At 57.7% G+C, this 69,193-nt stretch overlaps 2 protein-coding genes across 2 annotated transcripts; one reads left to right on the forward strand and one right to left on the reverse strand.

Moving 5' to 3' along the window:
• Window positions 1–654: 654 nt before the first annotated feature.
• On the forward strand, window positions 655–11,559 carry ZBP1 (Z-DNA binding protein 1). The gene is made up of 7 exons (XM_081096438.1): window positions 655–805; window positions 3,295–3,516; window positions 4,770–4,949; window positions 6,133–6,285; window positions 7,293–7,484; window positions 8,686–8,904; window positions 9,939–11,559. Exons 1-7 carry the CDS (start codon window positions 772–774, stop codon window positions 10,082–10,084), a joined length of 1,146 nt encoding a protein of 381 aa, XP_080952564.1. The 5' UTR covers window positions 655–771; the 3' UTR covers window positions 10,085–11,559.
• A 27,873-nt stretch (window positions 11,560–39,432) lies between these two features.
• PCK1 (phosphoenolpyruvate carboxykinase 1) lies at window positions 39,433–45,244 on the reverse strand. Its single transcript, XM_081097503.1, has 10 exons — window positions 45,151–45,244; window positions 44,716–44,980; window positions 44,065–44,246; window positions 43,474–43,677; window positions 43,158–43,345; window positions 42,643–42,805; window positions 42,002–42,226; window positions 41,778–41,909; window positions 41,324–41,419; window positions 39,433–40,739 (listed from the first exon to the last, which is right to left on the reverse strand). Exons 2-10 carry the CDS (start codon window positions 44,937–44,939, stop codon window positions 40,285–40,287), a joined length of 1,869 nt encoding a protein of 622 aa, XP_080953629.1. The 5' UTR covers window positions 44,940–44,980; window positions 45,151–45,244; the 3' UTR covers window positions 39,433–40,284.
• Window positions 45,245–69,193: the final 23,949 nt, after the last annotated feature.

Here is a 69,193-nt window from a genome sequence, read left to right on the forward strand (position 1 = left end):
CGTTCTCGATCCTCGTGGCCGCCTCACTCAGCGCCCTGCATTTCTGGAGGCCTGTTTCCCCTCTGTTACCCGAAAGAGAACATGGCTCTGGACGGCTTGGGGATCACTCAGGAAAGTGATGGGTGTTTCGCCTGACACATGCGGGCACCCAGTGGTGCTCAGACTGTGACTGGAAGTACGTGGAGACAGAAAGCTTAAATAACGTGCCCACGGTCACAGAGCCAGTGCATGTGGGGCGGGGCTGGGTTAGGGCCCAAGCGTGTCTGTGGCTTTGAACAAGCGCCCGCGCTGAGCGAAGAGGCCAGTGCTAGCCCCGGCCCTGTAGGCGAGCAGAGGGCCCGTGAGATCTGACAGCACGCGGTAGGTGCTCATCAACGACAGCTGTCATTTCGAAGTGCACACGATCATGGGCACCCAGGGTCCTAGCCTCTGTGGGGCGGGGGCGGTGGGCATCAGTGGGCACCTGGAAGTTACTCAGCTCTACCCTCCAGCATCTAGTCCGCTGCCTCTTACGCATCAATTCTGCTTTCAATTTTGTTTCTTTCGAAAGCCACACACGGGAGTTTCGTTTTCTTTTTCTCCGCAACGCTGATCAGTCCCGGCTTTCTAGGCCTGTTTCCGGGGTGTAAACAGCTGGTGCCTGCGCGTGAAGCCAGCCTGCCGTCACAGCTGCCAGAAGCCCCAGCCTCGGCCACACAGGGACACCAGCCTCGACCAGCCCACCTTCTCAGGGCCCCCAAGTCTCCCGGGCTCCTAGCCGCTGCTGTCAGCATGGCTCAGGCATCTGCAGACATAGATGAGACAGGTACCCGTACTCCCTCCCAAGGGATGGTGGGGATGGTGGGGGCCTGGGGGGACTGGTTACAGCAACGGTAGCGACCATACCCAGGAGAGGAGAGAGTGTGGGCTGGGCTGGGGGCTGGCTCTGCCCTAGGTGCCTGGCCACACGCCCCAGGCATTTCGCAATCACCTCCGTGGTGAGCGCTGCCAGGCTCCCATTTCACACCTGAGACCACCAAGGCTCTGAGAGGCGAAAACCTCAGGGCATCCGGCTGATGCTGGGGGCTGAGCACCGTCTTCAGACTCATTTTGAGAAGCAGCACAGGCCGCTTTGATAAGAGACACACATTACCCCGCTGCCCTCTCCCTCTGAGAGCTTCACTCCTGAGGCCCCAGCAGAGGGGCCGGCACTGAGCAATCGCTGGGTTCTAGGGTGCCCATGGGGGCTGGGGCTGGGGGCTGTGGGCTGGGGGCTGGGGCTGTGGGCTGTGGGCTGGGGGCTGCGGGCTCCGGGCTGCGGGCTGCGGGCTGGGGGCTGGGGGCTGGGGGCTGCGGGCTGCGGGCTGGGGGCTGGGGGCTGGGGGCTGGGGGCTGTGGGCTGCAGGCTGGGGGCTGGGGGCTGGGGGCTGCGGGCTGCGGGCTGCGGGCTGGGGGCTGGGGGCTGGGGGCTGGGGGCTGGGGCTGGGGGCTAGGGGCTGGGGGCTGTGGGCTAGGGGGTGGGGGCTGGGGGCTGTGGGCTAGGGGGTGGGGGCTGGGGGCTGTGGGCTAGGGGGTGGGGGCTGGGGGTTGGGGGTGGGGGCTGGGGGCTGGGGGCTAGGGGGCTGGGGGCTAGGGGCTGGGGGCTGGGGGCTGGGGGCTGCGGGCTGGGGGCTGGGGGTGGGGCTAGGGGTGGGGTTTTGGTCTCTAGTTGCTGTTTCTGTTCTCATTGGCTCATTCCATCCCCACCGCAACCTTTGAAGGAGCTGCTGTTCCCCCACTTCACAGGTGGAGAAACTGAGGCCCAGGGTCACTCAGCCAGGAGGTGGCAGAGCCGGGCTCACACCTGGGAAACCAGCCTCGGAGAACAAAAAGGAGGCAAAGGGGGTGCAGGGAGGGGAGGGCAGGTGTGGCCTAGGCCCGTGGTCGGCAAACTGCGGCTCGCGAGCCACATGCGGCTCTTTGGCCCCTTGAGTGTGGCTCTTCCACAAAATACCACGTGCGGGCGCACGTACAGTGCGATTGAAACTTCCTGGCCCATGCGCAGAAATCGGTTTTCGGCCCGGGCGAGTCTGTTTTGAAGAAGTGGCGTTGATATTTGGCTCTGTTGACTAATGAGTTTGCCGACCACTGGCCTAGGTGGATTGGCTCCCAGGGTCCTGACATGCTCCCCAAGGGACAGGCAGGTACCGGTTGAGGGGACAGGCAGGTACCAGCCGAGGCCACTCGGTAACCACGGCTACGTCTTCTCCAGTGGCTTCCCCTCCTTATCACGCGCCCCTTGTACCTCATCCATTTCACAGCCTCCCAGCTGCTGGGGACTCGCTCCCTTCACTTGCAGTCAGGGTGGAGGGGGCGGGCGGAGGCTGAGCAGGGGCCGGCTTTTCAAGAATCAAAACTCTTTTTAGGACACGGCAGAGCCCGTGTGTGGTTGACTGGAGGAGGGTTTCTGGCGGCTGATGACTGCTTGGGTAGCAGTGGGTGAAGGAGTGGGCGCCCCCAAGCGCTCTAACTGCGCTTCACCTGCCGGCAGGTGACAAAGGCGAGCTGCGGCCGGGCTGTAGCGCCCACCGGAGCCGGAGGGTCCCCCCCACTAGTGCTGCCGCCGAGGAGCCGGATAAACCGGAGCAGAGGACCCACTAGGGCCGCCTCCCTGGAAGGGGACCTGGCTTCCCAAGAAGGCCCCGCGTCCATTTCCCTCGGGGTTCCTGGGGCCCAGGTTTCCTGCTGATGGGTGGCCTGCCGCCCACAGCGCCCCCTGCATCCTGAACGCATACCCCCTTGGTTGGGGGGGGTCCTGCCCGGAGGAGGTGGAAGCAGAGAAGAGGAGATGAGGGGACTCAAGGGAGCCGGGAGCAGTATTTCCAGGGCAGACCACACAGGCAGGGAGGGCGAGCCTGAGGAGGGCAGATTTTGAAGGGAGGAGGTGGCTGGGATCTGGGAACAGAGTGGCACGCCTCCCTCGGGCCACTGGCCCACTGCCCCTTCCCCCTTCCCCCTCCCCTGCCCCCCTGCCCTCACTCTCCGCATCCTGCCACCTCCACTCCCCTCTGCTCTGAGGACACCTGAGCGCTAAGCATCCACCTGCCTTCTAGCCACTCTCAGCAAGTGGAGGACCCGTGAAAGGCCCGGACGCCTCCTCTGGCCACCAGGCTGTCCAGCCAAGGTCATTTCTGAGCAGCCCATGAGCCTCTCACTGAACAGAAGTGTCGTTGGTGGATGTCTGCTCGGGCTCTGCCCAGGCCCCTCCCCCGAGCCTCTAGCCCAGGCTCCAACCTGGGCACTCAGCTCTCTCCCTGCCCCTCTCTCCTCTCCCAGACCTTGAGCAGAGGATCCTGCAGGTGTTGAAGGGCGCTGGCACCCCTGTGAAGGCTGCCCAGCTGGCAAAGGAATGCCAAGTGCCCAAGAAGGACATCAACCATGTTCTCTACCAGATGAAAGATAAGTTGCAAGTGGATTGCAATGACTCTGCGAAATGGCGCTTGAGAGAGGGTGGGCCTGGAGAAATGGTTCCCACAGAGCCGGCCCGGCCCAGCCATGGTAACCTGCCAACCTTGGGTGGGGGCGGTGTACCCAGCACCAGCAGTCCTGGCAACGGACAAGCCTGGGTTTGGGCCTGGGTTTGAATACAGGCTCTGCCCCTCGGGGGTGCACAATGTCCCCTCTTCGTGCCTTCACTTCTCTTCTGGCCAATGGAGACCAGAGCAGGGCTGCTTTGCAGGGTTTCGAGAGGATTAGATGCAAAGGGTTCAGCCTAGTGCCAGCACGTAGTAGGTGCTCAGCAAAGCACAATAATAACAGGAAGTAATGATGACAATGATGATGATGAGAGAACAAAGTTAACATCACACTAGAGCAGTGGTTCTCAACCTTCTGGCCCTTTAAATACAGATCCTCATGTTGTAATCCAACTGTAAAATTATTTTCGTTGCTACTTCCTAACTGTCATGTTGCTACTGTTATGAATCATAATGTAAATATCTGATATGCAGGATGGTCTTAGGTGACCCCTGTGAAAGGGTCGTTTGACCGCCAAAGGGGTCGCGACCCACAGGTTGAGAACCGCTGCCCTAGATCCTCTTAGCCAGTTCTGTAGCCCACAGACCAAAAGAGCTGACATTGGTCAAGCACTTACAATGGGCCAGGGCGCACCCAGGGTTCCCTGGATGCGAAGAGACGGCACCCAACCCCCTTTTCCCAGAGAAGTTAGGCAGCAGGGCAGCCGCACAGCTGGAAAGAGGCAGGGCAGGACCAGAGCTCGCCTGGTAGAGTCCCGCCCCCTCCCTGCTCCTGCACCCCTGGCCGTCTTCCTCTCTCCAGCAGACGGGACCCTGCAAGACACAGCTGCCGTTCCCAGAAACCTGGCTCTCAGCTGGGTGACCGCGGAAGCATTGGCTTCCTTTCAGCTGCTGGGACAAGGGCCCGTTTCCTTCGCCACAGCACAGGCTACGAGAGTTCAGGGCCGTGACCCTCCCACCCCACCGGGAGGTTCCCACTAAGCGCCCGGAGGCCGCGCTCAGTCTCTGCGGTGGAAGAAGCTAAGGGCCTGAGAATCGATCCCTCCGGTCGAGAGCTGACATCACTGTGCAGCCCCATGTGCCAGGCGCGCCCGGAGGCTCGGTGCCGTCCCCGGCCCCGGGACAGCCTCCGTGGGCACTGTGATCATGTGTCTGATGGACGAGGGAACGGGCTCAGAGGGGCTGCGGCTGTCCAGGGCCGTACAGCTAGTAAGCAGTGGAGCAGACTCAAAGTCCGGAGTCCTCCTTAACCACCCACCCTCCTGCCTCCCACAGAGCTGCAGGAACAGATCTTCAGGTTGCTGGAAGCCAGCGGGCCCCAGAGGGCCTTGAGCATCGCCAAGTCCCTGGGGATGAAGACGTCAAAGGATGTCAACCCATGCCTGTATGCCATGCAGGAAGAGCACCTTCTGGACTTCGATAAGAATTCAAAAACATGGAAAATTTATCAACCAGGTAGGACCTTACATGTTTCCCTGGGCAGGGCAGGGAAAGACACGCTCTGATGCCCAACGTGTGTTCCTTGCTGGGCACCCTGCTGAGCACTCGGCCTGCTCCACCTTCAGAACCTCCCAGAAGCTTGCACTTGTCTTACTGACCAGTCACTGGAAAGGGGTTCCAGGAGGGAGGAGCATGACAGGGGAGTAACCTGGGAGGGCCTCCTGGAGGCAGGGCCTGAGGCTGTAGTTGCAGAAGGCAAGGGGCTGGGCGGGGCGGCCCACTCCTGACTGTATTGGCCTGGGCGCAGGGCTCAGCTTGAGGCTGCTGACAGTTGTAGGCACTTTGCCCAGCTTGGAGTTGGCATTGCTGAAGGAGACCGGGCTGGGCTCAGACAGCGGGGGGCGGAGTCCCAGGGCGGCTTATCCACCAGGTGCAGCAGTCGCAGGGCCTCGAGCCCACGGTCCTTTTACAGCCCCACAGAAATGTCCTCATTCCTCTTAAAATCAGAAGAAAACAGTGAACGTTATAATCATAATAACAACTTTTGCCTAGATTATATGTCTTTATCCCAATGCAGTCATAACATATAATTTTAAAAAATATTTTTAATGGAGGAAGTGGGCCCACAAAGGCACAAGAGCCCAGGGCCCACGGAGGTGGGAATGTGGCCCGTGTGTGCAGCGGCGAAGCCCCGGGCAGGTGCCCAGCTGGCCCGCGTGGGCGGACACGCCTGCTCCAAGGGCCCTCAGCAGCCTAGGAGTGACGCCCTGCGACAGCAGCCGATTTCAGACACTGGTCACAAAGGCAAATTCTTAAACATGCCTCGGGAGGCAAGCAAAGCTTCTCTGTGGACAGCCGCCAGCCTTGGCTGGGGGGCGCTCACGTCCAGCGTGTGGCTGCTGAAGGGAGAGGGGCAGAGGGCAGGTGAGCAGGAAGCTCCCCGATCCTCTCAGGGCAGCAGAGGACACTCAGGCAGGGTGACCTGCCATGACGATGTCCAGGGGAGGGTCATCCGAGATGCCGGTGGCAGCATTTGTCAGACATGCCCGTTCCTGGCTAGGGGCTCCGGACTCAGCACCCTGGTGGGCACTGGGACTCTATGTCCAGGCTTGCCAGGCGACCTGGTGCTGCCAGCCGGCAGTTGGAGCCCCAGATCCGTCGGGGATGCGGAGGGGTTGAGTGGCATGTTATTCCACAGGGACTCCCAGGGCCCCCCCCATCATTTACCAGCAAAGCCCTGTCATGATCTGTCAGAACGGACCCCACAACCACATCTCCATCCAGAACTCCGAAGCCGTCCAGATTGGACACGGGAACACCATCGTGAAATTAACGGCCCCTGCGGAGAGCGGTGAGTCCCCTGGGAGACGCCGTGGGAGGACCTGGGGCAGCTGCTCTGTCCGGGTGGGTCAGGGAACAGGGAGCAGTCAACCCTCCGAGGAGAAAGGGCGGCCTTCAGATCACCACGGTCCTCCTCACGGCCTCCTGAGAGTGAGGGCGTCTTTCCCATGCCTGGATCGAACCTTCCTAATCCCTTTCATTCCACTACCGTTCGCCTCATTTCCCAGGGGACCGATCTCTTCCCATGAGAAGCAGTTCGGGTTGCTCCCCTCAGGAGGATGCCACAGGGGCCACTGCAGCATTCTGTTTATTCCGAGACACACTGTGTTCTCCACGTCGTCACATCTCTAGCACTGGAATGCATCTCGCCAGTGGCACCCTAGTCATGAGGAAATACGGCCCTGCAGGCACTGTGGTGACAGGGACAACAGTGAGAGCATCAGCCCCCAAGTGGGAACACTCCCTGCGACTTCTAGAGAACCCTTCCCCCTTCTGGGCCTCAGCTTCCCCGGCTGTGAGATGCAGAACTTTGTCTGAAAATCTAGGTCAACGTTTGCCCAACGTCAATCCTCTGAGCCTCCCCCCGCCCCCCGATTCCAGCCAGGCCCATGTCTGACTGCTGACTCCATGTGAAAGGGTTTCCCTTCCATTCTGCTCAAATGCATGTTAGAGTAAATTTGTGCAGCATCACCTCGTGTGGGAGCCAGGAAGGTCACCATAAACAGGAGCGCTGAGAGAAGTGCCGGAGGCTCTGAGCCGGTCAGAAGCGCCTATACCAGAGGGACCTCCCGCCGAGGGGCTGGCGCACTGAGGGCGACGCGGGGGGAGGGTGGGCTCGCTGTTTGCATTTCGAGTGCCCCAGTGACGCTCTGACTCCTGGGGACCCCGTGGTAACTGCTGGGCCCCCCTTTCCGATGGGGCCAGGAAGGGTCCGGAGGCCTGTCTCCTGTCCAGCCAGCACTTGGTGTGTGTGGCTGTTGGGAGGGTCAGAGGTCATGTTGCTGTGTTTCCTGCCAGGCTCCACGGCTCCCTGCTACCTCCCTCTACCACCAGCAGCGGGTCCCTCGGGTCAGGATCTCCCGGCTGGATCCTGGGGGCCGCAGGACATCCGCATAGACAGTTCTGTGTTCAAATGCGTGCAGCTGGGACAAGGCAACAAGATGAACATGAACAGCACCCCGGCCACGGGCCCTGGCCACAGCCCCCCAGGTAACGGGGGGTCATGCAGCCATCCGCCCACCCCAACCCACTTGGCTCCTCAATGGGTGGAACCTAAGCCAGTCTTTGCAGAGAGAGAGAGGCATGATGGGAAATTCCTTTCCACCCGCCGGAGTGGAGCAGGTGGGGCTTTTAGAGCTAGTACTCAGGCTCCCAGCCCTACTACGCCCCTCAGGAACCCTCAGGGTTTTCATCTGTACAATGGGCGTGCAGCAGCAGGGGTCGGGGCAGCTGAAGGGGGGACAGAAGAGATGGCCGACTGGGATGGCATCTAGGAGGGTGGAGGACAGGAGCCACCGAAGGACCTGGTGCCCTACTACGCACTGTCGATGGTGACCAGAAGGCCTAGGCTGTACCCTCCCGGTCACTGGTAATCAGAGGCAGGCTGGGGAGAAAGCCAGCAGAGAGGCCTGAGAGGGAGGGGAAGCCAGGGATGCAGGTTCCAGAACGGGGAGACCAATGAGGCCTGAGGGGCTCCATGGGGTCCAGCCACCAGGGTCAGCGGTGACCTGAGGGGACAGGAGTGTGGGGAGTGAGAGGAGGCGGCTGAGTGTGGACAGGCTTTTCCGAAGTTTGGGTGGGACCGGCAGGAGCAGGACAGCAGGGGCTGGGGGCCTCGAGAAGATGTTAACCAAAGCTGGAGATATCGTTCTAGAGCAGCGGTTCTCAACCTGTGGGTCACGACCCCTTTGGGGATCGAACGACCCTTTCACAGGGGTCGCCTAAGACCATCGGAAAACGCATATATAATTACATATTGTTTTTGTGATTAATCGCTATGCTTTAATTATGTTCAATCTGTAACAATGAAATTGGGGGTCACCACAACATGAGGAACTGTGTTAAAGGGTCACGGCAACAGGAAGGTTGAGAACCACTGCTCTAGAGCTTCTGGGCAGAGGGAGGAGGGGCAGGAGGCGGGGAGGAGGGGCAGGAGGCGGGGGAGAGGGTGGTTGAGTCCCAGGCACAGCATGGAGGACCAGGTCAGCTGGGCAGCAGGAGGAGGTGGGACCCACGCTGCCCCCTAGGGGCAGAGGACAGAGAGCCTGCAGCCCAGACAGGCTGCAGAGGCGCCAGGGGAGGTGGGGGCCAGGGCGCCAGCGCAGGGAGGGCTGGAGAGCCAGGCTGGGGGTCCGGCTCTGGCCCAGCTGCTCACTGCCCCCCATCCCGTCTCTCTCGGGCTGACGGACAGTCTCTGCCGCCACTACTGGCCCAGAAGAAATCCGAATGCCCGCACCAGGACCTCACCCCGAGGGGGAGGGGGACGCGGCCCAGAGAGTCCCCATCAAGCCCTGCTTCTTGGAGGAGGTCGCCATCGGCAACAGCAACAGCCTGAGTGTCTGCCGAGCAGGGGCAGGGCCAGGGCCAGAGGCCGGCCACGGGGACCCAGGGGAGCCGGCCGAGGACGCAGGTGAGCCTGGGATCTGGTGGGCCCCTGAAAGTTCTCTCTCTCTCTCTCTCTCTCTCTCTCTCTCTCTCTCTCTCTCATTCATTTCTTCACCAGTAGTGCCTCCCATTTCCCGGAGGCGGGGGGAGGGGGGCATAGAGGGTCAGAGTCAGGAGGCTGTTAGAGGTGCGGGTCAGACCTTTCTAGCCCGAGACATAGCCCATCCCTGGGCGCTGAGCCTGTTTCTCCACCTGGGAAGGGAGGACCTACTCAGCCCCATGCCTGTGATGCTGCCCTCCTTGGAGCCTTCCAGAACACGTCCCCTCCCCTGTCCTCACCTGCCTGGCCTTAGTCACTCAGCCCCCTGGTTCTTCTCAAGAAGCAGTGGTGTAGCCACCCTCATCCTTCTTCCCGAGAGGAGGAGGCAGCAGCCATTCATGCACTCACGGGTCCTAGCCCTGTCTTTCGAGGCACAGCAACGAGCAAAACAGATAAATGATTCTGCTCACGGGGATCAGGGGCCAGGAGGAACAGGGACAACTCACAAAGCAAGCAAGCAAGCGTTTCCAAGAGAGACGGGCGCTGTACAAAACAACCCCGACGCGGGGCACACGGGGGCGGCGGCAGCCTCGTGATGGGAGGGGCGGCCTGTGCCAGGCAGGACAGGCTCGGGAGGAGGGGCACCTGAGCCAGCCACGCAAAGATCTGAGGGCAGCATTGCAGGTGGAGGCAACAGCCAGTGCAAAGGCCCTGAGGTGCGAACAAGGGGGACCTGTCCAGGGAGCAAGAGGGAGAGTCCTGATGGGGGGGGGGCGGGGGGGGCGGGGGGGGCGTCCCTTCGCACCAGGAAGCCCCGAGGAAAGGTCAGGACGTAGCTGGAGTGAGCTGGTCCCTGGAGGGGCAGGCCATGAGCTGCGCCGTCAGAGTCTCCATGGATACAGGTCGGGACAGAGCCGGGGGTGGGGAAGCAGGGAGCTACTGTCATGGACCCCAGTGAACCAAACCGCCCGGTCACAGAGGCGAGGCGGCTCACGCGCTCTGGCGCCGTCTCTTCCCAGCACCCGGGTCCAGAGCTGCGGAGCCCAGAGGCAAGTTCCCGGATGGCGCTGGTCGTGCTGACCCCGACATGTCCACGTTCACCTCCCACCTGGAAGCCATGACCCTTCAAGACCGGGGTTCAGAGGCCCCAGAGGACAGCCCCTGAGTGCACTGGCCCCAGCACAGGGTCCGGGGGGAGGTGGGGTTCAGAACCAACAGCGAAGGCGGACAAGGCCGGGAGGGAGCCAGCGGCGCCACGACCCCCGCACTGTACAGCTGTGTCCCATAAACGTCACTGCTGACCTTCTAGCCTCCTGCCCGTGGCCAGCATGAGTCAAGGCTGGGTCTGCGGTGCGACCCCCAGGACCCTCGGGTGCAGAGAGCAGTGGGCTGATGGGAGGGGTGCTCCGGCAGCCAGCAGGGCCCAGGCCGCACTCCCCGCAGCCTGCTGGACCACTTCGCATCGGGTCCCACTTTCTCCTCACTAAGGCCTGACCTTCTCGGCGGGGGGGGGGGGGGGGGGGGGTTGGTGGGGAAGGACACGAGCGGGCCACATGCTCCTGGGACTTGGGCGGGACACTGCGCTCTGAGCGAACCCAGCCACCTGCGCACGGATTCCAGGCAGACGGGCAGGTCCTGGGTTCGCTAGGGCCGGGGCCTTTCCCACGGGCTGGCGTTGCCCGGCCTTCCGGGGACAAAGTTATCTTGGCCAGCATGGTGGCCTGGGCCCCAAATCACTCTCGCGTTGGCTATCCGGTTTGCAAACATGCCGCCAGGTCCAGGGGTGGACCTGGGCTTCGGCTCATGGCTCCTGGCTCTGGCTGCCCTCCGTGGTGAGCTGCACACCCACAGCTTGCCGCCACGTCTGCCCCAGGTCTGTGGTTAACCAGGTCCTTGTCAGCACGATCAGAAAGCATCTCAGAGCCCAGCCCCGGCCCCCACACCAGAGCTGCTCCGGCGAGACTTCTCTCCGTGTAATTAATTTGTCATAAACATGCTGACAAAGCGTGCAGCAGTTAATGGGGACTGGAGGTGAAGGGCAGCTCTGGTCTCGTCGGGAAGAAAATTAGCTAGCTACTGTCAGCAGCGGAGAGCGGCTAAGCCTGTCCATCCCCCACCCGCTGCCCCTGGCTCACCCACCCTCCCTCACCCTTCAGGTGCACAGAACTTGCAGTCTCCGAAGTTGGACAGCCAGGGGGGGAGGAGGGCGGGTTACCCCATGAGTTAGAAGTGCTTTTCCAAAAACACCACGGCCTGTTCCCAAAGGCAATTCTGTTTTCTCACCCCAGCTTCCCTCCTCATCGCAGGTGGGCCCAGGAGGGCTTAGGCCAGAAATAGAGTCTGGGCGGTGATTCAAGAGCATCTGGGCTGCAAGCGACAGAAACTTAGCTCGCCTGGGCTTTAAAAAGGGAGTCTGGCCCTGGCCGGGTTGGCTCAGTGGATGGAGTGTCCGCCTGCAGACTGAAGGGTCCCAGGTTCAATTCCAGTCAAGAGCACATGCCTGGGTTGTGGGCTCGATCCCAGTAGGGGTTGTGAAGGAGGCAGCCAATCAATGATTCTCTCTCGTCATTGATGTTTCTATCTCTCTCTCTCTCTCTCCCCCTCTCCCTTCCTCTCCGAAATCAATAAAAATATATTTTTAAAAATACGTTTTTTTTTAAAGGGAATCTATTCTCTCGTGCAATTGGGAAATCAAGGGATACCTCAGTTCAGGAATGGCTGGATCCGGGAGCTCAGGCATTATTGTTAGGCCCCTTTCTTTCCATCTCTCTGACTCTTTCTATGTGGCCACCAGTCACCCAAGGCTTATGACCTGACAACTTAGAAAGAGAATTCTTCAAGCCAAATACTGCTGGTAGAATGTCTCAGGGAAGATTCTGATTGGTTGAGCATGGGCCACATGCTGATTCTTGGACCAATCAGGGAGAATGGAGTACTCTGACTGATGTGATGGGGGAAGTGAGGTCATCCACGTGGACCTAGTCCTCAGGAAAGAGGAGGAAGGGTGCTGAGCTGGCAGAAATCAGGTGTCCACTTCAGGAAGGGGGTGTGGGAGCTTGGAAAGGCTTTCTTTATTGAAGGAAAAAGAAAGCACTTCACTTGCAGGGCGATCATGGGGTGGAGTCACTCCGTGGATTTGTGTGGATGCCCATCATTTAACCCTCTCTGTGTCTGTTCCTACTTTGCACAACATCAAGAATGCCTCTTCCACAGAATTTTGGGGGGACAAGATGCAATTGGTGGGCATATGTGGCTTTAAATTGGGGAGTGTGCATGGTGGGCAGGTATGGGGTCTTTAGTGGCCTGTAAATTACAGAAAAAAACCCTACTCAGATTTTATTTTAAAAGATATTTCACAAGACATTTGAGATAAGCTTCCAACGTGAAGGTCAGACAAAAAGCAAACAAACCTAAGAGAGGAATTATGAGAAACTAGAGAAAATGCGGCCCTGGCCAGGCACTCGGTGGTTAGAGCATCATCCTGAGACGCCATGGTTGCAGTCCCATCCCAGGTCAGGCACAGGCACATACAGGAAGCAGCCAATGAATGCATGAACAAGTGAAGCAACAAATCAGTGCCTCTCTCTCTCTCTCTCTCTCTCTCTCTCTCTCTCTCTCTTCCTCCCCCTCCGCCCCCTCTGTCCCCTTTCCTCTCTCTCTAAAATCAATTTAAAAAATGGAAAAAACAAAAACAAAAACGCAGTGAACAGAAGAAAACACCAAAGCTCCGTCATTAACATCCTCCAAAGAAGAAAGTATATCACAACCAGGAAACAAAAATGGTTTGCTAAAAAAAAAAAAAAAAAAAAAGGGAAGTTTAGGAAAATGAAGAGACACTCCTTGACATTATAAGTATGAAAGCTGAAATTTAAAAAGAAAAAGCAATAGAAGAATTAGAAGACAGCGAGAAAATTTGCCCCAGATAAGTAGATAAATACTTGTTTATAAAATGGACAATAACAAAGGTGAGACATTTACAGGATTAACTGAATAAGCCCTATTGCTCCTAAGTGGAGAATATGGGTAAAGTAGGAGGCATGAATGATCAAACACAACGAGTCCCCAAATGATAGACGGAGTTTTTAAGTGGAAAAACCCTCCTGATACTTGGCACAGTGACTCCAAGCCTCAACCGAGGGCCCTGCTCTAATGAAATTTTGGAAAACGAGGGATAAAGAGAAGATGCTAAAAGCCTTTGAGGATTAAACAAAACAGGATCACATGCCAAAAAGTATGTTGCATTTCAAATGACAGGCTGGCTCCGTAGCAACCTGGGCGGGGTGTGGGGGGGGGGGAGCCTTCAGGTTCTCGGGGAGAACGCCTTCGCCCGGCTGTGCTGTCCCCTGAGGGATTCTCTTTGGGAGAAAAGGTCTGTGAGTGAAATGGCTCGTAGACTTTCTCCCACTCCGACCTCTCCCCTAAAGCCAGGGCGCCGGGAAGTCCATGGGGCGGACCCCAGCAGCAGGGGTGGTGAGAAGTCTCGTGCTGGGCAGAAAATCGATAGAGCAGCCGGGCGTGCCTGGAGTGAGAGGCTGGGTGAACGTGGGGATGAAATTTCAAGTGGAAAAATGAAATTGAGATTTAAAAATATGTATTTATGAGTTTGTTAAGTGTTGATGGACATATTGCAGATCTGTCTGTTGGAAGATTTGCATTTAAGAAAACGGTGTGCGTTCATGCTCTGGTAAACAGACTTCGGGTAAGGCCTCGTCCAGCACCCCGACCAGTGCGGCCAGCTGTCCCCCCGTGTCTCAGTTTGGCCTCCCACAGACTCAGACACCACACGGCGATCTTCCAGCCCCAAGGAGTTCTGCTCTGGTGGCGACAAAGAGGCTGCTGTGGCTCCAGACTAACTGGGGACAAAAGTAGCTTCTAAACCAGCGGTCGCCAACCTTTCGGACCTCAGGGACCACCAGTGGCCGCAGACCACCGGTTGGCCACCGCTGTTCCAAACCGTCCCAGGATTCATCATCTCCGGCTGGTCACGGCGATAAGTCATTTTCTGTAGCACATCCAGGTCCGCCCCTGATGCGGGGGGAGCTTAGCCTCCTAGAGACCCACTGAGCGCCCAGAGTTTCCTGAGCGCTTCATTGTCCTCTTCAGCAGATGAGTGACAGCCGGGGAGCGTGAATGACGTGACCAAGACGGTAAGAGACGCCCAGGCCTGGGCTGAGCCTTCCAGATTCTGAACCAGATTTTCCCAACCCTGATCATAAACCCACCACCCAGAGGCACACGCCCACCTCCCATCTGACGGGGGAAACTAGAGAGCCACCAGCTCACCAGAGAAGAGGGCGGGCGGGCCCAGCATTTTGTATTCTGTGAAAACCCTCCTCCTGCAAGAAGGGGGTCCCGGGAACTAAGGGTTCCCTGGGCAAATAAATCAGCCCTGGGTGATCCTCAAGCAGCCCATTGCCCAGAGAGGTAAACTGAGGCTCAGGGAGGGTAGGCAATTGCCCGGGGGACAAAGACATGGTTTGAACCCCAGCTACTGGGCTTCTAGGCCAGGGGTCTTTTTTTTTCCTTTAAAATGTTTTTATTGGTTTCAGAGAGGAAGGGAGAGGGAGAGAGAGATAGAAACATCAATGATGAGACAGAATCATTGATCGGCTGCCTCCTACACGTCCCCCCTCCCCCCCTGCCAACACACACACACTGGGGATTGAGCCCACAGCCCAGGCATGTGCCCTTGACCGGAATTGAATCTGGGACCCTTCAGTCCACAGGCCGACACTCCATCCACTGAGCCAAACCAGCCAGGGCTAGGCCAGTGCTCTTAACCATGTTGCTGAAGAAGCTGTTAGGGACTCAAAGCCAGCCTGGCTCTTGACACCTGGCCCCACTTTTTGTGATTTGCTCATTCATGGCCTTCCCCACCCCCACCCAGGAACCTCTGGCCTTGGCCACCGTCAGCTGAGTCTCCACCAGATGCTGGAGACGCACCCAGCCACTGGTGGGAGGCGAGGGCCTGGAGTGGCAGCCTGAGGCTCTGGAGGTGACCCTGGTTCTGCCCTCCCTGTCTGTGTGCTCAGCCCCAGCGCTCACCCAGCGGCTCTGAGCCTCCCCCTGCCATGGCCAGGAGGCGACCAAGCACACAGGCAGCTTTCCACGAGGGTCAGACGAGCTGGCGGGGCAGCAGCCGGCCAGGCCACACGTGGGAAAAGCTCAGTAAAGAATGACTTCAGTTCAGTGGGGCCTCCCGGGCCCACATTCCCACACCCCGCTCACCCAGGGGACATGCGACGAGTCAGGAGGCGTGTCTGATTGTCACCGGTGGGTGAGGAAGGGGAAAGGGTGCTTTCCCGTTGCTGCCGCAGCCAATGGCCACGAGGGACAAGATCTAAAAGCCCAGCCTGGAGGCCAGAGGTCCCGCCGGGAAAGTGGGCGCTCGGAGGGTCTGCAGCACCTGTTCCTCCGGAGGCTGCGGCCTTGCCCGGTGCCCAGAGCTGCCCCTCCCTCAGCTGGCCCTCCCCCTCCACCTTCCCATCCCCCTCCCTCTTTCTCCCCCCCTGCTCACCTCTTATAAGGACCCTCACTGTTTGGGTCCCCCCCCCACAACAATCCACGGTGACACCCCACTTCGGGCGCTGAATCACATCTGCAAAGTCTATTCCTCCGTCTAAGGTGCAGTCCACACAGCTGCTGGGATTCGGGGGGTGGGGGGCATGCATTACCCAGCCCCCATCACAGACAGTCACCCCCACATCCAGCAGTGCCCAGGTTGAGAGGCCACAGGAGACGACGCTGTCCTATGAACACCAGGGGGGTAAAGGAAGGCCAGGGCCCCACCTCGCAGTGACCTGGGGAAGTCCATCACCTCTGAGCCTCGGCTCCTCCTCTGTAAAATGGGTACAAATAAGGACAGTGCTCGCCAGGCCAGGGGCTCAACGGGAGGGCCAAGAGGTCCCGCACCGTGATTCTCCGCCCTTGGGACATCATCCAGACCCACCCAGACCGACGGAGCACAGTCTCTGGGGTGGGGGGTGGGAGGGTGACTGGGCAGGGGCATTTGTAAGTGGACCATCGCATGGTCGTGACCCAGCAGCCCCCCACCCAGCACCACCATCTGGCTGATCTCTGTAGTAGAAAGGCTTTTGGGGAAGAGGAGCCTCACCAAGTCCCAGCCGGCAATTCCCGCCCAGCCACCAGCTGAACGAGCTCCCAGCCTCTCACAGCCTTGGGCCGAGCGCCCTCTGCTGGCCGTAGGCTGCGGCACCGGCAGAGCTTGTGAACTTCCAGGGTCCCCGCCAAAAAGAGCCAGATTCACCACATTTCTCCCGTGGTTTTGGGTGGAGCACAGCACCCAAAGCCTGTCCACAGACCTCAGGTTGAGTTCCTGCACTGTCCTCCCAGGGGGCCGCCTTTCCTGCTGATACCAGTACCCCAACATCAAAAATGCAATGCTGGGCAAGAGCGAATTTTCTTCCCTGGCGGAGAACACCAGTTTATGAAGAAAGGGGCTCTCACCCTATTTTACAGGCAGAAAATACGGAGGCACAGAGAGGTTAAGCTACTCGCCCAAGGTCACACAGCCAGGATTAAACCCAGAGGTCAAAGTGGGTGGGAAGGCAAAGTGGGGTGAAAGGAATCCTTCATGTGTGGCAGGCCCATCTTATGTTTGGAAAATGCCGCTGGGCTGGGAGGTGAGGAGGTAGGGTCACCTGGGCCCCCCTGGTGAGCGCTGCAGGACCTGAAGGGGGACAACCCCATCTGAGCACAGTCAGCCCGCATGCCCTGACATTGGCCCACCTTGGGCAGACACCTGTCTGTGCCTCAGTTTCCACGTGCGTAAAATGGGATCTTTGTTCCTCCCCTCAAGATGGCTTTCAGGATGAATGAGGTCCAGGCCTGCTCCCAGGAGTCTGGTGTCAGCTCTGTGGCTGACTGTGCGCCGGGCACACCTGTCCTGAGGTGCCCGCATCTCAGAGGCACCCCCGCCTCTGCACTGTGCCCTCTCAGGCCCCTGCTTCGGTCCCTGACTCTTGGGATAGTCCCAGCACTTAGTCTGAAAATTGGCTCGGTTAGGACAGAATCAGGAGTCACAGCACCCCCAGCTCGCCCTGGTCCAGGCCTGGTGGGCAGTGGGTGACACACAGTCACCCCTTGGGCTGTGACATGCCCTGAGGGACCCCCCACCTCAGACCTCAGCACCCCAACCTCCCAATGGACATACGCTCAGTGCCTGGGGCAGAGGTAAACAGACCTCCTGACAGGGTGACCCCTTCCCACCACCGCACACACATGGCACCGTGGCCGCTGCCAGGCCCTCCTCCAGCCCAGCCCCGAGGGCAGCCAGGCCTGGGCCCCATCAGGGCTCAGCCACTTACCAGATGCAAGCACTTTGCCATGCACCCAACCCCTGGGTGTCCATTATGGGCAGTCAGGAACCCCAACTCCAAGTCTGGGTGGGTCAGGGGCCACTTCCAGGCAGACCCTGGGGGACACAGCGCCACGGTGCTTGTCTCCTAATGCGGATTAGTTGGCACCCCTTCCCCTCATGGTGCTGAGGGCTTTAAAGTTTGTCTCCTCCAGGGAAGCAGAAACAGAAGCAGACACTGGAAAACGCACTTCGCTCCTATAAATCCAATCTGGGTGCTGAGCCCGCCCGAGTCAACCCTGCCCACACCTGGTGTGTGCACAGCCGCTCAGATTATGTTGTAAAAAAAAAAAAAAAATCCACCAACGCAGCAGGACGGCCACACCGAGAGGTGCTGGGGGAGCCTGGCAGGTCACAGAACTCTGTCCGATTCTCTTTTTGGGTTAAAAGATAGGGGGGCTGAGTGGGGATAGAAATCGAGAAGGAAGGCTTGCTCAGGAAAATTCCGGGGGGCCGGTTTCCTTCAGCTCTCTCTGGGCCTTTTCTCCGACCTGCAGGGCACATATATTACTTGGGTGGCTACAAACACCTACAGAAGCAGGGGTGACCTGCAGGGACAGGCCTCCTGTGCCCTGGACACTGTGGGCCCTGACCTGGGCCGCAGCCATAGCTTTGACCACCAGGTGGCGCCCCTGGTCTTCTTTTGCAGACAGCCCAAGCTTGGCGTTGCCTGGGCAGTGGGACAGGGGGTCAGTTCTCTGCCTCCACGTCAAGCTCAACTCCCTGGGGTTCTTTCCAAAACTGGACGTTTGGGCTCTAAGACCTCCCCTACTCCTTTCCTACTCCATTTCCGTGGACCCCAACTTGGCAGCCCCTGTGAGAGCAGGGGAGACCATCCTGCACATCCACCCCCTCCACCCAGAGGTGTGCTCTCCAAGGGACCTTTCATCCAGTCCCTGCAGGGGCTTGTTGGTCCATCTGTCCCGGCCCCTCGCAGCCGTCTCTGACACCCTCATTCCCGAGGGGCTCCTGCCCGCTACACCCCCACCCCTCTCCTGGTCAGCACCCGGAGCCCTGGCAGCTGGTCTCTGGCCCCTGTCTCTCTCTGCCTGTGTCTGTGTGACTTTCTCTCTCTGTCTCCATGTCTCTGTTTGTCTCTCCCTTTCACCACCCCCTCCTACAAGATCACATCTTATTGCCCAATGTGTCTGCTCAGGCAGATTCCCAGGCTCCACCCCTGCAGAGCATAGGGTCAGCAGGCATGGGTGGGGCCCAGGAACCTGAATTTTGTGTGAATTTCCTTAGACTCTTCCCTGCTGAAACCCTCCATGGTAGCTCACTGCTCAAAGTCACCCCTGACCTGTGTGGAGGGCTGGCCCAGCCCTGTTGGCCCCAGGCTTTCTGTCTCCTCACTAGCCCCAGCCTCGCCAGCCTTGCATGGAGTCAAGTCTTCCTGCCCCAGGACCTTTGCATGCACACTTCCTCTGGCTTCCTTTCTTCCTCTGACTCATCTTCAGGGTCTCACTTCCAATGTCCCCTCCTCACCCAGGCGCTCTGGGCCACACCAGGGACTCGGCCATCATTCTACTTCCTTGTTCTTGCAATTCCAGCCCCTTTCCGATGACACTCAGCACAGCCCACAGGGATCTGTCTGCGGTTTCTGCACTGCCCCTCAGTGCAAGCGCGAGGTAAGGAAGAAATGTACATTCCATGAATGAACGAATGGACAAGTGAACTCACTCCTGCAGGTGACTGACGCCCAGCTGGGGCTGGAAACCTGGACAGTTAGCCTGTCATTCGGGACCTTTTAAGATTTGGCCCCACCCACCTGTCTCCACTGCTTCCCTGGCTCCCCAGACCTATTACTCCCGTCCATCCTCCACCCGGCAGTGCCGCCTTCCAGCCTCAGCCTTGGCTGGGCAGTGCCCTCCCTCCACCTGGGTGCTCCCACTCCACCATGAAAGCTTCCTGGCCCTCCCCGGAGTCAGCATCTGTCTTCCTGTCCTATAAGCTCCACCCACACGTTGTCGGCCCCTCGGGGTCCAGCCCGAGGCACCTGCTGAGCTCCCAGGGTCAGCACCACCCTGGGAGTCGGCAGCACCCCATGTGAGCGCCATCGAATGCCAACTCCAGGGCCCCCAGCCAGGGTGCTGCCTTGCAGGGCAGGTGTGGCCCAGGAATCAGCATCCAGCAGCCGCCTCCCAGGCTGAGCTGCTCCTTCAGGGGCACTGAACCGGGAAGGAGCCGTGCCCAACCTGGGCCCTTCGCCGACCAGGGCTGCGCCGTTCATCGCGGCCTCGTCCACCTGGCCCAGCGCAGGGGCTCTTCCCCAGGGCTACCTCAGCAGCTCAAACCCTCTCCCATGCTGTGCAACTGTGGGCACGTTCACACCCTCTCTGTGCCTGGTTTCTGGGCAGAAGTGAGGAACTTAGCTCAGGGCCCTCTCCTCCCACTAGACTGAGGGCTCCTGAAGGCAGGGCAGTGCCCGCCCCCCACCCCCATGCCTTCCTTGGGGCCTAGTTCATCGTCCCTCCCTCCTGTCCCTGTGCACGTCCAAGGTGCTTCTGTCTCCTCTCTCCACTGTGGTCCCCCATGAAGCCATCATAACAGGGCTGCATCTCAGATGCCCTGGGGCCCCAAGAAGTTCGGGGTACGCTATGAACCCCTCCGTCTCCTCACCCACTTCCCTTTGGTCCCAGCTGCCAAGCGCCCCCACACGGAGTCAGGCGCATGGACTTGAACCCTCTGACGCCGCGGACTTTGGGCAGGGACCTCACTCAGACTGGGGCGCTGCCAAAGGCCCAGGTCTCTGTCCCGGTGCTGACGTGTGGCGGCCCTGTTCCCCGGGAGGCACCGGTTAAGCATTGATTTTCCTTGCTGATTCTGGCTTCGGGCAGGGGACATCTAAGGCACCTGCCAGGCACTGGGGGGTTCCTGCCGGGGTGGGGAAGGCGCCCTCTCACCTCCTGGCCCCTCGCCCTCTCCTGGGCTGACCAAACCTCCGCTCTGCCTTCCGCCGGGACTTCAACCCCAGCCCTGCTGCCTGTGCACCCCACTGTGACCCACCCTGGCCCCCTGGCCTCTCCAGCCTGTCTCCCCTGTGCTCTGAGGTGGCCCTGCCTCCTGCGGAGTCAGAACCAGGCCTTCTGGGTCCTGACCCTTCCCAGTGTCCCAGGAACAGGAAGGGCCCAGCTGGGGGGCTCGGGTATCCCCAACCCCTGCTCATCGGGTCCTCCCAGCACCCAGAAAGATCTCTCCTGACCATGCTCACCCATTAGTGCCCGCACACCCGCCCTGCCCCCCTTCCAAAGCCACCCCTCTGGCCACCACCATTCTTCTCCAGACATGGCAGCAGCCGCCCCTCCTGCCCACACTGTCCCTTCTCCAGTCAGCATCCAGGGGACTTGGAAATGCAATGCCAGTCCTGCCACACTCCCCTGCTGCAACCTTCCATGGCTCCCCATTGCCCCTGAACTTGGCTTTCGGGCCTGCCCGCCCCGGCTCTCCATCCCCCCATCTTTTCTCCCTGCCCCCATCTCAGCTCTGCACCAGACATGACCGCTGCATTTGGGACTGGGCACCCCTCAGCCCTGCCCTGGCCTCTGAGCCCCTGCATATGCTGTTCCCTCTCATGGACGCCCTTCCCGCTTCACGTGGCTGCAGGCCTCGGCTCGGGTGTCCCTCTTCCAGGCAGGAGGCTTGCACTGCTCTCCCCCCGAGGGCCCACCGCCCCAGGCACCGCCTCCGGGCTGTGTGTGACCCTGGAATTGGCCTTTAGCTGCCCAGTGGTTTCTGTTGGAGACAGCTGAGTTGGGCCAAGGTGAACCTGGGGTGACAGAGGCTGTGGGGGTCCCCGGGACAGACCAGATGGGGTGGTTCCAACTCTCCGCCAGGCCCTCGTGGGGACACACTCCACCTGCTGCTCGGGCCCCTCCCCTCCAGCTGGTGCTAGTGGGTCTCGGTCCTGCCCTGGGGGAAGCTCTCAGGGGGTGCATGTCCCCCAAGTCCCCACCCTGCACTGTGTCGTGGAGAATTGGCCTGGGGTTCTTAAGGACCGACCATCGCTGTCACCATCCCAGGCCTGTCCCACACTTCGCTCCGCGGTGGCCGAGGGGCTGAGTTTCAGGCCCTGGAGCCGGATGCCGGGTTCAAGCCAGCTCAGCCGTGTGCTGCCCCCACGGAGCCTCAGGGCCCGCACCCTGGGCGGAGAGGCTGACAGGCGTCCCCAGCCGCCGGGGCCCACGGGAGGCAGGCAGGTGGTGAGCGCTCAGGGCCTGGCGTGTAGTAAACGCTCAATAGACATGAGCACTTTGTAACCGTCTGCCCAGCTCACTTCCGTCCCCTCACTCCCGTGGACACCGTGGCTCGCACTGCCGGGTGCAGATGCTCCATGAACCAGCAGCCGCGCCCAGTGCATGAGGAGACCCCTCCTTCTAGGTGGTCGGGGATCCCTGGGGCCCCCTAGCTTCACCGCACTGGTCCCTGTTTCTTGTCTAATCTTGTCTCATCCCACCCCCCATCTTGGCTCAAGCATGAGGAAGTGGTGTGGCCCAGACCCTGAGCTCACACCCATCCCAGGGACCCTAACCTCCAGGTCACAAAGCACTGGCTGGACTGATCATGGCCGGCTTCATGCTGGATGGCGCCCTCCAGTGGCCGGGAGAAGCCATGCAGGTGGCGTTGGCCCACGGGCAGTGATGAATCCACCTGCTCAGGCCAGTGCTCCTGCTGGGGCCTTCCCAGAGCTCGGAGGCCCTGGTTTGGGGGCAGCCCCACCCGTCTGGCCGGCCCCCGCTGCTCAGGGTTTTGGTCAAGAGCAAGTCCTGCAGAGTCCGGTCTGAGCAGGGAGGGGCCGTGAAGGGGACCTGGACAGACCCCCTCACACCTGCCAGAACAGCAACCCCCGAAGCTGGGTGGCAGCCCGGGTGGAAGGGCTGTTTGGGGGTCAATCTTTCTCAAAGGCACTAGGATGCACGCTGCTCTGGCTGCTTCTTGGCGGGTTTGGAAGCAGAGGCATCTCTGGGGAGGGCGCTGCTGGCGCACAGGTGGGGGCCGAGGGGGCCAGGAGTCGGGAGGCAGCTCCCAGCTGCAGCTCTGGTCCCAGAGCCACGCCCCATCGGAACGCAGCCCTGAGTGCGGGCGGTGCAGGGTCAGGCACGGCCTACTGTGTGCCAGCTGCCCTGCCTCCTCCCAGCAGCCTCCGGGGCAGGGCTCGACGGCGGACAACATGCTTCAGAGCCACAGATGTGATCCTGGAGCACAGCTGTCGGCTTCCCCTGAGCACTGGCCACTTTGCGGTTAGCGTATCAGGACCAAGATCCTCCCACCGGGGCCTGCCCTCCCTGCTGGGCCGGGCCATGGCGTGGAAAGGGCTCCTCTGAGCAGAGCCACCAGCCGGAGCCCCTGCCCCCTCACAGGCCACGGCTGCGCTGGAGCGTGAGGGCCGTCAGCACCGCTGTGACTCCCGCCTCCCCGCGGCCTGAGGCGGCACCGGTTGGCTTTGTCCTCCCTCTGAGGCAGCAGGTCCCAGAGTCTTGCTTTTGAGAGGTGCAAGCCGGTCGCGAGGTGGCAGCCCCGTTAGATGTGTCCCCGCCACTCGTCGTCATGTGGACCCCAATTCTACCCCTGTTTCACCCCCAGTGTCCACTCGGGACTTGTACCCACCCGCTGATTTAAGCCAAAGTCCAGACCCAGGGGTCATCTTTGGTTCTTCTTGGCCTCACTGCCAGCATCCTATCCATCCGGGGCTGTCATTTGGCCTGAATCTGATACCTTCTTTCCACCCCCACAGTCCCCGTCCCTCCCCCGGAGCCGACGGAGACACACCCTGCAGCCCCCCATCTGCCCCTGCCGGCAGCCAGAGGGAACCGCTGGTCTCCATGGCTCTCACGGGGGGTGGGGGGATCCTGGGCCCCACCCTGGGTCTCAGATTCAGCAGGTCCAATGGGGTCTCAGACTCAGCTGTGTACCCAGGCCAGGAGCTGCTGTGAGGGACCACGTGGGGGAACTCTGGCCCACCCCAGCCCTGTGCTGCCGTCGAACCAGGCAGAGCCAGGGCAGGGCGTTAGCACAGACCGGAACCAGACTGCCACTTCCTGTGTGTCCTTCATCTGAAGACTTCACTTCTCTGGCCTTCAGTTCGGTTTTCTTCTCTGCTAACTGGGAGCAAGGATGGGTGCCCTTCCGGTGCTGAGAAGACGGAAGGAGCTAATGCTGTGTTGCAGGTTGGGTTCTCCCAGGGGCAGACCAGACAAGGGTGCTAGAGAGCCAGGCAGCTCATGCTCCCCCACCCCCACCCCCCACAGCCACCACCACCACCACGGCCCCCCACAGCCACCACCACCACCACGGCCTCGGTCCCGCTCCACATCTGCAGCCGCCACACTCAACCACTCTCGAGCCCTCTCACTCCCAGCCAAGCTCGCCTATTCCATAACCTTCCATTTCCCTGTTTACTGGTTCAAGGTCTGTCCTCCCAACAAGTCAGTTTCACCAGAGGATTCCAGAGGCTGTGGTGTTATCATCTGGCCCCCAGCCTCTAGGAGCTGGAGTGACACTCATTGAGTGAATGAATGAATGAACTTGACTGACTGTCGAGAAGCAGCAATGCCATCTAAGGAGCCGGCTCCCTGAGCCTGAAGCCCACCCAGGCCTGTGTTCTCCTTCCGACACGCAGCGCTCCCCCTCTCTCCTGGGGCCACTGACACCGCCGGGCCTGGAGCTGGAGGGTGGACCTTAGCAGTGTGGGGCGAGCTCCTTCTAGCTGAAGGACCCCTTGAAACCCGTTAATCTGGGCACCGCCTGCACAGAATGAATATCATCTGCTTATTCCTCCACCCTGGGGACTCCCCGAGGCCAGAGCAGTGGTCAGCAGTCAGTGTGGTGCCCAGAACAGAGAAACCAGGGTGAGACCAGAGGTCAACAAAGCCCAGGTCCCTTCTACCTCATCCTCAACACAGAGCTTCTACTTCATAGTCCAAAGTGGCTGCTGGTGCTCCAGCCATCACATCCCCATCCCAGGCTTGAGAAGGGAACTAGGGATAAGGAAGAGGTTGCTCTCTCCCTGTAATGCCACACAAAGGACTCCCACTGACATCTCACTGGCCAGCGCTTGGTCCCCATCCATGTGCCCAGCAGCTAAGAAGTGGGGGCCTCCTTGCTAGAGAATAAGAAAAGAACGGGCGGTGTGGTCAGCTGGAAGCTCTGTCTCTGCTTAGTTCCTCTACTGTGTGCCATGCGCTGGCGACACCTCAGGGACAAGATGGAGGAACCCCCCTGAGTCACCGTGGGTGACTGCTCGGTGAGGGGGAGACAGACAAGACAAGACAAGAATGGGACAGCACACATGAGCGTGGTGCCCACTGGGCGGGGCCTGGAGGGAGCACACAGTGAAGGGAGGAGCCATGGAGAGGGTTAAACCTCCCCGACCAGGGGACCGGGCCTTTCTGAGGAGGTGACATTTGGACCGAGGCCTGAGGAACCAGGGGAGCCACTGCAAGAACCAGGAAACGCCGTGCCCTCCCCAGCTCGGCCTCGGCTGGCACTGTGCCCTGTGCCAGTCCCTGTCCCCTCTGAGCCCACTTTCTCACCAATCAGATCCATTGCCACTCACTGTCTCGGTGGGTTGGACTGGGGGGGTGGGGTGTCTTGCTCACAGAACGGGGTCTCCACGAGGTAACGGAGGCTCAGAGAGGCTGAGAACCTTGTTCCACACCAGTGACTCTCAAGGGCAGGGAGATTTTTGCCCCCACCCCAGGGCACAGGTGTCAATGTCTGGAGACATTTCTGGTTGTCACAGCTGGGGAGGGGGCTGCTGCTGACGGCACCTGGTAGGTGGAAGCCAGGGATGCTGCCAGAACATCCGACAACACCCAGACAGCCCCCCACCAGAGCATCAGCCAGCCCCCCAACCAGAGCATCAGCCAGCCCCCCCATCAGAGCATCAGCCAGCCCCCCCACCAGAGCATCAGCCAGCCCCACTGCCACGGCCGAGAACCCTGCCCTGTGCCCCATGCAGCCCGAAGGCTCGGGGGCCTGGGCTCCCCGCGGTCACCTGCCCCAAAGCCCACCCTTCAGCTCCTCCAAGGGCTCCCCGAGTCCCCGGCCCAGGCCCCTCCCGTGGACCCTGAAGGTGCGGGGTAGATGCCTGCTCTCGTCGCAGATGCCCACAGTGACTCAGACATTCAGCGAAGTTTTAGGACAACAAAACTTCATGCTTCCGAAGTGCCGGGCATGTAGCTGCCGCCCCCCACACCAAATCCATTACAAGTTTAAAGTACAGCTATTATTTTTACAGCTTTGCTTAGGAATGGCTTGCAAGCTCTAATTTGCTAAATTGATGTGTATATTGACTAAATAAATATTCGGCATGAAGCCCAAGTCCCCCTCCACACTTATTAATCCTCAGGAAATGGAAACACAAGACACGAAATGAGCTCTTGCGCGGGGCTGCAGGCAGGAATACATTACGCTGTTTTCCAGGCGTTTGGGGACTCGGCGCTGCAGCACAGGCCGCCCAATCGCCAGCCTCCCGCTTTTCCATGACGCGCTCGCTCCCGCAGCCGTGCCTGGGTTGCTAAGGCTCTTCCTCGGGCTTTGGAATCTGGGACAAGGAACTTTTAACTCAACAGGGGGCACCGGGGGCAGCTGCCTTTTGGAGAGTTGATTTGAGGGGTTGATGGATGGCACCAATATCTGTAAAAGGAAATTAGGCCCCTGGCGGACCAGCTGACAGATACTGGGCACAGTTCCCCTCTCCCAGGACCAGGGCTGTGAGTCCTCTCAGAGCTGCGGACAGGGGCCAGGATTAGGGGACTGAGTCCTCTGTCCACACCCCCCAGGAGAGAATGGGGTGCAGTGGGTGCAGTTCCTGTGGACAGAGGTCGCTTTGGGCTTCCCCACCCTGGGGGCTCAGACTTCAGGGAGGTTGATGAATCTTGGGGCCCAGCCTTGTACCAGGATGGGGAGACCCAGGGGTGGGGGGTGTCTCATGCATTGACTTCTAAAGGCTCCCAACCCCATGGGACACGTGCCCGTGGTGCTGGCTGGCGCCCGTGAAGCCACAGAGGTGAGGAGAGAACTCACCTGTGAGAGGGGGAGTGGGGGAACAACCTTCCCAAAGGGAGGGCCCCACTGGGAGGCTGTGGACCCCAAAAGGGAGGAGTCCCTGGGCCTCCCTCTGCCTGTGGCCAGCACAGTGCTCCCTTACCAGGCGAGATGCCAGACCGCTCAGGGCTCCCCCAGGAAAGGCTGATCCCACAGGCAGAGACCGGGGGGCTATGGGTGGTCAGTGACCACCTGGCCTGTGAGAGGAGGTTCCCGGTGGGACCACCAGCGGTGACCGCACCCAGCACCTAACCCAAGCAAGCAAGCTCCCTGCTGCGAAGGCCGTGGTGACTCCTCCCGGGGACACATCTGCTGCCAGGGGGGCCTGGAGCGGGGAGGGCAGAGGGGCCTCCTGCAGCCTTTGCATCCTCAGGGTCTCCCTTGGGTGAGCCCGTGGGGCCCCAGGAGGGGACAGCTACTGAGGACAGGGGTGAGGGAAGAGGAAACAGCCATCTCCAGGGAGTGGGGGGCTCATCTTTACCCGCCTCCAGGCAGGAGCAGAAGCCAGTGCAAATGCCCTGGGGTGGGCCCTGACCCACAGTAGGTGGGAGCCTGGTTAGCAGGTGGGACCGTGACAGAGGTGTCTGGGGTGGGGTCCCACAGGCCTGAGGCCGCATGCGGGGGGACCTGCGCTGTCTCCTTGTGCAGTGGGCACCCACATATCCGAACCTGTTCCACCGGGTATTTACCCAGGAGACAGGCCAGAAGCCGGCCCAGGGTCACAACAGCCTCCTCCCCGTCGGGCAGGACTGGACCCAACCCGGCGGCCGTGGGCACCCCACTTTCTACCTGAGACCTGCATGCGTCACTGCATGTCACTCATGCCCCCACAAAGACTGTCTGTAAGATGGGGTCTGCAGGGCCTGGGTCCACATCCTCCTCTCCTCTCTCTTTGCAGCTGCCCAAGTTTTCCAGGCAAAAGCAGAAGTTCTGTGCAAGTGGAAAAAGCCAGCTTCCGGGGCTGGGGCTCCTGAGGCCACGGCGCCTGCTTCCTGCGTCCAATCCATCTTGTTATTGCCAGAGCCGGAGAATTGCTCCCGAGGCGGAATCTTGAATATTCATCTGATTTACGGCCGGCTGCCGACAGCTTTATGAATCCACCCACCAATACCTGCAGCCGGTCATCAATCTTCCCCGGAGATTGTGCTTCTGCCAGTAACTCATGAATTAAAGAGGCCTCGCCCCCGCGCCTGCCCTCCCCGCGCCTGTCCTCCCCGCGGCGCGTCGTGACGAGGCGGACCTGACCGGCAGTCAAAACACCGCCGCCGCCGGAGCCCAGGCGACCTTGGATGACTCACAGGCTGTCTGCAGAGAGGAAGGGGAGCTCAGCTCGGCCCCTGCCCCGCGCTCAGACTCAGTTTCCCTGTCGGTCGAGACCGCAGACCACCTGGTGTGCTAGCTGGGTGGGGGCTGAGGCCGGGTGGGCGGGAGCCCGAGTGAACGCGGGGGTCTGGCTCCTGAGACACCCGGAGACGCAGGGCGCTCACAGTCAGGACCCCCGCGTGCTCAGACACAGCCCGGAATGAAAGCAGCCGCGCCCTCGAGGGTGTGGGGGGACGCGAGGAGGGGTGCGCGGCACCTGGTGGGCCCGTGGGGAGCAGATGGGAGGATTTTGTCCAGGCAGGACAAATGTCACAGGCTTGGCTCTGGGCTCCGGAAGCAGCTCCACAGTGTTTGCAGCACCCACCCTGGCCAGGGGGCCCCCAGATGCAAATCTACTGCCCCAAGCCTGAGCCACGGCTGGCTTCCCGCAAGCCCCCCAGCGCCTGCCTCGGGGAGAGCGCTCAGCCGATGGGCCTGGGTGATCAGACCCTCGCCAGTCAGTAAGACAGCGGCAGTATCTGCAGCAGCGTCCGGAGAAACCTGTGCCCGGCTCCATAGGGGTCAGCAGGTGGCTGGGCTCCAACGCACTGGGGCTCGAACCCCACTCTGCCCCTGAGCCTCCAGGGACTGCGGCAAGTCACGCAGCTCCTGCACCCCATCAGCCGGACACGAGGGTCACAGCTGGCTCCGAGGTAGTTGGGGCTTCAGCCCCTCTGACACTGCAGCCCCGGCCCAGGCCCAGCGGCCACCGCAGGGCTCCCTCTCGGACAGTCTGCCCTGCCCTGCCCTGCCAGCTCGGGGTGCAAGGACACAGTTACCAGAGTGCTCCCTGGGTGCCACCCATGCTGTTACTATTCTCTGGTGCAGATGAGGCAGCTGAGGCCCAGAGAGCTAACGTGACTCACAAGGTCACACAGCTCAGAGGGGCTGTCTGACCCCGAAGCCCACGCTATCAGCCCCGCCCATGCCCACTGCAGCGGCTCTAGCTGCTCCTCACCCCATGAGTGTGCACCAGGTATCAGGGTTCAAAGGAGACCCTCCTCTGTGGAAATGAGGTGTCTGACCTGAGGAGCCACCTCACTGCTCTGAACCTCAGCCTCCTCCTCTGCCACAGGAGAACGGTGGGCCCCTCGCAGCTGGCACATTGGCTGGGCAGACGCAGTGCTCAACCAGCACCCGCCGACTTCAGTATGAACCTCAGACCCCCTGTATGTCAGCAACGGGGGGACTGAGAAGTCCAAACACCACCAGCCCAGTTCTGGGGGGAGAGGGTGCCTTGGAATGAGGTGAAGGGGGAGGCAGAGGCCAGCGCTGGAGCATCAGTTTGCCGACTGGGCATTCCCTGGAAAGGGGCGGAGGCCGCAGACCAAAGCTCACTAGGGGAAAAGTCTCGGCTTCTGGGAATGGAACTCCCCAGGGGCTTGGCCTCTCTGCTGAGGTTCTAACCCGTGGACTTTTCACCTTGGCACTGGCTCCATGACCGCGCTGGCAGCATTTACCCTGTGGGAAGGGGCTGCATGGAAGGGGAGTGTGTGAGTGTGAGTGTGAGTGTGTGTATGTGCGTGTGTGCATGTGAGTGTGTGCATATGAGTGTGTGTGCACTTGTGTGTGTGAGTGTGTGTGCGTGTGTGAGTGTGTGTGTGAGTGTGAGTGTGTGCATGTGAGTGTGTGTGAGAGTGTGAGTGTGTGCATGTGAGTGTGTGCGTGTGTGCACTTGTGTGTGTGTGAGAGTGTGTGTGCGTGTGAGTGTGTGTATGTGAGTGTGTGTGTATGTGAGTGTGTGCGTGTGTGTGAGTGTGTGTGAGTGTGAGTGTGTGCATGTGAGTGTGTGCGTGTGTGCACTTGTGTGTGTGAGAGAGTGTGTGTGCGTGTGAGTGTGTGTATGTGAGTGTGTGTGCGTGCGTGTGTGTGCGTGTGTGTGTGTGAGTTTGTGTGTGTGCGTGCATGTATGAGTGTGTGTGTGAGTGTGTGTGTGTGTGAGAGTGTTTGTGTGTGTGAGTGTGTGTGAGAGTGTGTGTGCGTGAGTGTGTGTGTATGTGAGTGTGTGTGTGAGTGTGTGTGTGTGAGAGTGTTTGTGTGTGTGAGTGTGTGTGTGTGTGTGTGTGCGTGAGTGTGTGTGTATGTGAGTGTGTGTGAGTGTGTGTGCGTGCGTGTGTGTGTGAGTTTGTGTGTGTGCATGCATGCGTGTGTGTCTGTCGGGCGGTGCAGGTCAGCACAGGCAGCTGGCCTCTGGAGTCTCAGATGTGGGTTTCCTCCTGGTACTTCCTCCTCTCTCTGTCCCCATCCTCCTTCGCCTTTTGCTCATGGGCTGAAACCCTGGCGATGGATGACCCCAGGCCCATGGCCCCCTCTGGGGATTTACACTCATGGTGGAGACAAGGGTTGAAGCCCAAGCTCCCACCTCGTTAGCTGTTAGAACTCCTCCACTGCCTGACCTACGGAGGGGGACAAGTTTCAGCGGTGAGAGAAGGAGCTAAGGAGATGGTGCCCGGAAAGGGCGTGGCACGCTGTAAGCACGCAGCCAGTGGGAGCTGCTGTTGTCATGTGCTGCTCGGTAAATGTTTACCCACTGACTGGGTGGATGGGTGATGAGAGGATGGGTGGTTGGATTAGTGAATGGGTACCTAGCTCAGTGCTCACCCACCATCCATTTGTTCATCATTATCCATCTATACGCCACCTACCCATTTATCCATCCACCCATCCATCCATCCATCCATCCATCCATCCATCCATCCATCCCCGTGTGTGTATGCACACACATGTGGCTAGGCAGATAGAGAGTGGGATGGACAGCTAGACAGATAGATGGATGGGTAGATGATTAAATTAATGGGTGCATAGATGATGGGTGGATGGATGTTCCTATGGACAATTAGATGAATGAACAGATGGAGAGAGATGAATGGACAGATGGATGGCTAGATGGCTGAGGCCACACACTAAATGTTAAATTGCTTCCCTCCCGAAGGTGGCAGATAACAATTGCTTCAGCGCTGCCTGGCACCACATACATTAGCACGGCCGCGGGGGGCCGGAACACTGCAGCCTTCGCAATCTGCTCATTAGCTGGCTCGCGGAGCTCTTCACCTATTCAAAGCCAACAGGGTAGCAGCGTGACATTTAAGATTGCCTTTCAGCAATCACTTGCTTGGCCTTTCACAGAACACGGCGTGCAGCTGCTCGCTGGCTGGCCTTCTCCTCTGGAGGCGCTTTCAAGACCCCCACGTGCAGTAATGGGCCCGCTCTCCCGGGGCTAAGGGGGCTGTGCCCTAAGAAGTTGGGGCGCCTTCCCCCTAACTGTCTTGCTGCATTCTCTCCCTGCAGCAGGGCCAGGTATTACCTTCATTACCCTTCACTTAGGGGATTTAATTTGTAATGTGGTGTCGAAGAAGTGTCGGAGAAAGCGTTTCCCTGGCAACCAAGTTTTTAAACACGAGATTCTCTGGGTTTTAAAAGCCACTTCTCATCTAATTTCTCCCCCGAAAATTAGCTCAGAACTTTTCAGATGCTGAAGTTTTTAGCATAACAGCAGGCTAGCACTTCTGTCTGAAACCATAGAGGCCTACATTTGTCCCCTGCGAGAGGCAAGGCCCTGGGAAGTTGGTTGGTTTCCTGCGCCACCTCATTCCCGGCCCATCAGCACTGGCCATTATGAAAGGACCACGGCGAGGCGAGCGGTGGCTTCCCAGCTGCGGTCAGTCAAGCTCCTGATGCCAGCCTGTTCTGTGGACTGGGGGGCCCCAGGTCCCCGCTGGCCGTGAGCATCGGTGGAGACCCCGAGACAGCCAGGTGGGCTGGGCCTCTTCTCACTGACAGCTCTGGGCCCATCTCCCCAGGCTAAGAAGGACGGTGCCAACCAGCACCCCAAAATGGAAGGCATACAATTTCAGGGTCTACTCCGGGTGGAAGTTGCGCTCACTGGGTACCTCCATCACCAACAAGCTTTCTACCTCCCTGTGCCAACAGAACCCGGCCCCACTGAGCGACCTGGCCTGGCTTCTCCTCACTGTGCCAGCGGGGCCCTCTCCCCTCTTTCCCTCATCCACACCCTTTACTCTGACCAAGCCACACCTCCATCTCTTCGACCATCTACACAGCATCTACCCGCCACCCCACCCCACCCCCACCCACCGCAAGCACGCTCTGCCCTCGACCCTCCCCGGTCCTGGTCCTGCACTTTGCCCTTTAGCTCTGGCTTCCAAAGGGGTCGCCATGTAATGAGCCCTGCACCCCATCCTGACCCCGCCGTCCTCTGAACCTTTGAGGCAGTCTGTCCGCACCTCTGGGAGCCCCCAGCTTTGCGGCTCTGTCAGCCCAGCCATTACTTTGTCCTGGAGACACAGGGGATAGTGGGGAAACCAGGCCCATCACCTTCAAACCCTGGCTCTCCCAGCTCGGCAGCGGCGTGGCCTTGGTGGGAAGGTGGAGGTGTGGACCGAGGATGGATGCCGAGTGGACGGCTGACTGGGCCTACAGAGATTAGACGGGCACCTGGGAGCAGGTCGGATGGTCCACTGGATAGATGAGTACATGGATGGAGGTGTGTGGAGGCATGGATGGTTGGAAGGTCTAAGAATCAGTAACTACATGGAAGGGTGAAGGGCTGGATCAATGGAAGGGAGGAAGGGAGGGAGGGAGGGAGGGAGGGAGGGAGGGAGGGAGGGAGGGAAGGAGGAAGGAAGGGAGAGAGGGAGGGAGGGAGGGAGGGAGGGAAGGAGGATGCAAAGCACCCAGCTCCCCAGGCAGAATTACAGTCTGGGGCGGCGGAGGGCGGGGGGGGGGGTGCAGACCAGGACCAGCACGGGAGCCTGTGGGTTCTCACCGCAGGAAATATTGCTCCTGATAACTCGAGGCTTGAAGGTTTCAGTGACCCCGGGAAAGGGACAGGGCCTCCTGTGGGACCCATTCATTAGAGGATCAGGTCCTCTAAGCACTTTGGCCAACTCCGCATGCCAGGCAGCCAGGGCGTCCAAACGCTATTCACTGGGAAGAGACGGATGGGTCTTGGGGAGCGGCCATCGGGGAAGCGTGGCCGGCCGGGGAGCGCAGCGTTTGCTTGCAGAGCGTGCCCTCTCCTGCAGCAGCCGCAAAGGTTGCTGGATCAAGTCAACTCAAGGCCACTCGAGTTATAACCCCTTCCTGCGAGTCAACTCACCATGAAGCAGGGAGACCTGTTGATAGAGGACCCTCCCCTGGACCTGTTGGGGGCTGAGTGAGAACAGGGCTCTCTGTACCACCAGGAGGCCATCGAGGCGCTGTCCCGTTCCAGGAAGGACAGACCTCAGTAGATGTGGGTCAGACACACTCGTGGCCACGATGGCAAACACTCCACTTGCCATTGGGTCTCCATCCCAGCCTGTGGGCCTGTTCCAACTTGGGGGGGGGGGCAGACTCCGCCAGGGTGGCTGGGGGGGGGGGGGGGCGGTGCACGGCACAACCCCAGGTGGCGCCGCTCACACAGACCATGGGGACGGGTTCAAAGCTTTATTGTGTGTGTGTATGTGTGTGGGGGTGGGAGGGGGGGTCTCTGATTCCTGAATGCTACATCTAAAAGACAAACCAAACTCCTAACGTAACTCAGAACCTTGAGCTGTTAACACCACTGTGTCTACTTCCTCCCTCAGCCTCCCTCCCCGAGAGGCCGGGGGATAAAGAAGGGGTGAGAGCTCACTTCTCCCGAGTGCTTAGCCAGGTGCGGGCACATCAGGGTGCTCAGTAAACACCCGCCATTAGCGGAGAGTAAGACGGAGGGACTCGGACAGATCAGAGTTGACTTCTGCCCAAGTTGAAGAGAGAGGGTGCGTCTCAATGTTCCAGCCCCCTGTGCCTCCCGCTGACTTGGCAGCAGTGCCCTCCGTCCCCTTTGCCTGCAGCCGGTGAAAAAAATAAAAAGAAAGCGCCAGCCTGGGATGCTTGGCTGAGCCCTGCCTCTGCAGCCCACAGATCCCTCCAACGGACGTTTAATCTTCCTGGGTCTGATGATCCGACTTAATTCAAAATGTAAATTTCATCTCCTCTGGGCTAACGGCTCTGAGCTCCACTTCACATAACGGGGAGGCAGCTGCTGCATGAGTCAGCAGGCCTCCGGCTCCCAGCCTCTGGTCTTCATGGTGACGAAGGCCTCCCCAGGCTTCAGACAGACAGGCGCAGCCTCCGTGCCCACCGAGGCCAGACCTGGGTTCACCTCTGAGGGCAGAGTGCTCTATTAGGGGGTCCATGGGGCGGGGGGTGAGTGCTCTGGGGCAGTCTCGGCAACCCAGGTGCCTATGCCCAGTCCCCTGATGGGGGAACCTTGGCCCTAACAGGGAATTTCACCCAGACCCAGAAAGCACCCTTGCACCTTCCAGGGTCTGGCCTGTGAGTGGCAGCCACTGTTTTCCAGGTGCTGGCTTCCCTGTGGGAGCTGCCCCTGGCCACAGAGAAGGTCCTCTCTGGCTCCCCAGGAGATCCAAGGGCTTCGCAAAGCCAGCTAATACCCCATTGTCTGAGCTCAGCCATGCCCTTAAAGACAAAACCAGCCTGGGGTGGGGGATATGGGGGGGAGGGGGGGCGGAGGGTCGGGGACCTGCAGTCCCTGTTCCAGACTCCCTTCCCGGGGTCCTCGGGTTGGAGGAGCTCAGCTGTACATGAGGGGCAGATGGTGTCATCGCTGGAACAAGCAGGGAGTGGGGCGTCAGGGGGTGGGCGGCCGGCATGCGATGCTCTCCAGGTGAACTATTTGGGAGTGGACGGTGCTCATGGCCCTGAAGGCAGCCCACCCCACGCTGTCTGTCTTGTCACTCCCCCCACACCTGGACCCGGGGTCACTTAGTCCCAATTCTAAGGGGCCCACTGAAGAGCCACATGGCTCCGACTTCAGGGCAGGTTAGAGGTGGAAGGACCTCTGGGGGGCAAGGCAAGCCTCTCCTGGGGAGCTGGGGAAACTGAGGCTCGGGCCGCACCAGGAGTCTAGTGGCTGCAGTGGGCACTCACTCCATAACCCAGCCTCCATTCCACTGGCTTCTGCTACCAGGGCGGGGAGAGAAGGAAAGTGGGCGCCTGCGGGGCTGGAGCCCCTGGTCCAGCCCCTCTGCTGCAGGGTGACATGAGCAAACCCTCCCTCCTCTTGTCAGAGCTGAGGGAGGTCCCTGTCCCCCAACTTAGGCCCTGACATGGACTCAGAGCTGATGAGCATCCGCCTGGAGTTTGAGGGCCTGGAGGTCTCAGCGCTGCCACCTGCTGGCCTCAGGATTGTTTGCAGCTTCTGTCCTGGCCTGTTTCTCCTCCGGAGGTGGGAGGTGGGGAGATGACTTTTAAGATGCTCAGTGACCATTTGGAGATGTTCTGGGCCTTGGCATTGAGCCCCACAATGAGAAAGTCAGTCCCCTTCCTCGGATCCTCCTGGCCTCTCTGCCCGCCCCGGTGCCGCCCTCTTCTGTGCTCCGCTGTGTTTGACAGGATGGGTGCAGGCCCCCAGCTCAGAGCCTTCGGTAACAGCTGGCTTCTAATGCAAGCTGAGAGGCGATTTTGTTTTCCATTTTATTCTTTTGTAAAACTACTTGATGGAGCTGTCATTGACATACCATACAATTCACCCAATTAAAACGTACAATTCGGAGGTTTTTAATATAGTCACAGGAATGAGCAGCCTTTGCCACAGTCTAGTTTTAGAACATGTCATCGCCCCAAAAAGAAACCCTGCTCCCATCGGCAGTCACTCCTGGTGCCACTTCCCCGGGGACCACCCGTCTTTTTGTGGGTTCGCCAGCATGTGGCCGGCCTCTGGGCCTGGCTACGCGCTGTGTCTGTGTGGTAACCACCTTATCAAGGAATCCTGGCTTTTCATTAGTGGCTGGAATGCAATGTTTTCTTCTAAGGCAAATTTCTTTTAACCTACGATTGCGTTCTACTTCAGCGAGGGGTTATCTGCTCAAGTTGCCCGTGACCCACGGGAGGCGGGGCGTGCACAGGGCATTCGGAAAACTCAGGGGCAGTTCTGCCCCAGGGCCTGGGGGTCCCTTTGCAGCTGCTTCTCTGATTTGGGGAACTTTTCCCCTCTCTCCTCTCTCTGAGCCCCTTCCTCCTTCCCCCCTGACCCCCCATTTCGGGGAGGGAAGACGGGCCAGAGCAAAGCCTTTGCGAACAGTCAGCCCCTCTCTTCCACAAACTCAGAGGGCCGGCTGTGGTCCCAGCTTCCCCCCAGTCATTTTGTCCGGAAGCAGCATGACAACAAGTTTAATTATGCAATTAAAGTCATTTTCCTGAGCTGAGCAAATATTTACAGCATATTTTGCTGCAAATTGCTTCGCCTAGAGAAAGGTTCTGGCGCTGGGGCTGGCGCGCCTGGCTGATTCATACGTTTACATCCCAGCGCCGGGCCGGCTGTGCAGGAGGTGGCAGACAAGCGAGTCCGGGAGCTCGCTCAGGGGGGGACGAGGCCGGTGTCAGCCTGGCCGTGGAGTTCTTGTTCCCGCCGGCCACTGAGGACCATTGACGTCCGCGGCTCCTCCGGGGCGCCCTGAAGCCCAGCTCCGCCGCATCAGAGAAACCCCTGGGCCAGCCCCTCGTGCGGGGGAGCAGCTCTGTGACGGTCAGACCCCGTCCGTCTGTCCTGCGCCCGCTGTCTTCCTGTCGTGTGGCAGCGTCCCGGGAGCTGGTCCTTAGCAAGAGCACAGGCGGGCCTCTGCCCGGGCCCCTCGGGGTTCCGCTTCCTGTGCGAGCCGGACAGGAAAAACTCGGGCAGAACTTGAGGACCCCAGAAAAGGCACAGCCTGCTCCCCTCTGAACGGCGTCTCCACCCCAAGCCCCACTTCACCCGCGGAGGGAACTGCATCCATTTCCTCGGGGTGAGGTCGTAGCCTCAGGCTTTCTCAGTCCAAGGGCATCCCGCCCCCCCCCCCACTCCACCCAGTACCCCCGATCGCAAGGAAGTTCCGTGTGGTATTGGGGGGTGGCTTGTGTGACATCAAGGCATTGGGGAGGGGTGGGCAGGAGTGACATTCAAAATATTTAACCGCTGATGGGGCAGTGACCACTCGGAAACGACCCAGAGCCAGCCTGGAGCCCCTCCGCTGTGCGGGAAGGTCTGGGGGGCCCGGGAAAGGACCTGGGATGGATGTTGGATAAGCTGGGGTGTCAGGGGGCTGGGGCAGCGGGTCCCCAGCAGGGCGGTGGGGTGATTGCAGCCTCTCCCCTCCAGTCTCCCCTCCCGCCCCCCCCCCCACACACACACACACACTGAATGTTGGACCCTGATGTTGCACCATCACAGCTACACTGAAGGCCCGGAGAAAAGTAGCAGCACTGCTGTCCTTGAGGCCCCACTGCGCCCTGTCCCGTACATGCGCCATCTCGCTGCATCTTTCCAGCACCCTCATGCCGGTTCCTGCACCCATCCTCCAGACAGGGAAGCTGAGGCGGGAGCCTGTGCGGTCACCTGCGCACCCACCACTGCCGGAGGGGGAGACCGGGGCCTGCGCTGGGCTGGGCTGTGCCCGCATCCCCGTGGGACCCGGCAGGGACGTTACTGCCGCCGGCCCCGTAGGAGTAGCTCCGGTGACCCTGCTGCCAGAGGCAGGGCTGGACTGTGCCCAGGGTCACCGGTGTTTACTACCCCCTGGGGAGGGAGGGGCGGGGGGGAGGGAGCAGGTGGCCAGCCCTTTCCCTCAGATGCCCTCACCTGGTGCCCTGCTGGTGCAACTGATGACAGCGGCGACACAGCAGCGGTCGCCGCTCTGGCTCGGGCCTCTGGCGGGGGCAGGCCGTGAGCCTCAGGTGCCCGTGCCCTGTATTCTTAAAGCTCCAGAAGGAACATGCGTGCGGCACCCAGACCGGGGTTCTGGGTTAGGATGGGCCTGAGAAGCGAGAGAGAGAGAGAGAGAGAGAGAGAGAGAGAGAGAGAGAGAGAGAGAGAAGGGAGAGGGCCCCATCACCCACCCACCCCCACCCACCAGGCTCCCCGATGCTCCAGTGAGCACAGGGCAGGTTTGTTGTCCTGGTCCAATATTTGCCTTGTACCTACTGTGCTCTGGCCTTTAACCCAGACTCCAGCACAGCTCCGGGCACCGTGGAGGTCAGGGGCAGCTCCTACGTGGCTTCCCAGGGAAGACGTCAGTCCCAATGTTGGTTTGAGGTCACGTGGGGAGGGCTGACCAGGAATCAGGACACTGGGTTTTCATTCTCCCAACCAAGGGCCACTCACCCTCCCAGGACCTAGCGTGGCCTCGGCAAACCGGCACTGCAGGCAACACTGTCGTGTCCTGAGAGCTCACACACAGAGACTAGGGCTTGGAGCTAGACGGGCAGACAAGGGAGCACAGTTTTGGGAAACTAAGTCAGGGGCCAATCAGTGGCAAGTGTTGGGTCCTTTGGGTCCTTTGAAAACTCATTTCTGTTTAAGGCACCTCCTCTAGGCTGTCCTCCAGGCTTTCATGGCCTGGCGGCAACATGGTCATACAACAGTCTGCTGGGTGAGGGGGTGATGCTGGGTGGGAGCCTAAGGAATCCCAAGATGGCCAGCTCTGCCTTGCAAAGGGACAAAACCTGCTGAGGGCCTAGATTAGGACACGGGCCCGGGGCGTGCATTTCAACAATGGTGCCCAAACTCAGTCCTGGAAGCCCCTCTTAGGAGTCCAAGGAACTATGGCCTGGTCCTCACTCTCCCCTGTCGGCCAGGTGGGCTGCCTTCGGGTTTGTTTCCTTGGACACTCGGTTTCTGAGCAAGAGCACATGTGAAACCAGGCTTGCGCAGAGAAAAGTAGAGTCCGTTGGAAAGCCACTGACTTAAAGTAATACCTTTGCATTCTATTCAGTGTGGTTCCTCCGCCACCCCCCCCCCCCGCCTCCCCGCCCCCCGGACCAGTGATCTTGGTATTAGAACTGACCCTGTCAGGAGAGCTGGGTCTGCTCTCTGCTCCTTCAGGGAAAGAAAACCCTGCTTGCTATTTTCCAGCCTCAGGGGTCACGCCTGGCCTCAGCTCCCATCTATAAATCGGGGAGATCTCGGCTGCACCGTCCACTGGAGCCACTGCAGGGTGCAAGGCGGTTTGGGGGGATGAGCAGGTGCGTGAAAGGAAAGCAAGGTGTGATTAACCTGGCAGGAACAAAGCCGCCCGAACTGTGGGGCCCAGGAAGGAAACTACTGGAGGACATCATGTTCCAGGCCACGTCCACGGCTGGTCTGGATTGCTCCCCAGCACCCAGCAAACGCTGGGAGCAGAGGGCCGGGGGCGTGAGGCTGACAGGGGGCAGCACTGCACACCCACTGCTGAGGCCATGCTCGGTGTGCCCAGGCTCAGGCAATGCTTGTGCCACAGAGACACCCTTGGCTGCTCCTGCAGAGGGACCCCTTCCTCTCTCCTCTCCCTCCCTGGGCATGACATTGAGAAAAGCCCTGCTCAGAAGAGAGTTTATTTCACAAGCCTGTGAAACTGGCTCCGGTATCGCTCTTGTGGGAGGCCACGCCCCCAGACCCACATTTTTGTCAAAAAGCACATTTTAAATGCTTCCATTCCAGGTACATGAGACCCACCTCTACAGGCTTACGGAAGTGCTACAGGGCACGGATTAGTGGCTCAGACACTGCCCAGTGGTTGATTCAGAAAAGCCCCAGCGTGGTGCCATGTCCCTTCTGGGTGACATTCTCTGCTCCCTCCAGCCCCCAAATCACCCCTCTTTATGGGGGATCCTGACGTCCCCATGTGCTTTGGAGGGGATTTGAGGTTTGAGTTCCCTCTCCTTGGTGGTTCAATTTTTTAAAAATATATTTTATTGATTTTTTTTTTTTACAGAGAAGAAGGGAGAGGGACAGAGAGTTAGAAACATCCATGAGAGAGAAATATTGATCAGCTGCCTCCTGATCCTCCTGGAAAAGGTGGGGTGATTCCAGCCCCCTGGAAAAGGTGATCACACACCCAACTGGGGATGTGCCCGCAACCAAGGTGCATGCCCTTGATGGGAATCGAACCTGGGACCCTTCACTCCGCAGGCCGACGCTCTATCCACTGAGCCAAACCGGTCAGGGCGGTGGTTCAGTTTTTTAAAAACCAAGCAGACAAATCCACCTTTCTATAAAAGTTTATTTTGTAATTTTCCAAGACGTGTTCAGAGAAAAGGTGAAATTCTGCAAAGGTAAGGAACAACTGTATATAAAAATAATTTAAACACACATATTAATAATAAAGCAACATTTCTTTCTAGCAACAACTAGTAGGTAATCTTGCCCAAGATTTTTTCCGAAGGTATTAAATACATTTTAGATAACAGTACACACACACACACATGCACGAGCACACACCTCACACACACACACATATATACAGCTCAAGTATTGTTCTCTGTGCATTCCTGCTAACTGATAGCTACAGTGACAATGACTAAATGCCTGAGTGTCCTGAAGATTGAGCAAATGTGCACGGAATCGTGAATTTGGGGGACGTGTTAAGATTTCCCTCCCCAATCTCGTTAGTTACTAGCCGGTACCCTGTGGTCGTATCTGAACAATTAAAGTGTGTCTGTCGGAAAGGCTCATGGGTGTGGTCACTGCGGGTGGCAGGCGGCAGCGGGTCGGGATCCTGGCTCTTGCTCCCGGCACACCTCGCGGACCGGGAGGGGGTGTGGAGGGTGCGGCCGCTCTCTCCTTACATCTGGCTGACTCTCTGCTTCAGCGCCTGGACCTCCCTCTCGATTTCAGGGGGGAGGTCGGCGTTCACTTGCTCCTCCAGGTAGGCCTGAATGTCCTCCGCCTCCTTCTCCCAGAACTCCCGGGAGATGTCGAAGAGCTCCTTTATGTTGACGTTCCCCAGGCCTCTCAGATTCAGGGCCTCCTCCGTGGGGATGTAGCCGATGGCCGTGAGCTTGGCGCCGCCTTTCCCGTTGATCCGGTTGAACATCCACTCCAGCACCCGGGAGTTCTCTCCAAACCCGGGCCAGAGGAACTTGCCGTCCTTGTCCTTCCGGAACCAGTTGACGTGGAAGATCTTGGGCAGCTTGGCCGCGGGGCGCTGGGCCATGCTGAGCCAGTGGGCCAGGTACTTGCCAAAGTTGTAGCCAAAGAAGGGCCGCATGGCAAAGGGGTCGTGCATGATGACTTTGCCTGTTAACACAGAGGGAGGGGCCCTGCCGGTCAGTGAGGCCCCCATAGGACAGTGCTGGTTGCTGACATCAGCATGCTCGGCTCCTCTGTCCACACGGAGAGAGAGGCAGAGACACAGACACAGAGGCGGACAGAGACAGAGACAGAGACAGAGAGAGACGCAGAGACAAAGAAACAGACAAAGACAGAAGAGACAGACAGACAGAAACAGGAGAGACACAGAGACATAGAAACAAACACAGGAGAGAGAGACATAGAGACAGAGGAACACAGAGATGGGAGAGAGAGACAGGAAGAGAGACACAGAGACAGGAGAGAGACAGGAAGAGAGACACAGAGACAGGAGAGAGACAGGAAGAGAGACACAGAGACAGGAGAGAGAGACAGGAAGAGAGACACAGAGACAGGAGAGAGACAGGAAGAGAGACACAGAGACAGGAGAGAGACAGGAAGAGAGACACAGAGACAGGAGAGAGACAGGAAGAGAGACACAGAGACAGGAGAGAGACAGGAAGAGAGACACAGAGACGGGAGAGAGTGCACAAACTCTGTCCCTGTGGCTGCAGATATTGACTTGGATTTACCTTTGTGCTCGGCGGCCGCCGTGGCCTCGGACCTCATGGCCGCCCCCACAAACACTCCATGCTGCCAGCTGAGAGCTTCATAGACGAGAGGGACACCTGTAGCAGGAAAGAAAAGATGTCCCTTCAACGCTTTGACACTCAGACCCTTCGGCCGGCACTGTCGTCTCACAAATGGAAAGAAGGCAGAGCAGCATCTTCCTTATTCCGCTCACGGTGTGTTCCCAGAGCTGCAGCGCCACCACCGAGGCCCACAACCAAAGGAGTCTGATAAAGCTCTGTTAGGTTGAGGGTCCTGAAAGCCTCTAGTGGCCAGAGGGGCTTCTACCTTTGGGCTTGCCAGTCATCCCAGATGCTGGGAAAGCAAGCTGGCCTCGCGGGCACCCTCTGACACGGCCATGGGAAAGGAGCGATTCCACAGACCCGCCCAGCCGGGTGCGGGTGCAGGGAGCCTCACCAGCAGGCCGGCGCCCTCCGAAGATGATGCCCTCGATGGGCACGCCCTCCGGAGCCTCCCAGGCAGGGTCGATGATGGGGCACTGGCTGGCGGGGGTGCAGAACCGCGAGTTGGGGTGGGCACAGGGTTCCCCTACAACAGGCAGAGAGGAGAGGCCCCTGAGTGTCCAGAACAAACACCGAGCACCCAGGGTTGGGGGGCGGCGGGGCCTCCAGCGGGCTCACCGTCCTCGGGAGTCCAGTCCTTGTTCTTCCACGAGGTGACCTTGACCCCAGCGGCCAGTGGCTGGTCGATGCCCTCCCAGTAGACGCCGCCGTCGCTGGTCTCGGCCACGTTGGTGAAGATGGTGTTCCTCTGGATGGTCTTGATGGCGTTGGGGTTGGTCTTCACAGAGGTTCCGGGAGCAACACCAAAAAATCCATTTTCTGGGTTGATGGCCCTTAAGTTACCTGGAGAGTTTTAAACCCGAAACATCAACGTGAGCGCCAAGCAACACATACCTGAGCTCTGAGACCTTGCCAGGCTCATTTTTGCACCAAACTCTCGAATCTTTTTTCCCCTCCTCCTTAGAACGTATTTTTCTTTTCTCACACAAGCAATTATATTTACAACGCTCTCCTCCCGCTCCGTTTTCCATCAATCCTATTTTAACATATGTATTCTATAAACAAACAGCCACACAGGGTCTCATTTCAACCCAGATTTGATAGTAAGTGAAAGACTGCTTATAGAGAATACATATTTCTAAGACTTTGCAAGATCGGAAATCACTAAATTAAAAATCTAGACCGTGTGAGCTCAGGGGCCCTTGGCATGTTTGAAAAGCAAAAGTCCACTGTGAGCAACAGGTGGGCCTGAGAGTCACCTTGCTGGTCGAACTTCATCCAGGCGATGTCGTCTCCCACACACTCGATCTTCCAGCCCGGGAGGCTGGGGTTCATCATGGCCAGGTTGGTCTTCCCGCAGGCGCTGGGGAACGCGGCCGCGAAGTACTTCTTCTGGCCCTGGGGGCTGGTTATGCCCAGGATCTGCAGAGACAACGTTCCTCCTGATGCTTTTCCTTCCTTTGCTTCCCAGCCCATGCTTCAGCCTCAGCCTCGGGGTGTGCCTAGAAGCCCCCGAAGGGCGGGACCCCAGCTTCTTTCTCTTCAAGTTTCCAAACAAATATTTTGAATAATGGCGCCTATGGGCCTGGCTGTGTTTGGCGTCCTTCAAAAGGAGCAGCCACGAGTCATTCATAACTATTGATGTCATTTCCGAATCTGTCTGGCCTGGTGTCCTGGGCCTGGCCTGGTGGGCACTGGAAGGCCACCTGTACTGGCCAGCACCCGCCCCTGCCCCTGCCCTGACCCTGCTCACTCAGAATTCCCTGCATCTTACCAGCATGTGCTCGGCCAGCCACCCCTCCTCCTTGGCCAGCCGGCTGGCCATCCTGAGGGCAAAGCACTTCTTCCCCAGCAGCGAGTTGCCGCCGTAGCCGCTCCCGAAGGAGATGATCTCCCTGCGGTCGGGCAGGTGGGCGATGAGCGTCTGCTCTGGGTTGCAGGCCCAGTTGTTCACCAGCGGCTCTGCGGAGGACACAGCGCGTCAGGTCAGCGTGGCCCCACCCGCCGAGGGCCCGGAGGACGCGCCGGGGGTTTAAGGCTAGGCTTACGTTTAGAAATTCTAGCTTTTGGTTTTGAAACAATGTGCTTACTTTTTAAAGGCAAGGGGCACCCCACGGAATGGAGGCACTTGACGAATTCCCCGTCACCCAGAGCCTCGAGGACGGGCGTCCCCATTCTCGTCATGATGCGCATGCTGGCCACCACGTAGGGCGAGTCCGTCAGCTCGATGCCCACCTTGGCCAGAGGCGAGCCCAGGGGCCCCATGCTGAAGGGGATGACGTACATGGTGCGACCTGCGGGCGGGGGGAGCCGTGAGAGAGGGCCTTGGACTCATAACAACCAACACTCGTTTCCTCCAATCACCTCACTCCCTGCCCGCCACCGGCTCCCCAGTCCACGAGAGTCCACTGGGAAGTGGCGAGAATCCCCAAAACAAAGGCGTTTTCATAAATGTGCAATTGGGTTCCACCATGCGTGGAAACCGTTTTCCTGTTCCTCGGAGACAATTTGTAAATCAAATCCTAAGATGCACGTTTTCAAGACGTTGCCAATCTCACATATGGAATTTAAAGATCTCCGAGGTCACGGGAGTTTCCATGATGGTTAAAGTGACCATTCGGACAGACATCATAATAAAAGGCTTGCGGATATTTTGCCCCTCAAATAAGTGCTTCGCCTACCTTTCATGCACCCCGGAAATCGGGCGTTGAATGCTTTCTCAAAGTCCCCCTCCGACATCCAGCGGCCCAGCTGGCTGATGCCGCTTTTGGGGATGGGCACTGTGTCTCTTTGCTCTCGGGTGATGATGACCGTCTTGCTTTCGATTCTGGCCACGTCCCTGGGGTCAGTGAGAGCCAACCAGCTGCAAAAACAATAACACACAGGTGAGGGGCGGAGGGGACGTGCAGCCATGTTGAATGCGTCTGTGTGCTGGGTCCTCTCAGCCAAGCATCCTGTAGGAACGGACCCGCTGACTCATCCTCGTGTCCTCCCTGCCCCTAGCAGGTGCCAAGCACTGGCGACGTTCTGCAGATGTGACAGCCACACCAGCTGGCAGGGTCAAGGAGCCATTTGCTAGACTGTGAGCCAGTCTGGGAGGAGAGGGACGGTCGACTTCTGTTTTTACCCGGTGTCTAATTTGCAAAGAGCATTTGCTTGCATATGCCAGCTCACTGAAGACTGGGGCACTGTGAGTGTCATTAAGTTAAAGTCTATATGGTTTTGGCCATTACATAATTTTTCAAAGGCCTGCAAACCCCTCACCCCTCGATCTTCATCCACCTCTTTCCACCTTGTGGGGGGGGGGGGTGCTGGGGCTGGGGTGCACTCACCAGTTGTCATACTTCTTCAGCCTCTTGATGGTGCCCTGCTCCTCCATCTCGCGCAGCAGCTGCTGGTTCTCCTCCTCGGAGCCATTGCAGATGTGGATGCATTCGGGCTGGCACAGGCTGGCGTTGGTCTCCACGAACTCACGCACTGCCTGGGGCAGGCTGTCCAGGGTGCCCTGGACGACCTTGGCAGAGTAGTTGAGGCCGTTGGGGAGCTGAGGAGGCATTTCTGCAGAGTCGCGCTGAGGGCCACAGACACGGAGGTTCCCTGCAACGGCAAGCATGGGCTTCCTGAGCGTGAGCGAGAACTGGCGCCCTCTGGCCTACGCCGGGGCTGTGTCTGGCGGCGCACCTGCCCGGCGTAGCTGTAAGGATAAGGAAGCGAGTTCGCGTTTACTCCGTGGTTTTTAGCAACGTAAGTTCAAACACCCAGCCTACCTTCCTGCTCTCTGGACGATCTTGACCAGAGATCCAAGGCCTGCTTCCGGGCTCTTCCCGCTGGTGAGCCTGCTTTCCCGGTGGGAAGGTGGTGTTTGGTGTTTGGTGGCAGAAGCGCCGGCTTTAAATGCCACAGAGAAGCAAGGTCCTGCCCCCTGGCCCCACCCGGGAGGCTCGTCTCTGACGTCAGGGGCAGGCCTTTGGATCGGGGCCACGGTCAGCTTCACTTTGGACCGGCTCCCCACGACCCATCCCAGGGAGATAATCATTGAACAGCCAGCCGCGGGGATGCCAGGAGGCCTCCGACCCCTCGCCAGCCGCCCTTACACAACGTCTGATTGACTAAACTTTGGCCCAGTTCACTGCTGATGCAAAACACATGGCCCTTCCGTTGACAGGCGGGAGGGGCGGGCCCAGGCTGGTGGGGCACCTCCTGGACGTCGAGTGTGTCCAGGGCACAAGCTGGCAGCACATTGTGTGTACCCATGGCTGCCGGTTGGCAGAACATTAGGGTAGTAGGTGTCAGCCACCCTCAAAGCCCCGGAAGGCTGTGCCTGATGCCGGCCAACAGGTGACTTGTTGGCAAAGGTCTGACCTAACTGGGGGCTAATAACCCTACTGAGTGTTCACTGTACCGCAATATAATGGCAGGGGTTTCTGCCTATTTTGCTCATTTTTGTGGGTACAGTTACTGACACACCGTAAGCACTGTCCTCAGGGCCTTGCATCACGACCAACCTCTGAGGCAGAGCCCATGCACAACCCTATGTCCAGACAAGGAAACTGAGGCACCGGGAGGCAGGGCCCTACTCCCAGCTCCCCGGCTGGTGGGCAGCAGAGAGAGAGCTAGAGGAAAGGCGAGCTGGGCTCCGGAGTACTACCCCAGACGATCCTGTGGGGTGCCATTGCCTCTTCTGGAACCTTCTGTGTACCCTCCAAAGAGCTCCGGGCTGGGTGCAGTCACTCCTGGAGTCAGCTATCCCTTTTCCTTGCGCTGGCAAGTCCGAGCACCTAGGGATGGGGAGGGGAGGGGAGGGGGGCGGGCTTGGCGGTTTTGCTAGATTACACTTGAGCAATGAGACCTTTATAACAGCTCTTTAGAAAAATGTGCTTTGCAAGCCGTCGGAGCTTCGGTCCAATTTAATGGACCGTGGAGCGGTTGCTGGTGTTTCGAGAGCATTGGGTGAGAAGTCAGGAGAGGGGGGCCAGGCCCTGACTCCCCACAGCCAACCCCTAGGCTCAGGGGAGCCCCCTCCCTCCAATGAGGTCGGGTAGGGATGCCTGCCTCCCCAGGGAGCGTGTGCTGAGAACCCCCTGGTGGAAGGCCCCGGAACGGCTGTCTCAGGCCGGGCTTGCTGAGTGGCCTGTTCACAGGGTTCCCTCCTCGCTGCAGTTTGTGCACACGCTCCCGCCTTCCACCAAACTGTCCCCCACTGCTGTTTCATTCACTTGGGTTTTTATTCAACCAATCGAACCTTTCAGTATAAACGCAATGTGAGCGGTTTTGTTTAGTTTTATATTATTTCCCTTTTTCGGTCACTAGAATTCATTATCAGTGTCATTGCCAGCCACGTACAAGTCTGTGTCCTGTCTAAATGCGACCAGGATGTGATAGTGCTCCTGGCTGAGGGACTCTCTCCACATGTGACATCCGTGGAATTCCCAGCCCAACGCAGGACCACAGAGACACAACACACGCATCCGCGGTTCATCTCGCCTAATGGGTCGGGATGCCGTGTGGCTGATAAAGCTGTCATAGGTCTGATTCCTCCAAGAGCACATAGATTGAAACAAAACTGTGAAACCAGCACTCATTTGCCGTTCTAAACACCACTCATAAATTCCAGGTGTTTATGTCCCGAGTCCTCGGCGAGAGAAACCAGCGAGTTCAATTACCATGTAGGAGCGGTGAGTCACACCGCCCGCCTCCAATCTTTTCATTGCAGCGCTGAACGGAGCAAAGGTGGCCTGGAGCCTCGGGCGGGGCTGCTGAGGTTTAAAAGGTGTGAGCAGGTGAGCCGGGGTTGGGGGGGGGGGGGGCGGGGGGAGCGCTGTGATCCAGGTGAGCAATGGAGAGCAAAGCCGTGAACTTGCAGGGGTCTCACCGAGGACTCTCGGGAAGTTTGATTGTGACGTACATGGACGTTTCTTAGGGACCCGGTGGCCAATAAAAAAGCAGAAATTCACAGATGGTGCACAGATGGTCCAAAGACCATCAGCACCAGCGCTTGGAGCCCCTTAAGGCCAGGATGGGTGGTTTCCATCCTGTGCTTGAGGGAATGGGGGGAGTCCCCAGGGGGAGTCCACGGAGCCCCCTCACAGAGGAGGGGAGAAGGCCAGGGAGATGAGCTCACAGACTTCCCCGCCTGTGGTATGTACTGGGCTTCCATGTTGGATCTTTGCTTGAAATAGGAATCTCACCGGGTGAAAACATGGGACAGCCACATCCTTTCATAGGGGAGGTGGGGCAGCCGAGGCCCGGAGAGCACAGCCGGACCTTTTCCCACGCTAAGGCTCTTCACGGTAAGGGCATCACCTTCCCTCTGTACTCCCCGCGCCGATGGGGGTGACGGGGTGGGCTCATTCCACAGAAATGCCCCTCCGCTCAGGAATCTGAATTCCCAGAAAAGCATGGCCCCTTTCTGGTAGAGACAGAAGGGGTGGTGGTTTTCTGGAGGCGACAAGGAACGAACAATGTAAATCCCACGTCTGTGCCGTCTCCGCTGCCGGGGGGCCGGCTCTGTGGGCACTCGGCTGGCCCCGCCGTGGAAACGGCCGACACTGGAGCTGAGTGACGAGCAGCCCAGGAGTCATCTGCCCCCCAGCAGCCCAGGTCGTCCACCCCACTGTGTTTGTTAGGGACAAATATTTAGATGTTCCACGTTTATGGGGTAATCTTTGCGTCTTTGCGGCCTGGAGGGCATTTTTAAGAGTTGAATGAGTCAATTTGCTCGTTTGGAGCCACAGAATTATATAATTGAAAGGGTCCTTAAAAGATTAGGCTAATCCAGTTTAACAGGTAGGGGGTCTCCTTGGGGGTTATAAAATGTTCTGGAACTAGATAGAGGTGGCGGCTGCATAATTGTGAATGTACTAAATGCCACTGAATTGTACACTGTAAAATGGTTCCTTTTATGTTACGTGAATTTCACCGCAATTAAAAGAGAAAAAAGATGATGTATTCCGATCTGCTCCTTTGAAGACGAGGGAACAATGGCCCAGGGTGGGGGCCGCTCTCTAGGAGGCAGGCTGGTCTCCAGCACCCGCCAAGCACCCACCAGCACCACCCCTCGACCTCATCCTTCCCACTGCTCCCAGTGGCCTCATAATGTCTTAGGGCATTCATCCGAGGAAGGCAGAGAGACAGTTAATATCATTAGGGAATCTCCCCCAGGGAGATTTACATATTCTTTCCACAGTGAAGAAATAAAATGAACCAAGAGGCAAACCACGCTGCTCGGTGTGAGCTGATAAAGCGTGGTTTCCGCGGCAGAGATGTGCTCAGAGCATATGTCCAGTGAGTGCGGACCGCCAGGTGTCAGACCTTTTCCGAGGCCGGTTCTGTCCGGTGACAATCGTTAGCGCCCCGGGGAAATAGGGAGTCCATACAATCATCTTTATTTCCTTCGGCTCTTTCTCCGTCAGGTTTATGCAGAAAGGACTCACGTGTGGGAGGGGAGCGCGGCACGTCACACCCACCCCGTGAATGGCTGCGCCCTTCGGAGGGTCGTGCCCCCGCGGGGGGTGCTGACTCGGTCAGTGGAGGGAGAGCCGCCCAGTCAGGACAGGCCGACTGCAGACCTGCTCCTGTCCCGTGCCCGCTTGCTCTTCTTCGGCCTTGAGAGACTGACGCTCCTTGTTGTCTAAGCCGTTTTGAGTTGGGCAGCCCGTTGTTTGCAGCCAAAAGCGTCTGAGGTTACATTCCATACCCCGTCCACCCAGAAGCCAGACTCAGGGGCCGTGGTGGCTCCAGGCCAGCTCCCCAGCAGCTTGCGTTCCCCTCCTCGCCTGTGCGGAGCGGAGGGGGGTGGATGAGGCACCCGCCCAGGCCCTGCCCTCCCTGGAGTCCTGTCGGGTTTGGTTTCTGTCGTTTCCCTCTTGCCCGCTCTGGAAGCCGGCGACAGTGTTTGCGGAGCCTCTCTTCTTGTTGGAGGCTGGGAGGCCTTGGTTAAAGGGGAGGTGACGTAGGTGCGCAACTCCCCTGGGGGGACAGGGACGGACAGCACGTCTGGGTAAGACAACACAAAATTACAAACTCCGATTTGCCCTAATTTTGTACAACCCTGCCTCGGTTTCTCTCCTTCGGGTTGATGTTGTAGACAGAGCATACCCAGACTGTAGCCCGAACCACCAGTGTCCCTCCGCCCCCATTATCCGCTGTGAGGTTTAGTGTTGAGGGCACTGGCTGTGCGGTCGGGCTCCAGTGGCTCTGGAATGCTGTGCCATCTGCATTCTCACACATTCTCCGGAATGACCGACGTCAGAGGGGGCAGGGGGACAGAGGGCCCAGCCCGGCCCTGAGTGCCCGGGTGCGTCACTTATGGCCCCCGTTTCCTCATCTCTAAACCGAGACGGCCCTTCTGACTCAGAGGGCCCCTGCGTTCAGGTGCTCAGGAGCGAGCAAGTCCATTTCCAGAGAGAGTGTGTGGCAAACAGCGTGAGAGTGAGAAGAAATGTGCCGCTGAATCCCATTCCAAACACACGCACAGAGGAAAGCCAGCGTGCCCAGGCCGGCACGGGGCAGAGAGGCCCAGGCGCGCCGGCCCCACAAAAACAGCGGGAAAATGGATCCACTCTGCGGCTCAGTGAATCCTCTTGGAAGCCACAGTCACTGCTCCAGAACTGAATGCACCCTCCCTCGCGCTCCCTGGTGACTCTGCAAATCCTCCCTCGCTCTCAGGTTAGGGCTCAGCACGAAAATGTCTGTCCTGATCCACACCGGGGATCATTCCCAAACTCTAAATCTAACTCACTCTCAGCTCCTCTCCCAACAGGGGAGGCTCACCCCCCGGGACCTGAGGACACATCCCCGGGGTCGGGGGTGCAGCCAGCGCACCTCCTCAGGGCTGGAGCTCCTAACGCAGCTATTGGACCCTGGAATATCTCCAAGTGGGAATGTGGTGGGAACTGAGCCCCTCGGGCGGATGTTCTAAAACTCGGGTCGAGAAGCCAAGCCCATCTCCACGCACCGGGAAGACCCTGCGTGTGAGCGGGGCCGAGTCTGTGGGAAGGCGGCCAGCTCGTGAGCCCTTCGCCAAACCAACCTGCACGGCTTCGAAGAGGCAACCGAGTAAGATAAACGGTCGAGGGGGAAAGAAACCTTCGTGTTGAGTGTTTGGGGTATTTAAGAAAAAGTAAAATTGTTGAGGGGTGAGCACTGGGCTGCAGGCCCGAGAGGCACAGCCAACCCGGTGGGAGAGGCGGCCATGCCACCCGCTGGCATTTCAGCAGGAAGACGGGAAGCAGGGGCTGGAGGACCCCTGCGCCCTCAGGTGCAATGGGCCCTGTGGCTCTTTGTTTTCAAGCAGACTGGGCCCTGTCCTGTGGCTATTCAGCCAGAAGCCGGCGGAGGTTATGTGAGTCTTCTTCCCCCGCTTGCAGTAAGGAAACCATGATGGAACAGGCCCCTGTCTCACCCTCCTGTGCTGGCCAGCGCTGACGCAGCCAGGACCGGCAGGGTCTGAGGCTCGGGCGTCTGGCTCAGGGCTGGCTCAGCTCCCAACCCCGCGGGCTCCCTCCCCAGGCAGCCGGGCCAACTGCTCCAGGGTTGAAAAGTGGTGGGAGGTGTGGGCTTTCAGACACCAACTTCTGTACAGAGGTGAGCCAACCTCACGCAGCATTTGATCCTGTTTGGCCACCAAGGTCATCAGAAACAGGCCTTGGCTCAACGTTTCCACCGTAGGTAGGGCCCTGGCATCCCAAGGAGTATGAGAGGATCGGGCTTGGTACCCAAATAAGCACCCGGAAACAGCGCCTGCACGATGGCGCGAGTGTTCCTAAATGCCCAAAGGAAAAGCACTGGTCTTCATGCGTGCAAACCCTTTAATTCGTGCAAACATTGGCTCCTGGGGAGTTCTAGCACCGGAGGGAGGGGACAAAAAAGCAAAGGCCACGTCCCCGACCTGCAGGAGCAGTTTCTTCGCTCCTCTCAGCACCCTCCTTACCTCAGCCCCTGCACATAGTAGGTGCTCAGCAAATGTCCACTAAACAAACCCAGCTGGAAAGACAAGTGCCGCACACGGGAGCGGGGCCGTACCGGCCGCCGTGCCTAGCAGCGAGCGCATGGTGCAGGCAATAAATCCACCCCAGAATGTCCCACCCACGGAGTCTGTGGGTTCTCTTTAACTTTCCCACATGCTTCCCTCTCCACGCCTCTCTCAGCTCCTTGATTCGGATTCATGCGACTAAGTGTGAGGCATAACCGGCTCATTGCTCTCTCCTGGCGTCGCTGCTCCCCTGGCTTCCCCGGCCCTGAGCACATACTGCCAGGTCAGATGGAAGGCACCCGAGCAGGCATTTTCCCAGCTGCGCCGTTTACTTGTCCAGAGTCCCACCATGTGTTCTCATTATTTTGTGCATCAAGAGCCACAAGACATCCACACAGTCAATCAAATAGGCGCACGGAGCAGCCTGAGCCATGAGAACACCCCGAGTTGCGTCACACGGGCTCCTGTTAACACGGGAGAGCCTTGTAGATGTCGTGAGCGCCTCAGAGGGGTGCACGGCGAGGGCCCTGGTGCGTGCGCGAAGCCTTTGTGAGCAGCCTTCACACTTTGTTTTTCTCCGGCAAATCCCAGGGGTCCTTTATGTAAAATGAAAACTCGCAACCTCCATTTGCCGAGATGGAGAGCGAAATTAAGGCATCGCATTCAGTAGGCGGCCACATAGAAAGGAGCTCCTGTGAACCACTGACAGTAAGTTCTTTGGGAAAGAAAACCTTGGACTTCCTTTGTTGCACTTGGAACAATGGAAGGCGATGCTCACCGATGTCTTCTTGTGAGCTGTCACGTTATTGAAATGAGCGCTTCCCTGACCTTATTTCCAGGGAGCATGCTCCGTGAGTTCCCAGGGGGTGTCCGAGCTGCCTTGATGGGCACCGTTCCTGCTTTTCAAAGCACAGATTTTGAGCAGGTTTAATTCTGGAGCCACTTGCCACAGTTCAACGCAGAGAGCACACGTGCTCTCGGGACCCTTGGAGGAGAACAGCGAGAAAGTTCTGTGCTTCGCTACAAACAGACGAACACTCCGCGAGTGACATTTGAAAGGCACCGAGGTTGAATAACAACCGCTCAGAATAGACTTAGAAACACTTCGCTCCTCATGGCTCTTTCCGCATCTAATTATCCCAGCTATTGTCATGTCAAAAAATGTTCCACGTGACATGCTGTTCCTTCAGTAAGAAAAACTCCAAGTCAGAGATGAAGTCTATAACTTTCCAAGGGAAATCGAGGCCTGAACAGGTTTGCATGAACATGGGGACTTTATTACCTCCGGCTTTTCTTTTCTTTTCTTTTTTATACAAAAAATGTCTTTATTTGTTGCTGGCTCTCCACTGCTGCTTCATTCCATTTTCTGCAGTGCCTGGGACACTTATTAACAGGTATCCGGGTGCAATCCACAGAGCGGACTCTGTGCCGGTGTTCTGCGGGGAGACTGGTGTGGGAAGGCACATGGGCAGCCAGGAGCATCCTGAACACGCTGGTCTGTCGTTTTGTAACTGTTCCACCTGCTGACTCCGCCCTCGGGACCAGGTTGCAGCCAGCCCTTGGAAGTTCCAAGGATCTCATCAGAACTTCATGCTCAGCTTCCCTGGTGTGAGTTAAACTCAGCCACACCCTTGAGCCGCCTTCATTTGTACCACAGGGCCTTTGCACCTGCTCCACTGCCAGCCTGCAGCGCTCCTCCTGGTCTGTGCATGGCTGGGCCATCTTGTCATTTCCTGGCACCCACCCACCCACGGCCACCACCGTGTTTTCTTCTTGGCATTTATTACTATTTGTCATTTGTGTTTTCATTTGTCTGTGTGTTAAATCCCAGAATTCCTGATTCAAATGTGAGCTCAGTGCTGCAAAACACCTTGTCAGTCCTGGTCATGACTGACCCCGTCTTGACCCTCGTGCTCAACACTGTGTGGCATAGTGGGTGGATTCGGTTTGTCTCAGCAACCCCTTTGCTTGAATTCTCTGGTCGTGAGCACCGGGAAATTATGATTTGGTTCCCAAAGGCTGAGTGATCCCGGCCCAGTCCTGGTTTCACCGCCGATCGGCACGCGGGCTTCCCAGCTCCAGACCTCAGCCTCAGGAGCTGGTGGGGAGGAGCCCTCCTCTGCCAGCCATCGACCGCCAGGTTGCTCACAGCATTGGAATTGAGGATGGAGGCTCGGAGTCATAACACTGGCCATGGAGGACTCAGCCAGGAGTAAGTGTTCCCCTTGGTGCATCTGAGGGAACCCCCTGGGCGCATGCCCCGGCCTCAGACTCCTGCTACTGTTGTATCTTGTTCAGGCTTCTAGCAGATCACTGAGAGTTCCAGGTTTTATGTGTATGGGATACACTACCCTTCTCCTTCCCTGAGAGCCCAGAGCCCATTCATAAAATCATTCTTCTTTTAGAAAACAAAAACAGGTGTCTTGCAAGAATAAAAAAGAGCAGTACTACATTCCATGGATTGTAGGTTAGCCAAGTGGCCAAAAGCCACAGGTGGGCTCTTAGCTACACAGGCCCACACAGCTGAGAGCTTGGCAGAACCACATCTTCTGGAACACATTTTCCACCAGGGGCAGGACCCTCACCCCCACTGCCACGGGGCAGCCTCTGGAAATGTGTGGAGCTTTGGAGGTGCTCACAAACATAGGGAAACACGACTGGCATGTAGTGGGTGGCAGCCAGGGAGGCTCCTCGACCTGCCCGGTGCTGGACAGGGCCACACGCCCTGACGCCTGTGATTTGGGGGGGAGGGCGCTCGGGTGAACCCTCCCCGCACGGAGAGGCACATGCATTCACGCAGCGCCCGGAGGACGCCAGGGCCTCCGTCGGGCAGGTCAGCCTGTTCCGAGCCCGTCTCCGAAAGCACAGCATCGCGCCATGAGTCACCTGAGACTTACAAGCATGAAGCAAAGGTGCGCTTTATATTAGTGATTCATTTATGGTTTTGAAATTAGGCAATAATTTCCCTCGTGCTTGTTTATGTAACTGCCAGTGAACACTCTTATGAGCCAGGAAGGAGAGAGTTGGGGGAACATGAAGTTCATCTTGTATCATAAGACAGTCAGCCACCATCCACTCAATGTTGGCTGAGCCCCTGAACGCGCTGCTTCCCCGGGACCTGCTCTGGTGGTTATTAATTCATTTGTTAGTTTATTCATTAAACTGTTCAGGGTAATTTGCCATCTGAAGAGAGAGGCGGTAACAGAAACACAGGTTTGCTGCAGAAAGCCTGTAACGTAAGCCTGAAGGAGCCACTGTAGAAAACATTGAAAAGTTTTTTAATAGTGAAAATAGAAGAATGAAGGGGATATGAGAGCAAAGTTTGGGGTGGTAAATTATGATATGCTAATTGATAAGGAATGCAATTACCCATTCATCACGTTCAGTAAAATGCTTATTATAATAGTATGGTATTAGAAAATTATCTGATAGAGTTATTATAAAATACTAGGGAATCCATCTTACCTTTTTTGCATTAAGGGCTAATAAAATTACACCCTGAAAACAAAGTATGCCTTCTATTATCCCCACGAAACATGAGCTGGGGCTGGGCAGTCCACGGGGCTTCTTCGTCTGCCGCGCCTTTCCTTTCGGGAGGATCTACCCGGAAACCCTACTCCACGGGCTTCCCTGACGTCCTGGGACGGGGGGCAAAGACACGGTGCTGGGCCCGGAGCTGGCCCTGCGCGAGGAAGGCTGTGTGTGCTGGCTGCGAAGCCGGCATCCATGTTGAAATCAGCCTTCCTCCCTCCACTTGGTCATGACACTTGAGAACTGGAGAGAACCCTCTAGAACAGTGGTTCTCAACCTTCTGGCCCTTTAAATACAGTTCCTCATGTTGTGACGCAAGCATAAAATTATTTTCGTTGCTACTTCATAACTGTAATGTTGCTACTGTTATGAATCGTAATGTAAATATCTGATATGCAGGATGGTCTTAGGGGACCCCTGTGAAAGGGTCGTTCGACCGCCAAAGGGGTCGCGACCCACAGGCTGAGAACCGCTGTTCTAGAAGGAGACTGAATCCCTCCTCAATGCGCAGAGGCCGTGGTGGCCGAGCAGGCTTGCAGGACTGGGTGTGGGCTGGGGAGCACGGTTGAGGGAGGAGCCCCCCTCTTGCTGGCCACCAGGGCTGAGCTGCTCCGTGAGCCTGGAGCTCACCTGAGCTGCAGGTGTTGGCCAGCCCCGCCTGGCTAGGCCCATGGCTGTCTGAATGGGAAGGTTCTTCACGCCTTTGTTCCCAAGGCACGCTGAGGCGCGCTCTTTCAGGCATTATGATGGAGAGCCTAGTGAAACCAGTGCCAACAGAGAGAAGGAGAAGCAACCGAATGCTGAAGAAGGGAAAGTGCTCAGAGTGGCCCCATCCACTTCCTTTCTGGTGGCAGGACAAAGGGCATGAGTGTCACCCAAGTCTAGGTGTCCCTGGAAACCCTTCCCGTGGCTGCACCCCCTCCGGCCGTCCCTGCGAGAGGCACGGTTCACCATTCGCACGGCGGCTGCAGGACTCCGGGGAGGACTCCCGGGGAGGTCAGGAGCACAGTCCTTGCTGTGAGTGCTCAGGCAGCTGCCTCAGTGTCCCCTCTGACTGCACAAGCCCAAGTGGCAGGCAGGGACCTCCCCTGTGGCGCCCATGGCTGGACACTCAGAGCCCTCCCCCACGGTCGCCATCCTCACTTTATCTTCTATTCCCTCTCTGAACAGGAAAGTCAAGGACATCCAGCAACACCCCAAACATCGCCCAGCCCTGCACTTCATCGACACCTGCACACGGCGACAAGTCCCGGCGGGCCCATGCTGAGTCAGAGCGGGCGCACAGGGCCCTCCGGCGCCACTCACCACCCCCGGGGGCCAGTCTCGGGCTGTCTGAGCGCGTCTCCAGATGAAAGTACACTTATAATTTGTCTGGCTTCTTAATTTCTCCTAAGACAAGGTGGCAGCCGCCTCTGCTCTCCCCGCCGTGCCGGCTTTTATTGTTTCTTTAGTTTTCCATCCAGCCCACGCCTTGCCTCGCTGCTGCTCAGCCCCCCGCCAATTCAATTGTCACTTCCCCGTCAGCCCACTGTCTGCCCGGCAGCCACTACCATGCATTTATTTTATTAGTTGGTGGCCGACCTTGAGCTTGCTACTCAGCTCAAACCTTCCCTTCCTCCACCTTTAACTTGCCGTCAGCTCCAGCCGGAGCGGCCGGCATCGCCCTGCAAAACCGTCTCATGGGCAGCCCCAGGCTGAGGGCCTTGTTTCCACTAATCAGTTCAATCAGGTGAGGTTTGTGCTAATGTCTTTAAGGGACTTGAAGGGCAGGAGAGATAAACAGGAGCCGAGGAGGAAAATAAAGTGATAAAAGTCCCACAGGCAGGTGTTGGACCCGAGGCAAAAGTCAAGACACTCCTAACTTGAACTTGATGATTATGTAACAGGTAGGTTACATAAAATAGGCCAACGGTCACAGTTCTGGGACCCGTGCGCGGGTGTGTGAGTATTCCTAGACTCGTATGGGGCAGCTTAAGGAGAACTGGGAACTTCTTGTTTTAAGGATGCCTGACCCAAAGGAAACCCAACGTATAAAACATCTGTAGTCATACCACACAAGTTCTCTTCGTGTGAGTGCTGGCAGGGGGAGATTTTGGGGGCGATGCTTGGGAAGAAAGCAGACAGGAATGGCAGATTGGAAACGGCAGGGCTTTTAGGGCTGGGACGGAACACATGGGTCATTTTGTCAAAGTCCCTAACATTTACATGAGGAAACTGGGGCCCTGGGCGGCTGAGGGACTTGCCCAAGCACTAGAGCCAGGTCTCTTGATCCTAAACCCCGATTCTTTCAGCAACTCAGTCTCTGGAAGCAGGGTTTTTATTATCAGAAATAATGATATTTTTAAAATCCTGTCTCAAGTGTTTACAGGCATAAATATCTCTCTCTCTCTTTCTCTCTCTCTCTCTCTCTCTCTCTCTCTCTCTCTCTCTCTCTCTCTCCCTTCCTCTCTCTCTCTCTCCATAATAAGCTTTGTTGAGATATAATTAACACACCCTAACATTCATTCTTTACAAGTATAGAACTCAGCCGTTTTCCATATATTTTCACAAATTTGTGGAACCATCACCCCAATCACTTTTTAGAACATTTTATCAGCCCCTAAAGAAACCCCTTACCCATTAGCACTCACTCCCCATTCCCACCTCCCCCTTGGCAACCACCAATCTACTTTCTCCATCTGCTCATCTTGCCTGCCCAGCCCTCCTGGCATAACCAGAGACCAAGTGTCGCTGGGCCGCCTGTGCCCTCCTTAGCAGGCGCTGCACCTCCTGCCTTCAACCTGGCATTATCTCTAAATGGCAGCGCGTCTTGTGAACTGTCCCTTGTGGCGTTGCTGCCTTTCTCCATGGCTGCCTTTCTGCACACTCTCTGAAAGACCCTTTTAGAGCCCTGATATGCCAACCCGTCCTTCTGCAGCTCTAAGAGACCCGGTTGGCAGGTGTTTGTATAAAGTATTTCTTTTAGTCATCAGACCCCCTCGCTTCCCAAACTCAATCTTCACAACTCTGATAGGTAGGAAAATGGAAGATTATTCAAAAATAAGGAAACTGAATGTTGAAGAAATTAACCTAGCTCATTAGAGACAGGCCCTGAGCCTGGCCAGGTCTGTTGCTGTCTGTCCAGGCCTGTGAGCTTGGCACAGACCGCACGGCAATGACTCGATGAGAAAGAGGTAGGGAGCTACTGCAGGCAAACGCACAGCAAATTTTTTATGGTTTTTGTTTTTCAATAAAAAAAACAGTAGTTAAAACAGGACACCGTTACACCTGGATGTCCCAGGTGAAAGTATGTGAAGCATCTGTGAAAAGTGGCATGATCTGAACGTGACATCGCTGAGAAATGTAGAGTGATTGCTCTCAAAGGTCAAACGGGGGTGGGGAGCTAAACACACCTCGTCGATTCTGTGCCTCTACTAGGAATTCTGACAGAGGCCGGGTTAAAGTTTGCTTTTGTGGATCTTTTAAGCGCACCTCTGCTAAGTAAACTGACAGTGTCAACAAGATTTCTGGTAACTGTTGCCACGGCGTGAGCACACACGTGCTTCAAACACGTTCAGCAGAGAGGGGCTGGGTGAGCACTTAGCTCTCGGTGGGAACCCTACATGGACTCCAATGAGGGATCAATATGGAGCTCCCAGAATGAAGCTCCCAGCCATGCTTGTCTGTGTACTTAATGGTTCCCCAAAGACTTTTATTAAAGTCATAGATAGTTGCCTAGCCCGGGTCTTGCTCACTTTGAAAGCAATGAAATATCTTTCTTTAATTGGAAAATAATTTGAACTTTTAATCATTCGGCCAGGCCTTCCCTGACATGAGTCCAAATTACAATGGGACCAACTGTTCTGGTCACGATGCGGAGGTTTACGATGCACTAGCTCCGCGGGCAAGGGGCATTCGGAATGGACAGTAATGCAGACGGACGCGGGCACTGGATAACAGGGCAGGAAACGGAAGCTTCGACACATCACGTGACGCTCTGTCCATAAAAACCACTTGGTGGTAAACATCAAGGGGCCTGGTCTATGATTTGGAATAAGGTTGACATTAGACAGGAGAGAGCCCAGGGAACAACCTGCAGAAGCTCAGTTAACCTGCCTCCACGCACCAGTTGGGGGATAGAGCACGGTCCCCATTTTGCACAGGAATCTGTGACGCGGGTGGTAAACTCATGTCCCGACCGTTATTATGCTAGTAAGTAGCATGGGCGTCCGCACAGGGAAAATGTTGAGCTCTCAGAAGAAGCCTTTCCACGCGGACAAGGCTTGTCACTGCAGGACCATTAGAAGCGTCCTGCTCCGGACGCAGTGGCCTTGACCCATGGGAGCAAGGAGAGAGCAGCAGAGGGGCTGAGGGGAGGGCTGTGGCCTGTTTCCTAGACAGAGGCTGAGCCTGTTCTCCAATAGACTATCCTCCAGGCACGGGGTTCATAATAGCCACTTGATACTTGTCATCGAAGGGACAAAAGAGAGCTTAGATTAAACCCAGAAAAGGGAGAGTCAAAGCAAAACACTTGGGCCAGTGGGAGTTTATAAAGGTGCGGGCGTGCTGTGGAGGCTCACGGGCTTCTCCGTGGTCTGGGTGCAGGGGTCCCCTGGACCAGCGCTTCTCCAGCAGGGTGCGATCAGAGACATCTTGGATTGTCACAACGGGGTGGTGCTACTGGCATCTAGTGAGTGGAGGCCAGAGATGCTGCTCAGTACCCTGCCATGAAAAGGACAGCCCACCCCCCACCCCCGCCGCCAAAAAAAAAAAAGAGGATCATTTAGCCCAAAGCATGAATAGCACAGCATGATTCCCTGGACAGTCCACCCCTTGGGTCAATTTTCTGCTCACTAAGCAACGTGCACCTCTTGGCTGTTTTGCTTTTGTTGCTGGTGGTGCCACAATAGCCATTACTACTTATTTCTAACCACCACAGCCATGAACATGCCTAATAATAAGGGCAGCTTCCATTCAGTCGAGCCCTTACTACATCCAGGAGCCATGATCACCATGCCATGGGCTTTCCAATATGGCCTATCATTCAATACAGCAACAAGTCCACGAGTTAGAGGGCATTCAGTCCTGATTTGCAGATGAGGACACTGAATCTCAGAAATAGGGGGCCACTTATTCGTGTGGCAGAAGCTGGGATTGGAATCCACATGCTGACTCCAAAGTCTATATTCTTCACCTTTGCACTTGGCTGTCCTATCAAATCATTCAATGTTTCTTCTTGGGCCCAGCAGTTCACATATGTGTTCCTCACTACCTCCATGGATGACTGTCTGACAAATGAGGAAACGGGGGCTCAGGAAGGTCAGGCTTGCCTGAGGTCATTAGTGGAGCTGGGATTCTGTACTAGATCTGTCTTTCCACCCGATCATGGCAGCTACAAGGAATGGGGCTCCCTGGATGGAAGAGTTGAGGTCTGTCTCCCCGGAAAGGTAGTATTTTTGTTGTAAATTAAGAAATTGGCACCTTGGTTGATACAACAGGGCCTTCTGAATTTGGTGAGTTCCACAGTAGAGTCCTAACAGAATTAAATGTCTGGACCTTCAAGGCTGCAAATCAGGCCCTGAGCCCATGCAACACAAACTCCAAGGTGACCCCCAGGCCTTCCTGTCAGACCCATGACAAAGTGCAACCATTAACAAAGCAAAATGTCACACAAACGATGGCAGAAAAACACCACGATTATCGCCTTATAAATATGAGTGTGGGTAAGTGCGACATCTTTGCAGATAGCAAATGCATAGGTAAACTTCCACCCACAGATCAAGGCTCCCGTGAAAAATGCCCCGTGACACCTTCAGGCGGCAGCACCTAGAACAGGCGTCGACAGCTATCACCCCTTCATGCCTGCACTGACAGGTCAGACTCAGAAGTGTTCCATCAAATGAAGATGAAGGTCTGGATATTGCTGAGACACGGACGCCCTTGGAGCGGGCCTTTCATCAGTTCTGCCAGCTCAACTTCCCGCTGGCCCTGTTCGAACTCCATCCCCGAGCAGCCAGCACCGGCCCCACGTTAGCAAAAGAAGCGGAAAGCTAATTGGTTTTTAAGCTGCTGATTCCCCGCATTCATCACTAAGACACCACGGCCAGCTCCTGCAGGCACGAGGACCGTTCGTGCCAAGAGAAAGATCCAGCCGTCTTTTGTCTCCGTTTATTTGACGACGGCTGGTAATTGGAAAATTACCTCTAAATTCATCTTTCAAAAACAACTGAAGCCCAGTCTAATTGCCAAAGAGTGCTTAGTCTATAACTTCCTGACAGATTGCTGGAAAGAGGCCAGAGGAAATTCTGAGGAAGAAGGCAGGCAAGCGGTGCTGAAAGGCGCGCGGGCACACGTGAACTCCAGGGCCTCCACCTCGACTCCGGAAAACGCCATGCGCTGGGCAGTCGGTGTGCAAGGGCCAGGTGCTTGCGCAGCGATAAAGGCTGAGGAGACGGAGCGTGGTGAGTTAGGTCTGCTGTGTGGGCTGTTGTCAAGGTCAAGAGCAGCTGTGGTGCCCTCGCTCCAGTTCACGGCAGAAAACACGACGTGAAAGCACACTGACATTTGGACTCTCCGAGTTCATTTAGCACATAAGTGCCAGGCAACGTGCACGGCTCTGCGGACGAGGACAAGAAGACAGCCCTGCTCCCCAGGAGCTCCACCCTGAGAGGAGCTAACAACAGGCAGGCAAACACGTAAACCCAGGTTCAGAGAAGGGACAGGGAAGCCGGGGCTGACAGGAGCCACGTGCTGGAGAGGGGAGTATTTGAGATGGCAACTAATTGGAGAAAACACGCTTACATTGGAGGGAGGAGACCCCCAACATGGACGTGTTTGGCATTTATGAGGAAGGACGATGCCCAGGGCAGCTAGTGGGGGCGGGGGGGAGGGAGCTGGGGGAGGTGGTGTCAGGTCAGAAAAGCTGCTGGCAAGAGCTGGCTCGGATTAGCATGGCAGACCTGGGTGAAAAGGACGAACCAGCCGAAACCGGTTTGGCTCAGTGGATAGAGCGTTGGCCTGCGGACTGAAAGGTCCCAGGTTTGATTCCGGTCAAGGGCATGTACCTTGGTTGCGGGCACATCCCCAGTAGGAGGTGTTGCAGGAGGCAGCTGATCGATGTTTCTCTCTCATCGATGTTTCTAACTGTCTATCTCTCTCCCTTCCTCTCTGTAAAAAATCAATAAAATATATTTAATTAAAAAAAAGGATGAGCCAGCATGTTGGCCTCCTGCTAGACCACATTTTCAAGGTCAACACACGGAAGACCAATGTCCTCGTGCGTCGGCCGGGCCGTTTAAAACAATAACGACGTTAGAGCTTCCAAATAAACACTCCCTGAGCAGCCACCTGATAAGAAAAGTGTTTCGGCTGCAGTAATGTCCGTGTCATTCAAGGGCGCGAGAGGAGGCTCAGCTGGGTCATGTGCGACCTTTAGAGCCATAAGAAAGCGGTCCTTCCTCGGAGCTCCTGCCGCAGGCCGCCGGCTCCTGCAGCCGAGGTGCGTTTGGGGGTGGTGAGAAAAATTTGCTCTGGGAGCACAGGGGGCACGTTCTGAGCACATTTGAAATGGTTTATAATCTAAGTTCTATCTATGGACCCTCAAGGAGCTGAAGTAACCCCTCCAAAGTCAGCATGTTAGGCCCAGCATCACCAGCTTTCCATCCCAAGTTGGAAAAGACCACACTTTCTTTGGCTAGCCCGGTTAAAGAAACTGTCGTGCCATTGGGGGCTCTGGCAGGAGCCCCTGGGTGCCCCCATGCCCACCCTGATGTCAGACTGTCTCCCACCCTCCTGTCTCCCTCCCATAATGTCCCTGAAAGATCACAGACGTTAGGCACTGAGGCTGCGCATGAAGCCACCCATGTGGGGTGACCGCTGACCTCGACAGGAACAGGAAAGGGGCAGCTTCGGCAGAAAGCAGGACATCCCGGACTGCCCTCAGCACTGGACAGTGGCAAGCGTCACCCCCTTAGGTTTTAGGAGTAAAATCATCAACTTCTAAATAGCACCGAATTCGGTATTCTCTAGCCAGCCATCAAATTCAGCCCCTTTTCCTAACGCTAACCCTACTTGAGAAATATAAAGCTGTAAAATAAGACCTGATCTATTCTCTGCCAGGATATTTAGGGATGTCTTTTTTTTTTTTTTTTTGGAGGATTTAATTTTAGAACTAGCAAAAAAATTCTGAAAAGTGAATTTCATAAGACCTCCAAAATCCCAATGACATTAAATAACTTTATTATAACTAGTAACAACTGTTGCATAACTGAGAGTAATCATAAAATAGCTAGCATTTATTTTCCAGCCACTATATCCCAAGCACTGTGTGATTTTTAAGCAATTGCAGTGGATTATTTCATTTCTTATTCACAATAATAAAATTAGGAAGTACTATGATTAGACCCACATTACAGATGGAAAAATGGAGACTCAGAGAGGGTGAGTAACCCATCGAAAGCCCCACAGCTGGGAAGCTGGGCACCACTCTTACACCATGGCATGCTGCCTCCTTGGGCTGCATAGCAGCTAGGAGCTTGGAATACAGAGACAGATGGAGCACAGTCCATAGACCTGCAGAATTTATTTCAGATTTTTGATCCTCCAAGATTTTTTTTCCCAACAACAAAAATGTAGATCAGCTTTTCTATTGCACACACTACGTGTACTGTTGAAAGGAATAAAGCAGAGTCCTTTGCATTGTCCCCTGCAGCACCCCAGCCCCCAAATTAACTACCAGTAACAGGTTGGAGTACACAATTTCAGGTTTTTTTACCCCAAGATGCTTGTTTTCAGACTCCATTTAATCAAGCTAAATGCAACAAACTTTTATTACATATTTATCTATTTATTTGCCCAATGCTTCTTCATAGATAAACAGGACAAGGTAGAGGTTATAATGATAAAGTTCCAGAGAGTTCTGGGACACTTGGTACACTTTACCTGAGAGTCCAATGCCCATGCTGGCACCCTGCCTCTTCTTATGACCATTCCTACTGATGTGAAGAACTCTCCTGTGCATGTGTCCCCAGCCTCCCGCCCCTGTGGCCAAGTCCATGAGCAAGGCTGAACCACCTGTTAGGTAAGGTACATGCTCTCTGTGTTCATACCAAAGTCCAAAGTGGAACGATCCAACAGCCTTTGCCAGAGGCTAACTGGCACGTGGAAAACAGACACTCCTTTCCAACCTATTGGTTGAAATCAGAGTGATAACAAGATCATTTTAGGCAAAAGAACCAGCCTGTTGATGTACTTTTCGGGGACGAATTATCTCTGTGGCACTTAGAGGAGCCAAACTTATCACATAAGGCTGGATTAGGTAACGGCGGACGTACCAGCTGCTAGACAGGCTTCGGAGTAATATCAATAAACGCAGAGCCAACCAACCACGCAGGAGAAGCGCTTGGCGTCTACTCTCCAACTGTAATAGTCAACAAAGTAGGAAATCTCTTTCGGTTCTTTTTCCTTAGAATTGAGCTGATGGTAGTGACACACAGGGCAGAACTCACACATCTTGGGTAGTCCAGGGCGACCTCCTCGCCTGCTGTGGGTTAACTTCTTACTTTAAAGCAGGCCCGAGTCCATCTTGGGAGATCACACACCCATGTCAAGGCTGGAAACTCTGGGTGCCGGATTACCATTCAGGAAGGCCGTCTGAGCACCCCAATGAAGAGACCTGCGTTCATTATAAACACCCACTGTGTGCATGAACAACTGCTGGATAAAGTGAAAAGGGCCAGAGAGGTCTCTTAACACGAAGAGGTCAGAGGTGTCATTCAGTGGTTCAGGTAAACATCATTGCGGAGCAACAAAAGAAAACCGTGACGTTGGTTTCTGGAAGATTCTGGGATGTGAAAACCAAGCTCTCCCTCCCCATGTGCAGGGAGGCAGGAAAGAAAGGGGGTCAGGGCAAGACCCCCCCCCACACACACACACACACACACACACCCAGCCGCTCCTCAGAGCAGGGCCGGCCCTCCCTCCCAGGCCTTTGAACATTCTTGTCATAGTCTATTCCTCCAGGCGTCAATAAACAAACAGAAACCATAACAAGTAGCAAACTACACAGTGTTTAAGATAGGGATGCTCTGAATCACGGTCCCATCATTTGGGCGTTTCCTCTCTCTTCCTTTCACTGTGAAGAGATTATATACTGCCCCCTCCTGGTGCTGCTCCCCACCTCCACCTTCAGAAAGAGGGTCCCAGCAGCTCCGAGGGGAGGCGCCCTTCAGCGGTGGGCTTCCCAGGGGGTCCGAGGTGGCCGCCCCTCAGAGACTCCCAGGATGCCTAATAAGAGCAAAGAAAACAAATTCAATTTTCGGTGCAACTTGAGGATAGGAGCAAAGTTTATCTTCGCAGCTTCGCAGGGAAGAAAAACTTCTGGTTTGTCTTCCCTGCCATTCCTAGTATCTCATCCCTGGCACCCCCTCTCCCCTTCAAGACCCTCTCCTCCCGCCTGCTCCTCCTCTCTCCCCTCTCCCCTCTCCCCTCTCCTCTCTAAGACCCTACGTTTTCCCCTCCAGGGCTACCCCACTCTTCCCTCCATGCCCCTCCTTCCACTGGCCTTATACCTGCTTTAAAAAATGCGCTTTTAATTGGTAGCTGAAATTTCTAAACACACATTTATTATATAAGTAGTGGTCAAACTTTCCAGCTGCCTGCGCATTAGAGCGAGAAGGCACTAAATAAGTGGTGATTGTTCGGGCAGAGAAACTCATTTAAATGATTTAAAAGAAGTTATCACAGTGCACTATTTTCCCTGACCCTCTACTATTCACCTCCGTATAGTATGCATAGGCTGTAACGGAAACCCAGACCGGGTCGAAGCCAGCCAGCCGAGCCGCCAGCTAACAAAGGCAGGACTGCTGGCACGCGCGCTCCTTTTGAAAGGGAGTGTGGTTCCATCCTTCGTGCCATCGAAAATGAAAAAATATAGACTTGAGTGCATCCTATGCACAAGAACGTGACACAACATTGAAGAGCCACTGGACGGGGCCGTGGAGGCCGCCCTGTCACAGACAGGACAGCTCTGGCCTCGGTGGGGCTGCGGTGCTCCCCGGGCTCACGCCTGCACCTGCAGCTCCGGGGCCGCCGGGAGCACTGCTCCTCGCAGAGCAGGCGCGGAGGGGACACTCCCCGCGAGCTCTCACCACGTGTGGCCCCTCCAGCTGTGTGGCCCCGACTCTAGTCTCTCTCGCATCTCCTTCAGGCCACTTCCCCTCGCCTCCCACTGGAGGAGGCGTTCTGGGGAGAACCTGATGACGTCTGAAGACCCGGGAACTCCCAGCAGCATGGGCCCCTTGCCCTCCCGCACTGGCCCTCTCCACTCCCGCCGCCCCACCCTCTTCTGCCGGACATCCCCACCCACTTTCCTCCTTCCCCGTACCCCTCCACAGCTCACCCTGCCCACCCCAACGCCTCTTATTCCGCTGACTTACAGCCCCATGTCTTGGACCCCCTCTTACCTCACCTCCTCCCCCCTCCCCGCCCCCGCACCGATCTCCTGCTCAGGTCTCTGGAGCCTCCTCCAGGTTCCCTCCTCCTGCTCCCGGTCTATCCACCCGCCGCCTATTTCCAACTTCTATTGGTGCTCCCTCCCGTCACTCCCCCCATTTTGTCACTGGGAGCGCCCCCTATAATTCCCCCTCCACTTCCGTCCTTCCCCCTCCCCCCCAGCTCTCTCAGCGCCCCCTATAATTCCCCCTGCACTTCCGTCCTCCCCTCCCCCCAGCTCTCTCAGCGCCCCCTGCAGGTCCCCCTCCACTTCCGTCCTCCCCTCCCCCCAGCTCTCTCAGCGCCCCCTGCAGGTCCCCCTCCACTTCCGTCCTCCCCTCCCCCCAGCTCTCTCAGCGCCCCCTGCAGGTCCCCTCCACTTCCGTCCTCCCCTCCCCCCAGCTCTCTCAGCGCCCCCTGCAGGTCCCCCTCCACTTCCGTCCTTCCCCCTCCCCCCCAGCTCTCTCAGCGCCCCCTGAAGGTCCCCCTCCACTTCCGTCCTCCCCTCCCCCCCAGCTCTCTCAGCGCCCCCTGCAGGTCCCCTCCACTTCCGTCCTCCCCTCCCCCCAGCTCTCTCAGCGCCCCCTGAAGGTCCCCCTCCACTTCCGTCCTCCCCTCCCCCCCAGCTCTCTCAGCGCCCCCTGAAGGTCCCCCTCCACTTCCGTCCTCCCCTCCCCCCCAGCTCTCTCAGCGCCCCCTGCAGGTCCCCTCCACTTCCGTCCTCCCCTCCCCCCAGCTTTCTCAGTGCCCCCTGCAGGTCCCCTCCACTTCCGTCCTCCCCTCCCCCCCAGCTCTCTCAGCACCCCCTGCAGGTCCCCTCCACTTCCGTCCTCCCCTCCCCCCAGCTCTCTCAGCGCCCCCTGAAGGTCCCCCTCCACTTCCGTCCTCCCCTCCCCCCCAGCTCTCTCAGCGCCCCCTGAAGGTCCCCCTCCACTTCCGTCCTCCCCTCCCCCCCAGCTCTCTCAGCGCCCCCTGCAGGTCCCCTCCACTTCCGTCCTCCCCTCCCCCCAGCTTTCTCAGTGCCCCCTGCAGGTCCCCTCCACTTCCGTCCTCCCCTCCCCCCAGCTCTCTCAGCGCCCCCTGAAGGTCCCCCTCCACTTCCGTCCTCCCCCTTCCCCCTAGGTCTCAGGTCCCCCTCCACCTGCCCTCCTCATCCCGCCCCTCCAGGTCTTTCAGGCTCTTGCTGGCCCCCTCTATTTCTCCTCCTTCATCACCCCCACCTCCAGGTCTCAGGTCCAGCCCTCCACCACCCTCCTCAGCAGTCGCCCCGCCCCCCTGGCCCCGCCCCTTGCATCCAGCACCCCACCCCCACCCCCTGCTTTTCTGCCCTGCGCCTGCGCACACAGCAGCCCTCTATCCTAGATCCCCCTCGATCCTGGAGCCTAAGCCGCCACCTGGGCTGGCAGCGCCTGCAGCCCTCAGTCCAGGCGGAACCGGCGGGGAGGGCGGGCCAGCACCAAGGCCACGCCTCCCGGGCGCGGCCCCCTGCAAAGCACGTGCTGCTCCGCTGGCCGGCAGGTGGGTGAGGCGGTGGGAAGGCGGGCAGGCGGGCTGGGCGGTGTGGAGGGGCCGGGCCGGGGAGGGGCCCGGTGTGGAGGGGCCGGGCTGGGGAGGGGCCGGGAGTGGGGGTGCGCATGCTCCGTCTGCTAAGTGGGTGTGGGCTCAAGACTCCAGGCCCAAGGCCCGGGTGGCTGAAATGGTGCTCAGTCTGGAACTGTGCAATGGTGGAAAGCTTGCTCAGGCCACCTTGCTTGTCCTAGGTCGTGCATTCGCTGAAAACCTGCTCAAGCCCAAATCTGTCGGTTCTAGAATGTTCTGAACAAATGCCTGCTTTAGCCTATCCTGCTGAGCCTCAGCCCCTCCTAGGCCTCTACTGAGCCAGCTTAGTCCTGATTCCTATGAGGCTAAAGCCTCTGAGGTCAGCCCCAAAGCCTGCTGGGCCAAACCCTAGTGTGCCCCACCGACCGCTTGCTTCTTTCTCAAACAGGCCGAGTCAAAATGGCAAGGACGGAGGTCTCGGGCCCTTCCAGGCAATTCACCAAAATCAAAGAGCTAGAATTGGTACCGGAAAAGGCCCAGGAGGAGGAGCAGGAGGGTGGCATGCGCAGAGCGAAGGAGCCCCCAAACCCGAGGGGAGTGGAGGCCAAGTGCACCTATGGGGCTCTCCTGACCCCTATCTCCGAGGGAGAGCAGGAGCTGGTGCCCGCCGCCGTGGAGGACTACGGGAGGCACATCCTGACCCTCCAGGCGGTGTACCCCACCTTCGAAGACGGGGAGCTGCAGGAGGTCGGCTGTCAGATGCCGCAGCACCAAGAAGGGGGGCCGGGGGTGATGCCGCAGGCGGGCAGCGCGTTGCCCTCGCTGCTGTGGGTGCGAGAGGGGGCCGGGCAGAGCCTGCACCAGTGCGTGACCATCAGCATCCAGGACGAGCTGTACTCGCTGCGGGCGGTGGAGCCCATGCAGCTCCAGGTCCTGCAGGACAGCACGGCCCTGGCCCCTGAGGACAGTCCGTGTGCGGAGAGCCCCCCCGAAAGCCCTGGGCTGACTGAGGTACGGCTGGTTCTAAAAAACGGACCTCTCACGTGGAGATTTACAAAACAAACTGTTTTTTAGGTTGCCTTTTGTGCCGTATTATGTATGGACAAATGAACCACACTAAAATAATTCCCAGAAAAATCTTGGAGAGCACGTGCTCTTTTTAAGAGTTTAAAGAGTTCCACCAATTAGAATACTATCAGGTGACACTGTGCGGTCTTTTTTAAAATAGTGTTGTTTTGCCCTGACCGGTTTGGCTCAGTGGATAGAGCGTCGGCCTGCGGACTGAAGGGTCCCAGGTT

Source organism: Myotis nattereri, assembly GCF_964212035.1.
Source record: "Myotis nattereri genome assembly, chromosome: 8".
NCBI classification, from domain to species: domain Eukaryota; kingdom Metazoa; phylum Chordata; class Mammalia; order Chiroptera; family Vespertilionidae; genus Myotis; species Myotis nattereri.

Coding starts and splice junctions, on each gene's coding strand:
- ZBP1 (XM_081096438.1), top strand. CDS start 772: ATGGCTCAGGCATCTGCAGACATAGATGAGACAG. Junction 806..3,294: donor TGCAGACATAGATGAGACAG/GTACCCGTACTC, acceptor CTCCTCTCCCAG/ACCTTGAGCAGAGGATCCTG. Junction 7,485..8,685: donor CCCTGGCCACAGCCCCCCAG/GTAACGGGGGGT, acceptor GCTGACGGACAG/TCTCTGCCGCCACTACTGGC.
- PCK1 (XM_081097503.1), bottom strand. CDS start 44,939: ATGCCTCCTCAGCTCCCCAACGGCCTCAACTACTCTGCCAAGGTCGTC. Junction 43,678..44,064: donor ATTTCCGGGGTGCATGAAAG/GTAGGCGAAGCA, acceptor CCCCGCCCGCAG/GTCGCACCATGTACGTCATC. Junction 41,420..41,777: donor CGGAGGGCGCCGGCCTGCTG/GTGAGGCTCCCT, acceptor TTCCTGCTACAG/GTGTCCCTCTCGTCTATGAA.